This window comes from Poecilia reticulata, chromosome 20 (assembly GCF_904066995.2).
Source record: "Poecilia reticulata chromosome 20, P_reticulata-male-v2, whole genome shotgun sequence".
Taxonomy (NCBI): Eukaryota; Metazoa; Chordata; class Actinopteri; order Cyprinodontiformes; family Poeciliidae; genus Poecilia; species Poecilia reticulata.
Genome location: NC_088849.1, coordinates 10,247,866 through 10,319,147, shown reverse-complemented (window position 1 = coordinate 10,319,147; position 71,282 = coordinate 10,247,866). Strand labels below are relative to the sequence as shown.

The following is a 71,282-nucleotide window of genomic DNA, read 5'->3' as shown; positions in this document are numbered from 1 at the left end:
AGGAGATTAGCTATAGGTAGGCCCCCTTGCTGTCAGCTCCACTCATAGGTAGCACTGCATTCATGGCCCTTAATTATGTGGGTTGTCAGTGCTGGTGGAAAACCCGGCCAGCCAGCGAGGCTGGGCCACGGGAGAGTATAGTTAGTGAGATTGCCGAGCCCAGACAAGACAGAGATGACAGGCAGGCGACTCGTTCTGCCACGAAGACGACTCCTTGGCGGAACCCCCCCCCCCCCAACCACCTCACCCCGAGAAGGTGAGGCAGAGGCTGAAAGGGGAATGTCTCTGTCAGCTACCACTCGCCTTCAAAACATAAGAGCCAAAATCAGAGAAATCAATGTAACGCATTACCTTTCTTCTTTTTTAACATAATTCAGCAATACTTAGTCATGGCCACTGCACACATAGTCTGGCTGTAAACATCCAGGTCTAGTAGGTTCTTATTATAAATGTTTCTGGTCCGTTTTGGTTTATTAAGTTTTACAACACTCCAGGATGGGCTTTTTTTTTTTTTTTTTTACTTCTTAGCTTGTCCTCTTTTTCTATGACTTTAAGCTCCCAGAAGAGCCAAAGAGTTGAACACATGGATCATCCACGTGTCTTTAAAGAAGTTCAGCAATTTTTTTGTTGATTCTAGGCATTCAGACTAAGCATTCCTAGGAATTTAAATTATTAACTATGTGGTGATACATATCTCAGCTATTTATCCTTCTATAAGTGGATAATGCTTATAGGAAATTGGAAAATGCAGAAATCCTAAATGCGCTAGTGTTCTTTAGTTCTGTTTATCTGGACCCCTTCAGATAGCTTAAAATCCCAGAATGTTCCTAATGGTTGTTTCTTTATTAAGAAAAAAGCAAAAAACAACGATGTTTCACACACAGGGACTAATCAACAGCCCCATCAAAATTAAACTGGTAAAAAAAATTCTCATTTAATCTGCACTGTTTATCCTTGATATCACTAAAATGTTGTGACATTGTCTAAAACTCTAACATTTTAAGATTAGTTTAAGTGTAAAAAAAAAAAAATATATATATATATAATAAAAATCCCACTGTGTAAGGAATTGTTTTGGACTAAATGTATTTTTTTTCAATATATACACTTTTTGAGCAAGCATTTGGGTAAAACCACCCATCTTCCATCCCTACAGAAGTTGGCTTCTGCAAACACTTTTTAAACGTTTAAACATTGGAAATTGCATTAGCATAATGCAATTTCTCCATTGTATTATGGTAGCTCTTATGGGCATGCCATTACAAATATTTGCTTCAATTCACGTTAGTTTATGTACAGCATTTTATTTATGTAAAGTATTTCTGTTTGATTGAGCTTCTGATTGCATCACAGTTGGATCACAATTGGAGCGAGTGGAATGGAAACATTTTTGATTTTTTTTTTTTTTTTTAGACAGTGTTGGTTTCTGTACAGAAAACGGTCATCAGGAAAGAATGCCCACCTCACTGTTGTTTGAGTGTGATTCAACAAATAGTTGACCAGGTTTCGCCCCGGGTTTGTTCCTGGATCCTATTCAGAGTGACGAGTTTACTGATTCCACCTTTGAATAAATCCCAGTCCTCAGCCCCCCAGCCCAAACAACAGCCTTAACTCGGCCTTCGGGGGCCGGGTCCAAAAAAACAAGAGAGAGACAACACCTGTGATCGCACTCTGTATGCTAACAAGTTACAACGTCTGCACACATGCATAGGCTGGTTAAGCAGGGTCATCGGTGAGACACGTACGGGAGGGCCACGTTTCAACAACAGGTCAATTTATTTGTCAAAAAGTTGTTACAAATTTCTATAAAGCCTGATTCCACTGTAGACAGGCGCCCTGAGCGTCCGTTCATCAGAGGACTAGCTAACGGGGCAGTCGCACTGTTTTTGGTTTTGCCAACAAATCAGGCGTTCAGACACTTAAAAAAATATCCTAATGTAATTTTTACAATAAAGGAAGAGATTAAAATGAACAGTTGTTAATTGGTCTTAGTGATCTAAATTTACAGCACCTTCTGTACCGTTTTACAAAATAAAAAGTCCTAAATAGTTTTTTATTGCAATAATTTCATGCTACACTGAAAGGTTTTTGAAAATCACAACTTTATTTTCTGTACAGTACTAATGAGGGGGAAAAAGTTATATGTTGAGATAAAAACATATTTTTACCAAGCCACTCCTGCCTGGAATTTTTTTTATTTTATTTTATTTTTATTTGTTGTTGAGTTGAATTGAGTCAAAGGGTTTTAGAGGAATTTTGAATTACTTATCCATGACTTTCACAGGAGTTACTCAGAAGCCTGTTTCTTCTCTCTGCCTAAATAGGAAAGACAAAAAGAAAAGATAAAAGAAAAAGACACAATAGGATGCATTGTGTTTCTCTTCTTTAGGTGTTTGCTTATTACTTGGTCAAACCTTTAAACTGAATTAGTATCTTTCAACTCTGACTGTAAAATCATTAATAATTTACAATATTGTGTGTTGAGTCCCCGTGTGTGTGTGTTTTTGGTCACTGGTTCAGAACATAGTGGCTGACACTGTAAATGCTGTTAGTACCGGGTCATCGCACCACTAAACTGGAGTGTATTATAAACGTCTTTGGGAGGGTGACATGTTCGTCCCTCTCATTATGCACCCATATACGTCAATATCTGTTGTCCAGTCCAGTAAGCTAACAGAAAGATAAAAACTATACTTCACATTTCCCGGCACCTGTCCAATTTCAGCACTTTTATCAATAAGACTCATTTGTATTTAACTGAGTGGCAGAGCTAAGGTTCCTCTTGTCTGCTGACTAAGTTAGCGATGTGCTGTTCACACCGAGGACGTCAGGCACAAGAGGAATAGAGTGCACAGTAGTTTGTGGTTGTGATGTTTTTCTTAGGAAAATTGAGGACGACCTGGTGAACAAATTCTTTCCTATTTGCATTGAAAAACTTCAAAGACATTTTCGTTTACATCTAAGGTTAGCTTGTTTGTTTTCAAGTAAGCTAGCAGTAGAGAGAGGGCAGAGCCTTGATGCTTTTTAAACGTATTGCTTGGCTTGATACTGCTGCCGTTAAAATGTTATTTTCATAGAATGTAGTTCTCACTTCTTGTTTTTCCCAAGGTTTCTGTCCTGGACAAAGTCAATGATGGAGCTATTTTTGTTATTAGCTATGCGCAGTATATTCTCTTTGGGGGGTTTTCCCCATAGAAAGTCATTCGGTCTCCTGTGTTGAGCAGGATCTTTGTTTTTTTAGACAAAGCCATTTGAGATGTTGATGCACTGAACATTATTCTGGCCTAGTCTGTCTCTTTATTAAAAAGTAAATCGAGCTCCGTGCTTTTGTGTCTATTTTCCCTCGATAAAATCATACAGAAATCTGTTGCTTCCATTTGCTTTGTGTACGATCTTTGTTTTTCTATCCCATAGAGATTACTCCCTTCCCTTTTGTTTGGCTCTGTCTCTTTCCTGGACAGAAACCATTGACAAAGCCTTTTGCTGCTTTTGTTTTTTTTCCTATTCTGTAGAAAGTACTTTTGGACCGCTGAGCTCTGTGCTTGCTTTCCACATTGTCAGGCACCTGGAGGCCTCAGCAGTTGCATGGCTATAACTTTTCTGTCTCTAATGGGGATTTCTACCTGTTAAAAGGAAGTTTCTCTCACCAAATGCTTGTTCAAAATAAGGATTTGATTTAAAATTATTCTCTTAGTGAATCATCTTGTTGATTAACACCCAAAGAGAATTTCACATTTACATCGTACAACAATTCTAGTTTTGTCAGTGCGTTTGCCTTAGCTGTTCAGACTTTCAACACGTTTTCTTGTAAAGCATGCTAAGGAATTCTAGCTTCCCAAGAAGTTTTAAAGTTGTAGGTCATATCCAATTGACATTGTTTTAAATGTGCTAAATGACAATCTTTGTAATGAATTACTTATCTGTAACTGGCACATTAGACCTTTTGAAACAGCTGCAAGTGAACAGATTTCGGTCACACCATCCAGCTATTTCTCTCCTCCTTTCAGTTCCCTTTATTGCTGCGCTTAGTCTCCGCAGTGTGGTAGCTGCCCCTGTGAAGCCCTCAGCGTGTTGGTGCATCAAAGACATCCCAGAATAAATCAAGACCACTCAAGATTAACGTCGGCACATTATTCATGAAGCCAAGGTCTTCTGGCCGGGAACAGCGTAGCGTCCTGGGCAACATGTCACAAAGCATTGGCGTAAAAAGAAAAAAAAAAAAAAGTAAAGATTCGCAAACAAACACATCATTCTGAGGCTGCTGCTTTCACTCAGCATGGATCCCACTTAAATTAAATGATTCGATTTTTCAGTCCATATGTTTATTTTCAATAGCCAGAGGAGGAACACAGAGAACGGATGTTTCTCAACACATATCCGACTTGACACTTGCAGCTACGGTCTCGGATGAACTCGCAGTTTGCTCCTGCTGACGATGATTTCATTCACAGGAGTGTGCCGAGCTGCAAAGATAATGTTTCTATATTTATTTGATGTTGCCTGTTGATAATGAAACCATTTCAATAAACTGTGGCTCGACCGTACTCGTAGATTTATCCTCCTGCTTGTTAAGCTCAGTGCCTTGCTTCAAAAGCCATAAACTCTACTTTACGGCTTCGTTCTCCCCAGCCCTCTCACAACTGTCTGCTCACATCTGAGCACAGGGTACAGAGTAATCCGCATCAGAAAGTGTGAAAACCTCATCACAAGTAACAAAACAATAGAATAAAAGTTGCACACAGTAAGTTTCAATGGTTAGAGAGAAGAAATGCTACCATTGATGAATATTTCCCTAGCGTACCGCCACAACGACACCACCAAGCATTGCGATAATTAGCCATTAAGATTTCAACTTAATCTCAAGCAACACTTAATCCCTGGATTACAAATGGATGAAATACAGCAAGAGGTGACCCGCAGAAAAATGAAGAACATATCCTATCCCAAAATAGTTGTTCATTGTGAAGTCCCCACTGTTGATCCCTACATTATGTATTATTCAAACTGAGAGTGCATCAAAAGCAACTACAGTAACTACTTTAGTTTCTTACATCTATTACTGTGTGTGATGTGTGTCTTGATACCCAAAAATGTATGGCATGGAAGGAAACATTTCAACGGCGGATCAAAAGGCATCTGTTCATGTTGTCATGATCTTTCTAAAGGTTCTCATTCAAAGCCAAGTTTTTCCGATGCGGTCGATATACCAGCCTAATTGTTGGCAGCCTGACTGACCGACCGACTTCAGCTGATGTGGGAACAGCTGCTCCAATAATGCAGTCAAGTCAGCGGGAGCTCGGAGGGAGTATCCGTTTAGCAGTGACCAGCCTTGGCCCGCGCTTATTCCCCTGTAATAAGCTTTGGGCCTGGCTCCCGCCGGAGAGTTTGGTTGACAATCTGACAAAGTTATCTCAAGATAAATGGGTTACGGGTCGGAGGCGGCAGGAAAGGGGAGAGAGAGAGCAACTTGACTTGTCAGTGATGTTTTGATGGAAGATGCGAATAGCTGCAAGCGCTGGCGCGAGCAGGTCCCCTCAGGTAAATGGAAAGATTGTCTTTGGCCGCATCGGCGAAAAGAGCACTACTGGGTCCGGGCCTCATCTTTTGGCCTACTGGTGAATCTGATAGCTTTATTAAGAGGGCAATTTGCACAGACAGACCGCTGCACATGTGCATTGCCACCAGCAACCCAAACTGAACCTGAGGCAAAGGTCACAAGTGTCCGTTTTAAGATGGACAACACTGATAGGCGTAAACAAGTGAAGCGCCTGTTTCAGCCATTAGCCCCAACCATTTAAGCAATAACCGGGCTTGTCTCTCACGGGAGAATCCTCACACTTGTAAAAACCCAAGTTCACAGACAAAAAAAAAGAAAAAAAGTTTACCCTTCTCACACAAAGACAGACACACACATACACATGAGTGCAGGAGAGCACCTATTACTAAGCCAGGCCTGTTTTTACCCTTTAATTCCCCAGATAAACAGACATTTCTCTGATCCTGTCAGTCTGCGTTATCTGCAGCGCTGGTCAGCCGGTCCGCTACTGTGGAGACAATTAGAGCCCTAAATGTCAAAATTGCTACACTTTATTAAATTAATTAGAGGCTGAGTGTACATGGAGGAAAAGGGAGGAAAAGCATGGAGAGATAGAACGACAAGCACAAGGAGAAGCTACAGCAGACTACACAAGTCTTTAGACAGAATCTGTTACAAAAATATACATATGTGTATATTTATGGTGTTTATAAATGTACTTTTTTGGTTATACTGTACATCCATACACATACATGTTTGGCGAGGCTCAAACATTATTCACACCCCTGCAAATTTAAATTTAAAGTCATTTTTAATTCAAACGAAGGGTTTTTTGGTGATCTGAAGTGACAGAGGTACCTCCAGGATCAAACCAGAATTATATAAGTTTTAATAAACACCTTTCTGAATAATCAATAGGAAAAACATAACTGTCTTTTATAGTGTTCAATCCCTTCTTATGATTGCTAATAAGCTTTTTGCATGTCCCCACTGGTATTTTTGACCCTTCATGTTTCTCTGTGGGTACCAAGTGATTGGGGTTGAAATGTCTCCTTCCAGGGGTGGGAATACATTTAGACATAGCTATAACTATGCATAGTTTGCTTAATAAAGCAGATAAAAACCTTAAGCTTATTATATCTGTCTAAAATAGTCATTTAAAAAAAACAACAGAAGTCTGGACATTGTCATGTGCATGTAAGGGGAATCATGTGTGCAGTTATTGGGTTGAATTTCTGTTCCTAAATCTTTCTCATTCAACATTTCTTCTTGACCTTAGTCTTAATAATATTGTGCCATGCGTCAGATTTTAGTTCCCTATAAGCTTTTTAGCATTTTGCCCTTCGCCATAAGCTATGTGTGGAATAATGCAAACATGTGGAGAAAGGTGCACTTGTCAATTGAGACCAAATGTAACTTCTTTTGCCAAACTTAATAGATAAAAGCACCAGTATAAAAATGTTTTGGTAACATAATTCTGTGGAGTTGCTTTTCTTCAGCAGGAAGAAAACAAAGTAGGTTCGACATGAAGCGTGATGGACCAGCTAAAATCTAACCGGAAATCCCAGTCAAGACTTGGAACATTGATGTTTGCCCTCACTCTCCATCTAATTTGACTCTCACTATTAGGCCCTACTTTGTTTTTTGTGTATCACATGTCTCGATAAACTACAGTGAAGACTGAGGTAGGAAGACAAAACGTGTAAAACTTAAAGAGTTTTGAATAGTTTTTCAAATCACTATGTAGTTTGAACTGAAATGGAAAAAAACAACCAACCTTTTTCTGAATTCATTTATCCTAAATGGGAGATCTTTCTTGAGACACACAGGCGTAGCGCAGTTTTCTCCTCTCATAACCCGTTCAGCGCCCCTGAATCATATTTTCTTTAAGCCTTTTCACACTTTCAACACTTTTGAAAGCGAGCCGCTGATCAATGCTTTACAGACTGTACCAATCGATTAGGAATTAACAGAGGGAGACAGCTCTAATGGCTGTTCCTCACAGAATGGGCCCTCTCATATGAGAGCAATTGTTCATTACAGGGCTATTTCATGGTGTTCATCAGTTTCTCAGCCTCTGTCTTTCATTCAGCGGCGCGTTGGATGGAGGAATTGGCCTCGGGACATATTGTCTGCTCAGAGCTTGAATGTTGTCATGCTAGTTCCCACTGATTTGCCTCGTGTGATTCGGGAACTTTGAAAAATGGGAAACGCGTCTCGGAGACTCGAGGAGAAAGGGCCGCGTGTGATACGAGCGTTACCCCGCGCGAGATGTTAAGAAACGTCTGTTGCCGAACGGAGCCGCGCGTCAGTTCAAGCAGAATCGGAAAGCGGCGTGTTAGTACTTATGGCGCCTTTAATGTTTTATTACAATCAGCCCAGCGTTCAGGTTTAAGAATGCTTTTTAATGTCGCTCGGCACTCGGGCGAAACAATATTCTATTCATACGGGCGCAGACATGGTTTTATAGGATTGCCACGCGATGCACTATAGATGCGTAGTTATAAAATACGCATGTTCACAGCCGCAGTGTTACTCCGAGGAAGCCAAAAGCAATAAGTCACGGACAGGCTCTTGACTGTTGCTCCCAGTTGAATTATTTACCCTACATTCCAACAATATGTAAAGTACCCAAAGCATCTCAATCGAAATCTTCCTCCAACACAACCCAGTGATTCTCCTCATATTAAACAGAGACCTCTGGGCATGACAGCAGCCATACATTATTTCGACTGGTACGTCTACACACCGCGCGGCGCGCATAGCTCCACGTATAACCTTTGATGCATTATTTCTGCAGCCTTCAGTACGAGAGTCACAGGTGAGTCCTGGCTGCTTTCATCATAGTCTGCCTGTCCGGCCGGCTGCCTGGCCGCCTGGCCGGCTGGAGCCTCATCTGTCCCTGGGTTGAAATTGCCAATAAAGAGGGCCTCATATAGATCGGCCCCAACGGGCGCTGGCGACCTGTCATGAAGACCATGATTCCTTGCTCTCGGAGAGAGGAAGAGGGACAAATAACCTTCTGAATCTCCCCATATCTATCTCTCAAGTCCCCTCCACCCCCACCACCAACTCCACCCATGATGCTCTGTCTTCTTTTTCAGCACACACACTCTCACACACACACACACACACACACACACCTCCATGTTCCTTCTACCTCTTTTCAGTAGGCCATAAAGTGCCACACAGAAGGGATATAGTGGACGCAGTCATAGGAGAGACAAGTGCTGGCCTGAGCTTTCACTTTCCTGCTCCAGAGGCAGTGAATCAAACTAATGGGTTAAAGACATGAAGACGGATGAGAGGGGCGGATTAGGAGCAGGGGCTGAGGTTTCCCAAATGCATCCTCAAGAGTCTGTGATTCTTTAATGTTTCCAACTTTGCAATGAAAAAGATGGAGTTTCCTTTTAACCTTTTGGAAGTGGTGAAAAAAAAAGAAAAATAAAACCTTAATGCACCTCTGAGCCAGGAAGTTTCATGAAGCAGACCTCATTAGATAATACCTGACCCTTATCTATGATGTTAGCAAGCACCTTTGCAAAGTTAATAGGTGATTAAGAAAATGTAAAAAAATAAAATAAAATATGGAGTAGAGCTAAGCTCCTGTACAAATGTTAGTTTAGAGATGCTTGATTGCTTCCAAAATTGGTTTCAGTATTTTTGTTGCATCTCTACCAAACAGTCAGGATGCAGACCCTCATAAAATGGGATTTATCTTTTTTTTTTTTCCGCCTGGACAGGGCTCGGGTGTCAGCTGGAGCTGGGCTCTCTCAACCCACGCTGACTTTAGGATTCTTTGAAAGACCCACAGTGCTCCCTGCTGGTGAACTACAAAAGAGCAGTTCTGCGAGCAGCTTGCAGCCAGACTTCGCCAAGTGTGTGCGAGTCCGCCCGATTTCAAACCTCTAACAAACATGGGAGTCCACCCCGTCGAGCTCCCGGCCACGGCGGGAGCACCGGCACAGCAGCTTCCTCCCAAGATTTTGTCTGAATCATGGCTGAGAGACACGGGAAAGAGAGAATGAGACATAGAGAGATGGAGAGAAACCTGCATGGCCAGTGGGCAACTTCAATGAAAGACATCTGATGTTTCAGAAGCTATAAAAATCAAGATCCTCCCACCGTGGCTGTTTGTCTGAGGGGGACACGGATGGCTATGGAGGAAGAAATTTAGAGCAGTAATTAATACTCCTAAGTGACTGCTGCTGGATGCGAGGCAGGGACAGGGTTGGTGAGCTGGTGCCGTGTCCCCCAGCATGCTCCACCGTCTTGCGGGTTGGCATGTAAGCATAGGAGCAGGAAATAGAGAAAGTGCTTCTATTACTTGTTCGCTTGTCTTCGGGGGCCCTGTTCGGATCAGGCTTTCCAGATGCCCTACTCGCACTCGCACACAAACATTGACGAGGCGCATTCTAATGCTAATCAAACGCTAAAGAAAGACGTGAAATGCCACAAAAATGTCATCTCTCCACCCATGTCAGCAGCTCATTCAGCGCTTCCTCCCTCCTTCTCAAGCACACAACATGCACTCATTTGCATGTGCGTGTGTGTTAATGACAGAGTGTGGGACAAGCTTGTTGTTTTTAGCCTTTGGGTGCCCCTCTTCTGCAGGGAGCAGCAGGGTGGTTCCTATAATCCCATCACTGTTGTCGTCACGAGGGCCCATAGGGTCCCGCCTGGAGGTGCGACGTTTCTGGCATCCTCCGACTCTCCTTCACTTTGGAGCCAGCAGCTCTGGAGCCAAAAGCCAGACTGCCATTAGTCATGTACTACACTGACTGAAAGTGACTTACTGTATAGTATCTGGCAGGGGAACGGGGAGGAAATATGTCTCGGAGATGACATTGAATCTTCCAAGATTAGGTTTCAAATCAGGCTTCTTATGGCTAATCTCCGATATGAAAGTCATGACCGGAAACCTTTTTTTTTTTTCAATAGCTGTAGTTAGTTTTTAATTCCTTTCCAAAATAAAACAAAATTCACCAATGAAATGGATGGAACAATTTGCATACATTTTGTTTAGGTGGATAAAAATTTCTGAGTAAAACTATATATTTTTTTCATGTAAAAGACATTTAAATATATATTAAGTTAGTTTCAATTTGAATGGTTTGGCTAAATTATTGAATGTAATTTTTTTGCTAGGCTGGTTTGTCCCTTCATGTTAAAACGTGTAAAAACAAATAGCTGGTAAGGGACGAAAATATGAAATGTTAGTGAGATACTAAGAAGAATGTGGCACATGAACCTTAAGAGCAGCTAAGATGGACTGCCTTTTAAAACTTGCTAGCAAGTTTGACATTCATCGGTCAACCTTTTGGTGTAAGTGAATAAAAACGTTTCTGCCTTTTATTTGGCTAAATGAAATAATGCAAGGAAATCGAACAAAAGAGTCTGGATGTGCTACAGTCAAATATGTAGAACCACTTGTCTGTTGATTTTATTTTTATGATTTGTGCTCAATATAGAAGAAAAAAAATGTTCTCACCAAAATTATTAATTCAAAATAATAATCAGTTTTATTTATTTTGCTCACTTGCACACATTCTCCCTTGTCACAATTTCTACTTCAGCGCAATTATGTTTTACAGTGACTTCTTTTTTCTTACTTTCCAGGTACCAGAGAAAGCGCCGTAAAATTCCTAGTAGTTTTAACAAAGTCTATCTTCGCATCAGTTCTGTCAGCCTTGTATCACATGCACCGGATAAACTAAACTAAAACCAAAACGGAGCTGAAGGTGCAGGCAGCAAGCTGACCTCCATGCATCTGTCTGTCTTCATCTCCCAGCGCTCAGCCCTCTCCCGAACTGTAAGGGAGCCGCCTGCCGCCTGTCCCCATACTCGCCCTATGTTGGAGATCTGATCCAGCACCAATACGCAATTTCCCCAATCTGTGCTGACAGCTCTCATGTCGACTGCTCACAACGTCAAGATCCACCCCTCCAACCCCACCATTTCTCCTCCCCTGAGCCTCCCTGTGCGGCTGGAACCGCGTATTCCGTCAAAGAGCTTTCACAGGTTATAAAAGGTAGGAGAGGGGACAGGCAGAACTGCGGGCCTTGCTTCCCGGCCAGACGAATCAGTGTAACAGCATATTGTAGGCTCTCAACTAGGCAGAGGGGATGTATCAACCGGGACTGAGGCTGTGTTTATGGCTATGCCTGCGTTTGGGAAGCCCCACGGCGCTATCAGTGACCCCCCCAGCCCCCCGCCCCTCTCTCCCGCTGTAGATTTCCTTACTAATTTGACCCAGGATTCTGTATCACAATCTGCACTGAGAGAACTCCCAAAGGCTATACGGTTAGTCCCAGGCAGTAGGGATCGTTGTCCTCAGCCCGCCTGGGCGCAGACAGGATGTGGCAGCTCGGAGGCATTCAGTTAAAGGAGATGCACTTTAATGCTGCAGGCATGCATTTAAGGGAGCCTTGCAATAGTGAAAGTGTATGACGTGCTGGAGTCTATAAACAAACATATAAAAAAAAAAAGGAAGGTTGGATGGGAAAAAAAAAAAATCAGAGAATTAAACTCACCTTGTTTCGTGGGATCTAATCTTTTATGATGGTATGTGTACTTATTTTTATAATTAATTTGTTTTCTGGGACAGCGTTTTCTCGACAAATTGGGTTTAAAAATATCATCTGTTGTTAAGTATTAAAAGGATTAGATGAAGAGGGGCATGTTGAACCTCAGTTTAAAATCTCTGAGATATACATTTCAGTTAAAGTATTTTTGCATGAGGAAGTGCAATTTAAACATATTTGTAGGAAAAAGAAACAAAACATAAAAATAAAAAAACCTCACAGAATTGTTGTTTTACACAGGATAAAATTTTTGCGATCTCATCTGAACGTCTGCAGTGACTGTGATATTTACAGGTGGAATCCAAAGAAGAAAAAAAAAACCCATTTAATTTCACACAAAACAAAAGCAACATCAAGCCAGTTTTGCGTCACAAAGTTAAACACTTAATTTAACACTAGTAAAATTAAGGGTGAGTAAACTGGTAACTGATTAATTTGTGAATTCGTCTTCAGTGCCGTTTTTTGTATTTTGTCATGCTGCAACCACAAACTGCTGTGTATTTTTGGGACATATCTTTGCCGTTTTTTAAGGTTTTGTTGGTTTTAGTCCCCTTCATTTGAGAGTGGTCAGACAGGAAATTGGGCAATAAGAGAAGGGGAAGACATGCCTCCATGATTATCAAGCCGGGATTCGAACATGTGACGGTCACATCGAGGCCTAAGGCCTCCATACATGGGTTGTTATGTCTGCGACACAACAGCACATTTGATGTCAAATATACAGAGTAGGGTATAAGAGTTGATAGTTTTCAACACTATGTATTATACATTTCAAATCAAAATCTCAAAAGCCTTATGCGCATTTATATTCAACCTTCTGAGTCAATATTTTGAGGAACTTTCAACTGTTTTTTTAATATGTCTGAGAATCTTCCTACTTTTTGTTATAAAATAGCTCTATCAGATCAGTAGATGTGTTTTTGTCAACGTGCATTTTCAGCTCTTGCCACAAGTTCTTAAGTTATTTGAACTTGACTGGGTCACTCTAACACACTTACATGTTTCGATCTAAACAATTTCAGTGCAACCTTGTTTGTGTGTGTTTTGTGTCGTTCTCCTGGAAGTACATGATGCGCTCCAATCTCAAACCTTCTTTAGTCTCTAACAGCTTTTCCTTCACAACTGTCTGAAGAAACACATCCCCCAAGCATGATGGTGTGTTCAGGGACTTGCCTACTTGTGGATACTTTTCCAGACCTACTCACCTACTCTAGACAGCAATATGTTCAAGTAGAATAGGATGCATGTTTTCTCAGGCTGATTACATGATCTAAAGTTTTTTGTTTGTTTGTTTGTTTTTATTAGACCTGTTGAGAGTTAAAAGTGTGGCAAAAAAAAAAAAACTGAGCTCAACCATCACTTTGTATCACTTCACATAAAAATGTATTGCCCCCTACTCATACATCCACCTGGATGGTCCATAGTTAGTAAACTGAGTCTTGACTGACGAGTGACATTTCATTATAGGGAAATCGCAAATGCATAGAATAGATCCAAACAGACACGGTGCACATAATGCCAAAGGATTCGGAGCAGAACCAGACAGGCTTACAGAACAGAGAAACTGTTCTATGGAGAAATGAAACTTCAGACACCCCACTGTCAGTTTGTGCACATCATCAGCAGATAAGTTTTTTTTTTACAACAATGCTATACTCAGGCATAACAGTGTTGAGTCCAGTACAGACTGGCTGCTAATGGACTGTTTGTATTTGTTCCACATATTTGTTCCACAAATAAATGCAATATTTTTGATGTTTTTAATAAACCCCAAGTTAGTATGATCGTATTTGAAAAACGGATAAAATAATAATGAATCTTAGTAATCGTCAAGATTTAAATATATAAAATATATGCACTTTAGAATAATATTTACCTGGTAATTAATTTATCTGGTAAGTCATTCCCTATTTATTCTTCCCTTATATTAAAACAAAAGAATTATTAAAAATAACATTTTACTTTTATTTGTCATATTCACTGATGCAATAAAATAAAAGAGACGCGCAAGCATTTTGAACGTTTTGATTGGTTACACTTCCTGTCAGTCAAATTATGTGGAGGCGGGAGTTAAGCTTTTCATCCAATCACATCCGTCGCTATTCTCTGCTGCTTCTCCACACTCAGAAACATGGCGTTACGGGAGTTAGCATCTCTGGAAAAATACTTGGGCCTTAAAAAGCCGAACAAGTATAGCACACAGGGAGATAAAAAGGTAATATGTCGGTTATTTGTTTCCCCACCCTATTATGGAGGCGACTCAGCATTTAATTGAATGGCTGCTTTCAAACAGCTGCGGGCGAGTGCACATTGTCTGTCAAATAAATGCTAACAAGCTAAACATGTGTATTGAATAGGGGGTAGCTTTTGTTGCTAGCAGCTTTTGTTCTCATACCATTGGTTTATATTGTTGCATTTAATTCGGAAGAATAATGTTATTTCGGCGTATAAACCTGGTTTTCCGATTTCAACATTGAGTCTCTCTGAAAGGAGCAGCATGCTCTGTATAAGAGGGGTGGAGTCAGCTGTGTACTGCGTGTGGACTCGGAGCCATTTAAAGTGGGTGTTGACTCCCACTGCTGGTGATAGACACAGGAGTGAAAAATATACATTATAGAAAACATTTGTATCTTCACTCTTTATTGCCTCTTCCGCAAGTGTTGCATCACCCATTCTCTTCCTTGCAATCTGGTTTTTGTCGAGACCATATTTAAGCTTGATGATCCCTGCTGCAGTTTCTGTCATAAATCCATAATGAGATTCTGTATATACAATTTGAACACAGACTAAATAAACAGGAGTGAGAGTACGGAAAATCGGATGTTTGAAAAAGTCTGTCATTTTGACACGAGGCTTCTGCAGGAACCCGGTTTGGCTGAAACCCAGTTGTTGACATCTTGCTGCCCCTCCCTTTTTCACACCTCCCCCTTCAGGTGCCTGTGTTACAGAATAATGACGCTGACCCATTGGTGGGACTGGTGACCATTGCCTGTCACCTGGTAAAAGAGGCCAAGCGCCCAGAGCTGCTGGGTGACGGTGCAGAAGGCAGGGCGGTGGTGCAGCAGTGGCTGGAGTACAGGGTGACCAAACTTGACAGCCACACAGAGGACACCAAGAGCATCCTGAAGGTAAACGGTAATATTCAAGAAAAACGTTGATATCTTCCCTCTTTAAGGTCCAAATATATTTTTCACAGATCATAAAGCTGCCAATTCTGAATACGTAAATGTATTTCTTCCCATAAAAAGAGCGTCGTTACATTTCTCAACAGCTCCTCATCAACAAATATTGAACCTTTTCTCTGTTCGATCAATACGCCTGTATCTGTTTGTTTGCCTCGTTAAAAGACAAGCGACAGGAATAAAGGCTGATATATGGCCCCTTCAGTGACACGGCCCCACACGACAGAGAAAAGCGCTTTAATGTGCCTGACGCCAGTCAGCATGAAACGGATCGTCAGCCGCTCTTGCGCTGGACGCTGGGCGCCTCTTGGCACCGTCCTGTCAGTGTGAAGTCTGTGCGTGCGTGCGCTCCTCGCAGCGTGACACACTGTTGTGGCATGGCTGAGGAGTCATGCTGTGTTGCAGCATGTTATCTGGACAGGCCTTTAAATATTTTAATGGCGCCACTTACAGGAGGAAGTCGCCCTGAGCGGCTCGGCGCTGGTGCCGGTGGCCCCCCTGTCCTGTCCTGCTGCTTCAGCTGCATCCTTAACGCCCTTCTTTCAAGCGCTTCAGTCGTCTCCCATTAAATTATTCAGAGATGCAAAAGTGACAACAGCAGGATCTCTTAAACTCCCACTCCCGGGGATGTAAATAAGAAATTCATACTTTCAGAGGCTCGACTAGCTTTTTAAGTAAACATCGAACATCTGCTAAACCTTTCGAGAAGTGCACTGTGTTTGAAGGTAGCTACGTAATAATTAATGTGGGAACTCCACCTTAAACCACTTAGGTTTACTTGGTAATTTGCTGCTGCAGATGACTGTCATTTCTTTTATGAGCCACGAACTCCAGCGGTAGTCAGGTAACAGGATATGCAAGCTCCTGTCTTTATGCCACCGAAAGCACCAACATGGTATTTACCGACATGAGCAAGTTTGTTCGCACCTTTTGGGGGTGCTAAAAAAATGGGTCCTTATTTAATATGATTCAAAATCGATTTAAAATGTCCCTAGAACAATCAAAAAAAGAAATAATGAAAGAAACAAAAAAAACAACTCTGTCCATTTTTCTTTGGTGTATTAAGGTAACAGATTTTTGGCCCTTTATATGTGTCATAAGGTACACAAGAAAAAGATTGATCCAAAAATATTAAGTATAATACATTCACAGCATTGTTAAGTATCTGGCAGTGTTTGTGAAGTATAATATTAAATATCTGTGCTTAATGAAAGAGCATAACCTTTTGAAATATTGTAGCATTGAAATTATGAATGATGAAATTCTCATTGATTAGACTTAAAAGTTGTGCATTAGAACTGATCATCTAAATGCAGCTTTTGATTGAGTTAGGTTAAATGCCCGGTTAAGGTAGGAGAGAGCTGAGCTTGGAGCTCCGTGTGTCGGCGGGGGGGTTACTAGGAGAGCCTCCCCTCCTCGGATGCACGACTGGGCTTTAGCTCCATGGCTGTAGGCAAAGAAATCAAGGATCTGATTCTTGAAGGGGAGGAAGTCTGCAGTCTTCATGCCTTGTTTGGCATCACCCACTCTTCCCGCACAATAACTCCATTTGCCCCCGAGATGCTTCTGTAAGTGTGTGTGGAAAGTCTTTCCTTTGTGTAATGTACAAGCGCTAAAGACGCCCCCCCCCGCCCTCGTCTCCTGGGACCAGCACTTTCACGTGCGACTTTGCATACGCAGGCGACGGCTGAGAAACGCACAAAAAGGCCATCCGAGTTTGAAAAGGCTCCACTGGATTCGCGGCCGTTTTGTCGTGGAGCAAACAAACAGCTCGTTTTGTTGGGGCATCTGCGCTCAGTCTCCAGCCACGACGAGAGACGACGGAGGCCCTCAGGTTATAAATGATTTCTATTCACATCGTAGACATGCGGACGCAAAAGCCGCACTCCTATGTACCTCAAGCACCCTCAGATATATAGGGTAATGAACCTGCTGCTTCGGCACATCTACATGTTTAAAGGAGCTCAATTTAATACAAAATACGACGACAGCTATGCACAAAAGAAACTGTCGCAGACAATATTAGGCTGATAATGATATCCGGAACAGAATTTTGGAATAAGATAAAACTAAAAGTCAAATAAGGGGGGAGCTTCATTAGTGATTCATGGAATGTTTTCATCTGTCATGTGAAGACAAGTGTGTTTACACAGAAATATTTACCATAATGCATAAATTATCATATTTTGAGACTTAATTTGCATATGTTGTGTTTGGAAATTTCCTCTTTCAGGACCTAAACCTCTACATGCAAGACAGAGTCTACCTGGCAGGGAACCAGTTGACCTTAGCTGATGTTCTTATGTACTATGGAATACACTCAATTATAGTAAGTTCTCTTCTTTTAATTTTTTATTTTAGCTTGTAGTTAGTTACGACATGTTACAGTAAATATAGAACAATCTATTTTTCTCTTTTCTTGGTCTGTCAGATACAATTCAAATAAAAAGCATCAAAGTTTGTGTCATAATGGGACACAATGTGAAAAGGTTCCACGTGTAGAAATATTTTTGCTTTATTTCTTTAATATTCTTGCTTACTCTGCTAATATAATGCTAATAAAGATTTTGATGTATTCTAAATGTTTGGTTTTGTGACAACACAGAACTTTACAAGCAACTTGAGGCCGCTTTAGTTTCTATAATGCAATGCTGAATTGTATATTCATGAGTAGGTTTGATTGATTATGTCTTGGAGTTCTTATGGCCATACAGAGAGAAGCGAGGCATCCATTCCTTCTCCCTTCTATATTAAACCCATCTCGTCTCTCACTTTTGTCAAACCACAGCTCTAATTATCAATTTGTCATCGTATATAACACACAATTAGACCAGTCATATGGCCAAAGGGCATCGGGGACAAGCTGGCACTGAACACCCGGATTCTAAACACATTTTCAGCTCCCTTCAAACAGATAAAGTGATGTGGCATAAAGTGATGGCTTTAGCCCCAGACCAGAGACAAGTAAGTTTGTTCCGCCTCCCAGGATGAAAGAAAAGCGAGTTCAGAAACGGGAGCGGCAGAACGCGACTCGGGGAGGGAGGGATCACATGTTGAGAGATGTCAGCGGTTGTGGCGGAGATGGAAGCTCGGCCCCCGCCACCAGGCAGATGAGCGTCACTTTGACTCGCTGTCAGTGTGGTTTTTAACCTCGGGGACGGCGGGTCAGCTGGCTCAACCCCTGACCTCGGCCAGTGCCGATGTTCAATTCAAGAAAAACAACTTTGCACAAACATTAAACCTGACTGATGCTACATGGCTTCCAGGCTGAATGTTTGTACGTGTGTGGGATTTGCCTATTTCACTTAATAGCATGATGAAAAACAAACAGAGGCCTAATTAGATTTGTGGTGCGGCATCGAACACAGATCAGACTTTCATCTTTCTGAGATGAACGTTTGACATCTGTGTAGAAATTCAAATTATTTCATCTGATTTGAATCTGTTTTATTAACTTTTATTATTTGCAATCTCATTCTGGTCGATTTAAAAATTTTCCTTGAAAATTTGATATTTTTACTGTGTTTTGCTTTTTTATTATTATTATTAATTTACCATGAGCAGAAATGCAGCAATGCTAAAGTGTAAACATCATCTTATTTTTTTCATCATAGTTTGTCTTTATAATGTTTTCTCAGTTTTGCTTTTCCCATAGAAACTTGCCAAATTAAGACATTTTTTTAGACTATATTAAAAATAGTTTGACACTTAGCCTGGCATCTTCTGGGCTCATAAATATAAAATTAATAAAATTATCAGTACATCTCCAAAACAATAAAACGTATCCAAAAATAAAGCATATCGGATTAAAAATCATTAAAACAACCTTAATGATGTATAACTTAGATTAAAAATATCTAGATTTAAGGTGTAAATGAACAATCCACAGCATCTGTGAATATTATAAAATATATTTACTAGCCTTCTTATGTCATGTTAGTTTGAACCTCTCCCTCTCTCTTTCTTTCTCTCTCTCGTTATCCCCCCTCCCTCCCCAGCTGGACTTGGCCGTCCAGGAGAAGGAGCAGTACGTGAACGTGGCGCGGTGGTTTGACCACATCCAGCACCACCCGGGGGTCCGACGCCACCTCCCCCCAGTAGTTGTGCTCAGGAACAGACTTTACACCAGCAGACACCACTGAGCCCTGACATCATCATCATCCTCCTCTCAGCCTTACTCGGTACTAATCTTCTGACCAGACCTGGACAGCTAATCTCCTAAAGTACAACATGGATCAAATTAAGGATCTTGCCACATCGCCATATCATTGTTCTCTTATTCGAGTTATGTGTCAACAATATGTCCACACTGATTTTTTTTTTTTCATTGAGGATAAGAAAAATAGTTGAGTTCTAAAGCAATGTCTGTTTTTAATAAGTAATCAATGTCTCAGTCTTGCAAACACTATTTATAAAGATTCAGGCGTCTTAACCCTCCTAGTTTTTCCACAGAGCAGTGAAATGACTTAATCATAGCGTTCAGGTATTTTTATGGCATTGTTTGTTTTTAAAGGGAAAACTGTATGCAATGCAGTGCTGCTAGCTTTTCTGTTGGTGAATGTTGTTTCTGTTTAATCTGAGCCTGGAGTCGCCAACCACCGTTATCGTATGTGAACGGACTTGACTGGCAGCGTGTTACGTCCCAAGCTCTTGCTTGATGTGGTTGCTGGATTAATATTGTAACCCTATAAACACCACAACCCATACTCTTAACTTTTGAAATGTTACGTCATTAAATCTCTCAGCACATTTCTTTTGTTTTTTTTTTTTTTACCCCTCGTCGTACTTTCTCTGCATGTGTTTGCATGTGTGTCTGTTTTTCTTGGGGTTTTTTTTTTTTTCAATCCCCGCTCTCCATTCCACTTCCTCGCCACCAGTTGTGTGGGCAGCAGCGAGCAGTTAAACGTCAGCCCTAGAGTCGGAGATCAGAGTGAGGCCCCAATCAGTCCCACTACCACCACTGTTGATGCTGCGGGCCACGGAGAGGGCAGCGGGCTCACCAGCTGCCACACAGATCCAGCCAGCCAAGGCCAGAACCCGAGGGCCCCTGGGCGACAGTCAGCCACTGTGTGTCATTTCACCCTCACGCTCCCACAGGGGGCTACTGGAGAGAGAAGGACGAAGAGAGGCAGCGAGCGAGAGAGCGAGCGGAGTGTGTGACGAAAGGACGGAGGCCACACAGCAAAAGAGCACCCAGAGGCCGAGGGATCTTTTTCGTGACAAGTGAACAATGATCTGCGCCTCCTAAAGCCCAGACCGCTGCTGGCTGGATGCTCACTATTAGCACCATTAACAGGCCCGATCCCGCCAGTGCTGGGAGAGCTGGTGTGTTTACATCATGGAGGTAATGAGAAATGGGAATGCAGAGAAGATGAGAGGTACAATTTGGGTAATAACTTATAAATACCTTCTACTGATTAGACTGTGTGACCTTTTTAAATATTCAAATCTGTTGGAGTGTTTTTTTTGTTTTGTTTTTTTTTTAGCTTTCCTGGTCACTGTTTAAACAGTTTTTGTTTCTTTCCTTCCTGCTTACATGCTCTGCATATTAAAATTATTGCTCAAAGCAATTTTTTTTTTGTCTGATGTCAGCATATTTTTCATCCTGTGCCAATAAATCAGATACATACAGAGCCCCTGACCTCTGACTCCTATGCCAACTACTCCGTGTGTACTTGTGGTATTCTTTAGAAAAAAAAAAAGTGTTTTGCATAAACCAGCCAGAAGACAGAGCCATTGTTCATTGAAGTTGTGTTGGATCCCTCGCTTTGTGTTTGTTGCAAAGTGTTACAAAGTAGATACGAAGGATAAAAACAGCTCAAAGTCATTTGAGCGAGCCTTGTGACTAGTTGGGGCCGTTTATTCTGCGGTCGAACCATTAAAGAAGGCCTTGTCCTCCCGGTTATGTTAACATTCTTTTGGAATTCATCTTTCCAGCGAGCACACCAGCAGACAGCGCTGCTCACCACAGAGGTGTGAATTAAGTTTTACCCACAGGAGTTAAATTCGGACAAACCGCTTTAAGTTCTGTGTGTGGCGAAGCAGTAGCTTCGCACCGTGCAGGGTTAATGTTATGGACACCCACAACGTTTAAAATCAATCCTTTAGAACAGGGTGGACATAAATATCACTGTGGAACCAAGTATAGTGCAAAAGATTGAAACAACGATGAAATAAATGTAAAGTGCTTTGCAAAAGTATTCACACCCTCTGACCCTCTTTTTTTCTTCATTTTTTTCCTTACCTCAAGCGTGTTTTATGTGATAAAGTGTATAATTTTTAGCTGAAGAAAAAGGTTTTGCTTTGTTTCTGAGTACAACTTAAGCAAGGTATCTATTTGTACTTGTTCCCCTCCTCCTCTGACACCCCTAAGGAAAACTACCCACCTTTAGAAGTCACCTAGTTACCAAATAGGCTACTTGTGTAGGTAAAATAAAAAAATGTGAGGAAATATAAGCAGATTTAGGTTATAGAACAATATCCCAACCCATAAGTAATTCATGGATGATGTTCAGTTCATCATCCATCCATTGTCTATATGTATAGATCCTTACAGGAAGCTGGTCCCCATCTCCAGCACTCATTGGTGGCAACAGAGACACACAACTGTAATGCATGGTTTCATGATATCCTTTGAAAGACAAGCATTCTTTGTCTTTACAATTGGTCATTATTTTGTGTTCCACTTAAGCATTTACTCTCCTTGACATTTTTTACCAGTCTTGTGTCTTCTTTGGTCGTAACGATGCCATTTCTTCTGTAATGTTTGATATCTGGGTGTTTAATGGTAAAAAAAAAAGAAGACTGAAGACAAATACATGCCACAGATTTTAAATTTCTTTAAAAAAATAAATAAAAAGCCACATCTTAGCTATATGCTACTTTGTGTTTATCTGTTGGATAAAATCTCCCTCCAAACATTTGCTATGGTTGATAATTTCTGTCAATTCTGATTTCATAATTTGGAGTTGACCCTCCGATTCTCTTGTGCAGTCAGCTTCAAACTTTTGCACATTTCCTCTTGCCTCTTCTTGCTCACCCTGTTGGCACAGTCCCAGAATGCCTTTGTGGTATATTCACTGTCGGGTTCCTCACTGACAGAGCCTGACTGAAGTCAAAGCCAGACAAAGTCATGAGGCCACAGCAGGAAATCAGTACAGAAGCATAAATGAAAGGCGACCTTCGCACCACTATCTAAAGGCGAAAGGGGTAAAACGCTCTGCAGGGGCCGTCTGCAGAAGCCGTGGGTCAACTCCTTCAAGTCCTGACCACTACGGCACTAAGTTAGCCAAGCCAACAGCGAAATAAAGGGCAGTGTAGCTCGTTGAATTGTGAGTGGATCGCAAGAGATCAATACGCTGTAGTGGTCATCAGAATACCTGATAACTTTATGTTGTAAAAATGAAACTGTTGCAAGAAAGATATAAGAGTTGCCTGGGGCAAAAATGTATAATAATTAGCATGTTTTTTGTTGTTTTTTTTTTTGACAAAAAATAATTTTAGACAGGCATTTTATCAGATGGCTGAAAACATGAAGCACAGTGAGATCTAGAATGCTGGGCATAAAATAGTAAAAAAAAACAACTTTGAGATTATCCAAAGTATAAAGAAAAAGTTTCTGGGAAATTGTTGAGAAGCAGGATAGGCAGAAATTAGTGAGCGATAGCTTTAATGTTTGGGCTTTTGCACATACTTGTTGGTGTTTGATACCTGTTAGCATGTTTTAGCATGTTACTTTTAATTGTCTAACCTAAGCAGAAACAAACAGTGATGTGGTGAAAAAACAGTAAAAATAAAAAGTTAGTTTTAGAACCAAGACTAAACTTTTGCCTTGAATTAGTGAATAAAGACATAGACACCATATGCAATGAATTCCAGCTTCTCAGTGGCACATTTATGTTATCAGTGGATAATCTTAAATTGCTCAGGTTGTCACTGGTTTGCATCTCCTGTCAACAAAATGTTTAAAAGGGAAACTCCTGTTGCCACACATCATCAGTTCTAGCTGTCATTTGCCAGCTGACAGGTAAGGAATGGACTCAGTGCTAAACTGGCCTTCCTGTACCCGGCAGCTGTCACCAGTTGTTAAAGCAACAACAACAAAAAGTTGCCAAATGCCAAGTCCGAGGAAAATAGGAATGAGAAGAGAAGAAGGTAACAATTTCCCTTTTCCCCTCTAAGCCACTTCCATTTCCATTTATAAGAAAAAGGAACTGACAGTGTTGTGCCAGTTCGCCCTTATCAAGAGCTAGCTACAAATTCATCTGACAATGTTAAAACTGAATTAATTCACGTTCATAACTCAACACTTGAACATACTGAACTAGACCCTCTCATTCATATGTTTAACTTTCACTTAATAGTGAAAGTTTGACTGAACGTTACCCTCAGTGAGACTACGTTTTTATTTAGAGGTTGGTGATCCTTTTTAACAAAAATACAGACTCCGTTTAAACACTTAGACTGGCAAATCTTCTGTCAGGTGAAGGAAAAAGATCTAAAAGTCAGAGAGGAAATTAGGAAGTGAGCTTAAAGTGAATGGGGTTATAATCAAGCTTAAAGCAAGGGGGCAGGAATCTGTTGTCACCAGGTTGACAGACGTTGATTTCTGTCAGCCGAAACTCTAGTTAGACAGTCACACATGCATCAACACACAGCAGTCACCAAGACCTTACCTTTAAGGGTATGCGTCATGACTCTTTTCTGCATGAAGAACCTAAAGTTTGTCATGAAGTTTTTTTCATTTCACATCGTTCATTTACTTCTAAAGATATCACCGCTAAATGACACAAGTAAGAGGTGTGCTGAAGTCACGACAGCATTGTAAAAGAAAAAAAAAAAACAACTTTGTGAAATTCTCCTAAAATGTAGCTCCACTTTTGGAAATGTTTACGTATAGCAATAAAAACTGAATAAGGCACATTGTCTTAAAGGTTTCTTGGGTTATAATGTCTCGCGGCAATTCTTTGACATGGGATTGCAAGAACAACAAACATTCAATTGACTAAAAAAAAAATCTATTTCAAAGGAGAGCCGGAGAGCCGGACAGCCCAATGTGCCGGCGACACCGTGATAAGCACATTAGGATTCTTCCTGGCGTCATTTAGCCTTCACCTCTTCATCATCTCGCAACACCTTTGTCAAGATAAGTTTACTAACAATACAAGATGCACCACCCCCACTCCACCTACGCCGCGACAAACACTCGGCCGCCACCATCCTTCCTTCCTAACTCTTATTAACAACGTAAGGCCCGGGGAGAGGCATCGGCCACGACATCTGCTCGGAACAGGGCCCTGCCGTCTCTCGCTGACTGATTCAGTGGAACAATCAACACCGCTTGGTGGTGAGGGGAGCGTTAACATGTCATAAGCTCTTTTGACAGGACTTATCGACCACGCTTTATCGCGCTCTTACACGTTGTGACAGTTGTACCATGCGCCCATAAAGATGGCATCTGATTGTCTACTGCAATTATATGAGTGCTTGAGCAAGGATGGTGCAGTGAAGGGCACAAAGGGACAGGGAGCGGGGTGGGAGTACATGTGTTCTTCACGGCATGCTTATTTTTTACTAAGCTGATTTTTATGGTCACAAAGGACAAACGTGCCTTTAAAGTGGCCAGGGTGTACATATGCGCTTTGTATGTTCGTATAGATTGTAGCGATTTCTGCAGAACGGAGATGACGTTCTAATTTCTTTTGTTATGGGCTTAATTAGAGTTCATTGTTAGCAATTTAATGTTGGTGCCAAAACATTGCTGGTTGATATTAACATTAATCTGGATAGTTTGTAGGCGAGAATCTTGTTTTAATGCGAGGTCTAACATATAAACAAAACATTTGAGCTCTGAAAACTGGAACGCTTCCAAAGGCCTTAGGACGAACATGTACAGTGAACAATGGCATTCTCTTCTGGGGCTTTAGAGATATCTATACCATCTCTGTTCTTATCACAGGCTTAGAAACAACTCGGGTTGAGGCATGTGATGAGGAGTGCGATGGGTAATATGTAGTGAAACGTGATGGACGTTGTAACATTTAGTTAGGGTGATGACGGCGTGGCACCCTGGGATGGCATCTCCGCACATGTCTCATAAGTACAACCTACACGTTCTTATGTAACAAAGTTTATAATCCAATCCCGACGAAACGGCTTGGAAAAAATTAAGACAGATTCAACGATTAGATAATGTTAAGAGTTTTTTGGTATAACATTTCATTAATTTTGTCTTAGTTGTAGAGCAGTGGACCAAATCTTTTTTCTCAAGGAATTACTGAGGAGGACTGTGTTTGTTTGGTTGTCCAAGCCACTTTGTGGATCTGGAGGAAGTTTAGTAAGGCATCCTTCAAGGTGTTTTGAGGAAGACTGGTAGTAAGTCCAAATCAAAAAGCTTATTTTTCTGACACTTCCAGGCCACAAATCACAAAGTTGCTTCTTTGTCCCTTTCTCCAGCCATGAACTCCTTAAAGAAATCACCAGATTCTGGGAATGTCAGTGGGGGGGGGAAAAAGGGTTTCTCCATTTCCAACGGCGTAAATTGACCTGACCTGAACATGTGTTCTTCAGAAGCACAGGGTCTATACATTTAATTAGACCTTTAAATAAGGCGGTTCTCAGGAGAATTGTGAATATTTGTGTATTTACAAGACAAAGTTTTTTAACACTGAGTTCAGGGGAAGGGGAAGTCTTTATTGCTCCTTAGACTTCTAGCATCCAAGGTGATTTATTAGTCTGCATGCATGACCTATGCTGGTCTTGGCAAATAGTTGTGAAATTCAGAAATCATTGGACAAAACCAGACTGATCAGTGGTTGTGAGAAAACATCTGTTTCCCTCCTACACAGGAACACAATGCCAGAAAATAAATGTTCCTTATAAGTCCCTTTGTGATTAATAAACTATGTTTTTAATTGATGGATCTGATGGATCATCGCAATTTAAAAATAAAATAATAAAAAAAAAAAAACAGAATCAAACATGAGTTTGATTGCTTGTCTTCAAGAGTTTAAATTAAAGTTTTGGTGTGTTCATCCATGTAAAAGAAGAATAATATTGTTCCTATTTCCTTCTAATGTTTGTCTTTATCCTGCAAAAAAAGGGGGAAAAAAAGCTTTTGGAGTTGCATAAGGATCCCAGGTGTACTGAGCTTTTAGAGATGCAACCGCTCATCTCATCAATCAGAGAGATGGGTGGCTGACTCGGCACATAGGTGCAAAACTACATATGTGTGACCCGGGGCAAAGAGATTGCACAAGACTGCACCTAAGAACTCTCTCTGTCTTTCTCTTTCTCTCACACACAGATGATTCTTCTTGAATTAGCCGCCTGAGTCGCTCCTTCGCTTTCTTCCGCAGCCATACCTCAGCTGCAGCTTCTTCTTCTTTTTTTCTGCTGGAGAGTCAAAGCTGGAGCCAGTCTGTGTGGTCATGAAGTTGTTCATGGGGTTACGGATTCTGCCCAGAGGGGCAGGAGGTGAACGAAGGGTGAAAAAGCGAGGAACGGGACAGACCTGCTCAGCTACACGAGATGAGCAAAAACCGGCCTGTAGCCGTAGTGGGGGGGGGGACATTCGCAGTCGCAGCGGTGCGAAGCGTTTTGCGCTGCCTACGTGAACCGAGGTTTCTTCAGTGTTCTCTCTCTCACTATCGCAACGTTGTAACCCGCGTCTCTGCAACCCCCCCAAAAAAAACCAATCCTCATCCTGCTATTCAAATGTTCTGCAAATTAGCCCTACATTTACATCCCCCCTGCCCGCTCCATCCGCCCCACAGGTCACGCCACTTAACTTTAGCCAGCACCCCTGCTGTAATAGGTTCTGATAGGAAGGCTCCAGGGAAGTTGACTTCTCACTGAGAAGTGATACTAAAAGTAATTGCAGCTGAAACCCAGTGACAGGGGAGTTGTGCTTTGGAAAAGATGTGGGGGGAAAAAAAATGGAGAGCACAACACAGGGAGGATGGCATTTGAAATCAGCGTAGAGGATGGCAGCGTGGCGGGGTGAAGGGGAGGGAGGGAAGAAGCTCGGTGCCCTCGGCCTTTTCCTGTAATTTGACCTCCATGGGAAAAATACCAGCACCAGCGTTCCCAATTTGCATATTTCTTCTGCTCATCTGCATACGTCGCCATCTTTCTTTATCGCAACAGCTTGGTTTTAATTTGAGGTGACAAATTTAGACCTGGAATTAATGCGAAGTCCTCTCTCCTCGTAACGCATCTCATTTCCTCAATGATTAAAAACATTTCATAGGACATAAACAAGGTTTCATATCATTAACTTTGAATATGAGTGGTTACCCTTAATGACCACCCGCCCCCCAACCCTCCACCTTCCGTTTATTATTCCTGCGTGCAAACCAGCTAGTTATTTATAATGAGCACATGGATGCGGTGCAGGGAGGAATGACCTGGCGCCGTGCTCCCGCCATAAAAACAAAAGATTTGATTCCAAACAGAGAGGATAAGACCATCTGCGGATGATTTAGGGCCACGCTGCAGTTCCAGTAATCTAAACGTAAACCTCTCTCCCTCCAGAATCACCGGTTTCTCTCGGAGCAGGGATTAATTCAAGATGCAAAAGTTATTTCTTAGAGACTCCTCAGTTTCCACTTTACCAATCAGTCTAATCATCAGTAATTGCCTGACCTCCTTCCTATCTTTACACCTCAGGTTTTTATTTATTGCAATGCATGCTGAAACACAGCCTCCGTCTTACCTGACAGGTAGATTTAAACGAAAGCTGCTTTTTTTTTTTTTTTTTCTTCTTAACCCTTCAGACGCTTCTTTGCAGAACTTTTACTGTTTGTGTGGCAAAAAGTTTGACCAGGCTGTGTATTCTGGATGTGAATTTGAACTACTCATTCAATAAGACGTGGACATTCATTTTCTTTTGAAAATTTGGGTGGGGGGAGTCAACAAATCTCACTGTTACTCCTTTTAATCATATAGAAATTCTGAGATAAGAAGGAATTCAGGGAAAAGCTGTTCAGTTTGCAGTTCAGCTTTATGGTAACTGACTGACTTTTAAGGTGTTTCTTTTAAGTTGAAGGGTTAAAAAATAACCTCAAGCTTCCACCTTGAATCGATTTTATTTTCACATGGACATTAAAAACAATAAAACAACGGCATCGCCAAGAAAGTTATGTTCTTTATGTTAAATATAGTACATATCAAATCAATGTGAAGCTTTTAGGCAAAAATTCCCTTTGTATATGATTCATTATGATAAAAACTTTAATTTCCAAATGCCTTAAGTTAGCTATTTCAGCAAAATGTGTTATTGTCAAGGAAAATTATGTCAATAATCAGACCTTTGTCTTCGTCTTAGATTTCTAAATGATTAAAACACAGAGTCTCATGTTGTTCTTAAGTCCTGATATGATCTGAGATATTGGCTCAGGGCCCAGATATAAACTTTTTTTTTCTGTGATTTTTTTTTTCTCAGCAGCATCCCCAGTGAGCTGTGTGAACCAAGAAGAGATCACAACTTCAATGGAAATAGCTTCTGCTCATTATCTCTGTATCATGCGATCTTCTTTGTACCTTTCGCTCGTATCATATGACTCAGACATCACCATCATCTTGGAACGGTTCCACTAAAAACAACTGGCTATTACATTTTACAGTGTTGAAAGCAAAGTGCTAAGTCTAAGAAGCAAAAAATTACTTTTTTCCAAGAGGTTCATTCTCACACAGTAAATCAGGATGAAATATGTTGCGAGTCGGACAGCAGCAAATCACATAAAAACAGAGCGTAAACACGCTAGTGTTAGTGTAGCACTTAAGCAAAACACCAGATGAAAACACCACTGGATTTAGCTCTATAAACAAATAGTAAATCTATAAGAATAAAACCTCAGACAGACAAAATATCTGTCATTTTCAGTATAACCGACAAAAGAGATTATAGTGTCATAGACATCATCTGTGTGTCAAAAATAACACACTACATATGTACAACAATTAATTCAATTAAATTCCAGACTGGAACTATTGGCAAATTGTAAGACATCCATCATCCATCTCATGCAACTCCCCTGAAACTGCAAGTGACCATTGCTTTCACTGGATGTGCAGTGCAGAACCGTATGGCCCTTTAGTCATGACTACATACAGCAGTTTTACACATTATCTGAATGGGAGAACAGCCATCAAACTGTATCTTTTCATGATATTCATGGACCAAGCATACACATACAGTATATTATAAGCTATTTTGTCTGTGCATGTTAACAAGGTGCCTTCGCCGATGAATGCTTATATAGTTGACTTAGGGCAATCACATACACACATACCGCATGTATGACACTCAAGAAAAATGAATGTGGCTTATAACCTAGAAGATGAGTGAATAGGGAGGAGAAGGCAAATGTCAACTGATCTGGAAATTTTCGTGAAACCACTTGCATTTTCAGCTGGATTTCACAACACTGGTATTTCCATTAACGCTGGAAACATCTTTAACCCACATGTTACGTTTTGTGTTTCCTCAAATGTAAGAAAAACCATCCAGAGGAAAAAGGGAAGGAAGAGAAGAAAAATGGTGACTTGTGAGGAATGTAATCAAATGTCAAATGTGTTGGTTAAACACAAATGTTCCACCAGAGTTGCTGGATCAGGCCAGGGGTGAAGTGAGAATACAGACTCTACTATTATTATTATTTTTTTTTTTTGAGAAATGGACTCGCTTATTTTCGACATCCGCTCAGTTTTGCTTTGGGTCATGGATGGTCTGGAAGCCTGTAGCAGCAGACAGTGCTTGTATAGTTGTATTAATATACATCACTGTGTTACAGTTATTATAACATTAACATTAAAACTTCATCTTGTCATCTTAAAAAATAGAATACTATTTCCAGTTTCCTTAATATTACAAATTGTTGTGCCCAATTCGTAATATTGCTTGGGTAGAGTTTCAATCACCAGTTGGCCATCATACCACTCATACCTAGCCCACTGAAGTTTTAAAGGAGTGAGAGCGATGAGGGGCATTGCTTTGATTTCCACATCACGATTGTCCATTTTGTTGACTGGATATATTTCCAACAAGACCGGCAGCAAGGAAAAAGTGTAGAAGCTTTAGCCACTAGATAGGCAGCCTGAAGCAACAGGTGGGGCAGGGCAAATCACCAGCAAAGAAACCTGGTACATTTGAGAAGTAATAGGGAAAGGAAAGAGCAAGAAAAGCACATTTACAACAGAGCAACGTTGTATTGCTACACGAGTAGCAATACACCGCTAACCTAAATGTAATTTCTTCGCTACAACTAACCTAAAGTGTTTTTATTGGGTATAGCTGGCAGGCGCATTAGCTTCCTCCTCAGTGGAATAAAATGCCAATAAACTTAGTAGCTTGAAAATAACAAGCAAGTCTTTCTAGCCACAGAATGTTGTTGTGAGCTAAGCTAACCGTCACTGACCGAAGTCAAAGCAGTATGAGTCACAACAGACCGACTTAGTAACTAAACAGCACAAATCAATATCCTCATTCAAGAATCCCACTTAGGATTTGTTTACACTTTATTGAATAAAACATTATTTTACCGTTTTATTTCCTTTTTACTTACCGACGTCCTGCTGTGGCGCTCGCTTCAATTGACCTTTTTTATGAGGAAAATTCCAGAGTTCTAGACGTCACGTGATTGGTCGATGGTGCAACACATATCCTGTGTGTCCAGTTGTTTAAAAAGAGCAACGCACAAAGTGTAGAAAACAATACAAGATGTCAACACAGAAAATGTGTTAAAGTGCAACACATTTGTTATGTGAAAAATCCATATAAAGTTTGGTCAGTGGAGCCTAGAAGGTTGGGATTCGGGCTCCTCCTGTGCTATGTGAGACAAAAAGTTATTCTCGCACCTTGGGCCATTTTAGAATAAACCATAAAACTAACATGCATGCTTTTTTGACTGGGAGAGGATGCTGGAAATATGTGCATGGGGAGGACATTCAAACTTAGACCTCACTGCGACGATTTCATCACTTTGCAGCCCAGCAACTCCACTTTTAGGTAACGTGAAGCAATGCCAAAATCACAGTCAACTAAGAAAGAAGCAAAAGCAAATTCTGTCTCGTTTCAAGGACGAATCTAGAGCTGTGAATCTTCCATTCAGGTTTTGATAGGCCTCGTTCATCCCGAATGCGTGTCAAAACTCTGGAGGGTAGATTAACAGCTTTCAACATTCAGATGTGAGCATTCAGCCTTGACAGGCATGGATAAGCAGAAGACAAACAGATCACTAAAAGGTTAAAGGCAAACTATTTACCAATTTGCTGAGCGCGCTGCTAAAGGATGCTTTTATATTCTCTGGCAGCATCCCATGAAATGAATTACAGGCTGGTTGTGCAGCACAATACCCAGTGGGCCTTCTTGTTAAAAAAAAGTGGAGGGCCAGAGGGGGCCTAAAATCAGCTCCTTCGACATCAGTTGAATCTCTGCAGAAGATTACAGCCGCAAAGAAGAAGAAGAAGAAAAAAAAAGAACTTATCAGCTGAATTGATGAACTTTGATCAGGTTCAAATGTCATAGTAAGAATGCGCTCTCCTGAAAAAAAGTCCTGTTTGAAGGTGACCCGGAGGGACAGCTGCTGATTTGTGCGTTTGTGCCCCGTGTCTTTCTGTGCGGTGTTAACATTTGATCTCCATAAGAAACCCAAAAAAACACTCCTAGTCATGGCTAAATTTAACAGCACATGACACACAGCTGATCACTGGCTTCTTTGAAAAGAACCCCACAAAACGAGGGTGGCATGAAATCGACATTTGGGCAGGAAAGCACAAAGTCATCTCTGTATCTCCTGATCCTCCAGTGCTGCTGAGGTTAAAACACACACACAGACTCAGACACACATTGCTCTATCTATCCATCTTAAATGCGCCTGAGCATTTCACAAACTTTGACCCATCGGAAACCACCAGTGTTTGAAGTGAGATCCTGAGGATACAAACTCACTGTCTCACACACGTACACAAGGTGTGCGCCCCAGGGGTCCGGGGAGGGGGGCGGGCAGGGGGAGACGAAGGTAGGAGAGATAGCCCACAATGAAAGATGCCGTTGAGGAAAACGGGGGATGTGAGGCGCTGATAGAGTGCCGATAGTCTCAACAATAGACCCCAGTGTGCGGCGTTTAGCTTCGGGACGGGCAACACGCCCCCAAACAGAGGCGGAAACGAACGGAATCGCACAAATAAATATATGTACAATTTGAGTTTTCTTTTTTTTTTTTCTTTTTTTTTCTGTAAAACACACACACACACGCACGCATACTACGGCTATTGTGTGGTCTAACTGAGACATATGCATACACAGAGATACGCACAAACACGATCAGGTCATACCCAGAGGGAGGGAAACTTTGCCTTCTTTACAGCACTGGTGGACTCCCCTTGTGACTTTCACAGCTGTCATACTCCTCTTTACAGCTTTCATTCATCCCCTAACCTAAGGGACAGGAGCATGTGATGATGCCTGACCACAAACACACACAAATATTCTCACAAACACACTTATCAATGTGCACGCAAGCACAAAATTACAGTTAATCGCACAATCAACAACACAAAAAAAAAAAAAGCTCATTTTGGCCAAGCATCGGCGTATCGGTTTGTCCTAATGATGTTTCACACTCTGATCTGCATCACTAATGATTCGGACCAAGACTCGTCAAACACCAGAAAATGTGCAAAACTTTCTCTGCCTGCTGCAATCTGGAAATTAGCTCAGCTTCGTCTGAGCAAAACACTTGTGTTGCCTGACATTTTTCATTTTTTTTATGCTTTTATAAATAAAGGCACGTCAACGAAGAAAGAGCCCCTTCAAATGCTTTAAACCATCGCTTTATTCAGACACAAAAATATGATAATGTCACCTCTCCACAAGGCTATTCTTCGGAAAAACTTCCCCTCTCCTGCCAGACTGACACCGCCTTCTTCGCCGTTTCAGCTGGCAAGTGTAACACACACGAAACACAGAAATGAAAACGTCCCCTCCATCCGCAGCGTCTCTATAAAGCAGATGAGCGTCTTTTTTTTCTTCTTCTTCTTCTTCTTCTTCTTTCATCGCCGTAGCCAGAAGTGCCACGCACCCCCGCCAGTTGGCTTTTGTGCTTTTTTTAAGTGACACAGTGTGATAGACCCTGCCCGCAAACCCTCCATTACAATCATATTGGTATCCCTCTCAACTTTGTTCCTGTGGGCGACGGCGCTGTCAAGACTGGCTGAAGTTTAGTCAAAGACATTAAGAGAGCACCTCCAGGGACAAACATCGGCACAGAGAGAGGAGAGAAGAAGAGATGGGAGACGAAGGCGATTCAGGACCGTGTTAGATTCTTAATCCATACCTTTTATCTTGTTCAAAGGTGACCGGAGCAGGCAGCTCCTCTCCCTCCTATCAACATGTTATTGTTTGTCATCAAGAAAAAGGTTTCTATAAATCTTTGTGGAAGAGGGATTTATAAGCCTTAAAAGCTTTGTCGCCCTTTTTGAGGTCCAGTGACTTATTTGCAATTTTATTTGGGAGAACACACACAGTACCACATGACATAGGAACATTGAGTCCATGCTTGGTATAGCTACCTTCCTTTTGGCTACAGCAGCAGATGATTTGAGGCATGTCTGTCCCAGCTCCACGCATTTAGAGAGGGAAGTGTTGGAACCTTTTCCTCTGTGAAATACCTCAAAGTTAGTCAAATTGGATGGGATGTGAACAACAGTTTTCAGGTCTTGCTACGAGTTCTTCATTGGATTTAGGTTGCTAGCGTAATTTGTGGATATGCTTATATCTAAAACACATGTGTCAAACCCAAGGCCCGGAGCCCAAATCTGGCCCGCCGTAGCTTTTTATGTGGCAAATAGATTCCAAATTACATCAGTAAGTTCTTGCAGTTTTTCACAAATCTCCAAAATTCACACACAATCAGCAAATCTCAACATTATATTTTCTGATTTTACTGAAAATCTTCTCAAAATTGGTCAAAAACATTACCTTACTTGATGCCAAGTTATAGTCTGTACCTGATACGGAAATTAATAAAAAGTCACATTTAGCATCACACATTAGCGCAAATATCATAAAAATTCCTTACAAACATTTCTAAATTTGGCAATTTTGTGGTACAGAGGAGGAAGTATCAGCTACTTATTCAGATACTTATTGATATTTTAACAATATAAGTGGTTTTATGAATGTATTCTGACACAACCGGCCCTTTATGCACATTCAGGTTTTTGATATGGCCCAAAATGTAAAAGAGTTTGACACTCCTGACCTAAACCAGACCAAATGGTGATGCAGCTCTATGTTTACGGTGATTGACAGGCTGGAAACTGAGTCTCTGTATCAGTTGTATCATCACGCAGTTTGTGGAGCAGTTTGATGGATCTGCTGAGGTAAATTTTACGTTTTTTAAAATGTATTTATTGATCAAAAACCAACATTAAAACTTCAATTTGTTCCTTTTGAAAAACTTTACAAGCTTGATGAAGTTCTGCCCACACCAGACCAGACCACGCTCACAGCCACACGCCGACACTGGAGAGTGACAACTTCTCCCTGAAGGTTGGTGGGGTGAGACGGAGGCTTCCATTTCTCACTGTTGGTGGTCATCAGCACTAAACTCCTGTCAGCTTCCATCTAACACCCTAAAACACACACTGTGCTGTCTTAAGGCAGAACACACTCACCGACGTGTTGCTACGCTCACCAGGAGACTTTGCTGCTGGTGGCTCTCCATACCTCTCTGCTATTGTCCTTGTAGGCTCATACACAGACGAACCGCTGTGGCTGTTAACGTGTCAGCATTGCAGAAAAAAAGATTCCAACCATGAAGCTGCTAAAATGTTCAGACTCTTGAAAACTTGCCATATTCTGTCACTTTACAAGAAACTTTCATGTATTTTATCCGGGTTTTTTTTGTTTGTTTGTCATAAAAGAAAACATATATATACTTTTGAAGTGGAATGGTACGGAATATGTGGTTCATTTTAAACAATTATCAAAAATTGAAATCTGAAAATTGTGGCATACATATATATTTAGCCACTTTTATACCCTTAAGAAAAAACCATTGCAGTCGATGGCTTTCAATCGCCTTACAAGTAGATAGAGTCCACCTGTGTGCAATGCAATCTCAGTATAAATGCAGCTGTTATGTGAAGGAAGGTCTCAGAGTTTTTCTTTGTTAGAGATTAGTGACCAAACAGCAACATGAAGACCAAGGAACGCTGCCAACAGGTCAGGTATGAAGTTAAGGAGAAGTTTAACGCTGAGTTAGGTCAGGTTGTAATCTAACTGCATAAAAAACTTTTACTAAAGAAAGTTCTATGTAGGAGGCAGAAGAAGTGTTTGGAAGATGGATCATCCATCCATCCATCCATCCATCCATCAGTCTGTTCATCCATCCATATTTGTTTATTCCTTATTAGGGTTCGGTGACTATCTCCATTGGTTACTGGGTGAAAAGCTAACCTCCGAACAGATTGCCACTCCATCCAGTGCTAGCATAATAACAAACAGCCTTGTACTCAATCATACCTAAGGGCAGTTGAGGGAGATTTTAAGGAGAAACTGGATTACCAGGTGGGACAGTGCAGAGGTCTTCACCAAGGATGCAGCATTGTTTTATGGGAATGCTTTTCTTCAGCGAAATACAGGCTGGTCCTACAAAAAAGAAAAAGAAACATTTAGAAGTTGAGGAAGACAAGACTGGGACAATGAGTTGTCGGTTTGCATTGAGCCGTCTCAACCGAATTTTGTGGTTGCAGCATAACAAAACGAGAAAAGACTTAAGATGTGTGAAAACCTTCCCTTTTTTTTGTTGTTGTGTACTTATTTGTTGCACTTGTGCCATTTGGTTTGTACCCAGTAGGCCAAAAATGAGTCAGACGTTTTGTTTTGCCTTAAAAAATCGGGAGTCTAATCCTCCCAGCCTGTCAACCAGGTGCCCTTATTTTCCTAAAACATTCAACAGTTGTCTCAAGTCTCACTTCTCGAACAACCTTGTCTTAATAAACCTCCCATATGACGTTAAGTTTTCACCGAGGAAACATTTACTGTTTTCTTTAGGCGTCACCTTCGATTGGGCGGCTGACGTCCGCAGCTGTCTTAACAACTGGGACAAGAAGCGACGAGGGGAAAATAAAAAGTCTTGGTGGAAATGCTTTTCCCCTCCAACATGGTACATCTCTCCCAGGTGACTGCTTAGCACTGGCAGTAATTGAAATCTCGCCCCTGGCGCCTTGTATATGAGGCTGCACGAGTGTGTGTAAATTCAGGATCGGGCGTGTGTGTGAATTTCTCTCAAACCATGTGTGCATGCACACACACATATATATATATATATATATATATATATATATATATATATATATATATATATATATATATATATATATATATAATATTCATGCATGTGTGTGTGGTTGCTTGTTTGTTGTTGGAACACCATGGGAGAGTGTGGTCATTACTATGACTGGTGTGTGTTCCCTGTGTCCCTGTGTCAGTTTCACCTTTTCTTTCTGGTTTTTTTTTTCTTTAGGAACTTTTAACTATTTTTTCCCGAACACGAGGAGGAATTAACAACATGTTTTAAACTCCCCCCCTAACCCCCCAACCCTCCACCTCCTCTTTTTTTGCTCTTCCACGACGAGGGGCCAAATCTCTTCAGCATTTCCAGCCCTGTGAGCTAATTTGACAGCTCACGGGGGTGACGCTGATTCCACTTCGCAGAGACAGGTACCCTAGGGCTAGCCAGCTGGATCGCAGCGGATGCTTACAGATTTGGCTTTAGCTTCATGCTGGGTGTCATCTGTCTCTTTGGTCTGGCGCGGGATAATTTTTACGTGCGTGCGTGTGTGTGTGTGTGTGTGTGTGTGTGTGTATGCATGTCCGCCCTGACATCATGTGCCTGAGCAGTTTGTGCCTGGCAGGCCTTGTCTGTCCAGGTTGGCCATCAAACACAGCCAGCATGGCCCTAATCTGACGAGGCACTGCTCCAAACATGCCACAGCAGCTCGGGAAGCATGTGTGTGCGTGCGTGCGCGTGTGTGTGTGTGTGTGCGCGTGCATGCGAGTGTGACCCCCCAGGGCAGAGCCCCTTTTTTTTCTTCCCTGCACTCCTTGCCTTTCTCCTATGCTCGGTCCCACACACACACACATGCACGCTCAAAGTGGAGTAAAACTTCAACAACCATCATGTGGCACTCGGTCGATTCTCCTCCTTAACCTCTCACTCTCAAGCTTCACTTCTAGACAGGTTGCTGTGCGTCAGCCCGCATGTTTGTGTGTCATTCCAGCCCGTGGGTGTGTGTTAGAAATGCCCCAGCTTGAAGACTTGTTTTTTTTTTCTTCTTTTGTTTTCTTTTTTTCCAACGGCAACAAAAAACCGAGACGTCCACGTCTCCGGTGCGGCTGTCGTACTGCATCTGCTGCTTCGATTGTGGCCGTTTTGCGTGGAGTTCTTCTTCAACAGGTCCGACGACCTCCTCCAGCCTGTTGCCTCACACGGCACCGCAACCACCACCTAGAAACGAGGCAGTTGTTCTTATTTCAGAAAGGAGAGACAGGACGATCTCGTTGCCGTTAAGCTCTAGAGCGAGGCTAAAAATGGCAGCAGGAGCCCAGTGCAAATACTAATCGCAGCCGACACGCCGGCCTCACCCCGTAGGGACGCAGTTTTCCAGATCTCCCTGGAGACATGAGACCTCGTCTCCAGACGGAAGGAGAAAGGACAGTATACTGTCTATCTCACAGCTATAGCTGTGAGATACCACGAGGTTCATTCAGTTTTTCAGCAAAGTGGACATTATTTATTCACTGAAAAGTGCCAAATTGCAGTTGTATCCATTTTCAGGATGGTGGGTCATTTGTCTTCCATCAAGATCTAAAATTTCAAGACTTCACTGCAAAAAACCCAAAATCTGACCAAATATTTTGGTCTAGATACTTGAGCAAATATTTTGGTACTCTTAAAATACAACTAAAGTCACTCACAAGTAACTTTTCAGCAAGACTTGTTAACTCTTGTTAACTCCTTAATGTTCTACTGACAGATATTTTCACTTATAATAGGGAAAATTGTCTTGATATAATATAATCTGCCAGTGGAACTAATACGTTTCAAACAATATTATGGAGTTATGTACTTAAAACAAGCTCCTAAATATTTCTGAAAAAAAATTATTGTAAGTTACTTTTTTTTTCTTATTTCAATCTGGACCAAATATTTTAGGTAGGATTTTGTGTTTTTTACAGTGTTGGAACCGACTCAGTATCACTACTCCAAACAAGAATAGTCTTAATGCCCTAGACTCTTTGCTATTCTTATATATATATATATAGTTTCTTCTTATGCCCTTTCTCATCCTCTTCCTTACTATGGAGGGTCCTCAGCACCGTTCATCCTTCAGGCAGAGTTACATGAGAGGGGTAGCACCCAGAAGAGTGACCAGCTTCACATCTAGGCTGAAATGCTGAATGAAATGAGAAACTGGACGGGGAAAGAGAGGAGGAGAGAGAGAGAGAGAAAGAGAGAGAAGGGCAAATGCAGGTAGGTGGGCTGCTGGGCAGCAGGTCATCTCCTCCTGCCCCATCCTCCCCTCCAGCCTACCGGCTGAGTTTCCTCCCCTCATCACTGCCTCCCCCACCTGTTCAGAGCCGCTGTACAGTCAGTGTCGCTCAGCGTGTTGTGAACACAAAGCAGAGGGCCCTACGGCCCACTTTCTGGACCTCGGTGTCAAGAGCCAAGCTGAGAAAGAGAGACAGAGAGAGCCAACATGAGAGGAAAAGAGGACGGAGAGGAGCTAAATGCAGAATAATTATACCCGGTGGGTAATATGAGCGCCGCTCTTGCAAGGGGCCAGTGTGGTCAGGGGGGCCGAGGAGGCAGCAGAGTCACCGGGGCGAGCTCGCAGGGCCAGTGGGCATGTCGGTAAACCACACTCAGAGACGTCCCGCTGCGCCGCTCAAGCTCCGTTGGTGGGAGTGCTGCAGGATTTTACGTGGACGCCGCCGCCGAGCGTGTACTCACGAGGGGCCAAACACAGCGAGTTCTGGTCCTGCATGCGCCGTACGGATACGTGAATGTGGATTCACATTAGACAGAGAGAGAGAGAGAGCTTTCAGAGAAAAGAGCAGAACAAAATAACTCCACATTTCTGTGTTAAACTATTGAAATTTAGGAAGAGCAATTCAAAATAGTCCCCCAAAGTTTTCTGTTCACGTATAAAAAGGCTTCATGTTTATTAAAGTCTATGCAAAGTGGACTCTTCTTCATCGCTTCACTTGTATTTGAAGTGCGTGGTACACTTGAGGAAACGAAACCACATTAGAAGGGTAAATTATGAAGTCTTAATATTTGTATTGCATTATTACCTGTTTTATTAGAAATGTTGAATCAAGTTTAATCTGATCTCCACTCCTACAGAACATCCACTGCAGCAGAGCGGAGGGATTTCTTTTGGTCTGAAGAAGCCTAAGCTATATGAGCTGAACTAACCTGAGAGCAGCGACTGTAAAAAAAAAACAAAAAAAAAAACTGCATTACTAAAATCAAGGCTGGCATTTATTTCAGGTCTTTACAAGGCCATAACTTTGAGAACGCTGATTTCTGGGAGAGTGTCCCAGAATGCCTCAGCGGAGTGTGCAGGGGTGTCAAGTAAGAAAACAGAATTCACTTAATAGACTTGCGAGACCGAAGCTCGGCGAAACACGATCCGCCGCCATGCAACGAGCTCCTGCATGCAAAATTACAGCCACAACATCAGAGTGCTCGCACGTAATTACGGATGTGTGTGTTATGCTGATGTCGGCGTGGCGTTCCCACTTCTGTAAAGCTGCAATAATCTCAACTCTGCATGTTTTTTTTTGTTTTTTTTCTCCAAACGTTTTAAATGTACGACATTCAACATCAACAGAATCAGCCCAGAAGGTTTTATGGATGCTAAAATGGAGTTGAATGTAAAAGATAATAAGCTGCTGTGGACAGATGAGGCAAAAATTTACTTTTTGGCCCACAAGCAAAGTGCTATGGGGATTAAAACTCACACTTCATGTCAAACTGAAACACGGTGTTGGCAGCATCATGCTGTTAGGATGCTTTTTATTTCAGCTGATGGATGTCACATTTTAAATAGCTAAAATCCCAACTTATGAAATGTCTGAATTTGGCCCGATTGAAAACCGCTCATGTGATGTTCAAATAAATAAAAAAAAACCAATTTCTTCCAAGTAATATTCAAAATTTATTTAAGAATACATCGGTGTGACCTGACAGGAAAATGTAATTTAAAGCAACCATTTTTAAAATCATGTGCATATCAGAATAGTCCAGACAAAGAAATTAAGCAAAGAAAAAAATGTTGCATCTTTCAAGAATAAAAGAAGAAGTGCATAACTAATATGTATATGAATGAGATTAGATGAAATAAGTTATTTTATCTGTTAATTTGTATTAAAATGTGTGCATGTAAATAGGGCTCTGATATGTAGGTGACTTGAGAGCAAATTTGCATCTGCGTAGGTATAGAATTACCATTTTGATTAATAAGCTGCATATAAAGTCAGGTGCAGGACTGGATAACCGTTGAAAAATAGTCATACAGTTATACATTTAAAGTTGCCCTGCAGCGTTTCAGTAGGACAGGCTGTGGAGGAGGCTAAAGATTAAGGTTTTGGGAGGAAAAAAGACTTTCCCGCTATGAAGACGTGGAGCTCATCTGCAAAGGTAAACAAGAGGTGAAGAGAGGAAGCAAAAACTGGACTCAAGTCAGAGTAGAGAGTAGAACCACTACAATATATTTTCATACATGTAGAAGTAAAAAGCAGAAAGAAAGAAACTATTCAAGTTAGAGTAAGAAAAACTATTTTGCGAAAAGTCGACTTAATGACTATCATACAAAACAGTACACGAGACGTGAAGGTCAATAACCAATTTGAGCAGAAGAAAGACGCGTTTTTAAATCTCGATTTTCTACAAAGTAAAAAATTGAAACAAATATTTCCAAAGAGCAGCAAAGTACTGAAGGATCTAGTGTTTACTGCACATTCACTTGAGATCCATGTGGCACAGCAGGCTCAGCAGATAGTGAAGAAAATACCATGAGAGCCCCGAAGCGGGGTAATAAAAAAGTTTATTACTCAGGAAAGTAACTAGAAGCGGGTAGAACAGCCAGAAATTGTTCTCAAATAAAAACGCCGTTACTTCAAAATAACAATACTCAAGTAAAAAGGACAGTGCAGTAAAACTACTCCTAAGAGTAGTTTTTTCTTTTTTTTCCCCAAAAAGTTACTAAAGTAAAGATAACTGCATAAATGTAAGATTTTTCTACTGAATATTGAGAAGCGTATAAGTGATTTTCAACATGCAATTTTAATAAGATGTCAAATTATTTGCAAAACTTAAAAGTTTCTTAGAGTTGATGTGTTTTTTTTATTTTATTTTTTTATTTTTTAGCAATGTCACATCTCATTTCCAGTCAAAAACAGAACTTCCGAATCGGATAACATTTTCACATCTAAACCTGCAAGGGATATAAGCATTTCCTGCTAAAACTATGATATAGATATGATGCAATATAGGGGAGTGATTTACAGCTTCACAGTTTTTCCGTTTGTTGAGTTGCAAACTGTATGCTGGACCTTGGTATGAATATGATAATCAATGCTGTTGTTCAACAAGCCCCGCTAACAGTTTCACATTTTATCTGAATGTTTTTTTAATTTTGCCCTCCAGGGTCATGAATAAACAAAACAAGAGAATATGATGCACATTCCTGTCAGGGAGGCCTTTGCTGGTTCTGACATGTTTTCTCGTCAGATCTTCGTGCTTTTTCACTCAGACCCCGGGCTGCAGCGCAGAACTCGCTTTTATCCCTCGGCTACTGATCAATCACTTAATCACTTAATCACTTTAATAGGCCGCAATCAAAACTAATGGCGCATGTAATAAGTGTTTAACTAAACAAATGTGGACAGTAAAGAGGGGGGGAGAACTTAAGTGGAATCTTAATGATTTTTTCCTAACTGAGCATGACAGTTCAAATGAATTTGGGGCTTACAAGCAAACTTTTGACAACTAATATGTAACGTTTGCCCCCCAACTATGCCTCTTCTCACTCTGACTGAGTGAGTTTGTTCTCGCCAAGAATGATCTGCTTATACATACATTTATTCCAATATATTTGCATGCCACGGAGTGCAGCAAGTGTTTGCTAAACCAAGATAAACCGCACAGCCTTTTTTTTTTTTTTTTTTTTGGACACCGACGGATTCAAAGTGACTGATTGGGTTTAGCGCCATCTTGTGGAGGTAAAGGATGAAGACAACTTCCCAAACTGAGGCGTTTTATAGTCATAAATGTTCCTGAACTGCAAATTGATCATGAGCTGACTTATGATAGTCTTTAAGCAATGAGAAATGCATCATCATGTATGTGTTTTAGCTTGATCAAAGTGATGTATCGCTTATGTATGAGATAGTCCCACTACAAATAATAGCAAAGCAAAAAAAAAAAATCACAAACGAATCTGAAAACTTGTACAGATGTCATGCTTGAGAGGTTATTGACTGCAACAAAACAGTGAGCACAATAAATTAAAAAAAATAATGCAGAACTAATGGTGAACACTTTTTTTTATTTATTAAAAATAACAGTAAAAATGTCTAAATCTTTCCAAAACTCTTTGTCATCAATTTATCTAAACTATAGTGTCATTTTAAATGTGTGAAAACTTTGCAGGTCTGCAGGTATAAAGGCAATCCGGTTTGCTGAAGATTGGAAAAAAAAAAAAGAAAAGTCAATTAAAGTCCAGCAATGAACGAGCCTGTTGTATCATATGTACAGAAAACTGGAAAACAAAAATGTACCCGATGATGTAGCTGTTTGAAGTAACAATAGTTTAGCTAAATGTTGTATTAAAATAGCACTACCTTAACAAGACTGATAGATGGCTCTCCTTTAAAATTATGCACCATGACTGTATGTAGTTATCAGCCAGAAATATTTTCTCACAGCTAAATTCGTCTTGTAAGTGTAGGAAAGTTGCGCGGCTCTTCTTTCAGCCAGCTGACCTGCAGGGAGCAGCAACAAGAAAGAGTGCTGTGTCACTCTATTAGCCATTCTCATACAATGGACTTTAAGGTTTACAAACAGTATGATGGAAATGTAAAGGTCATAAAAAATTAACCACTGAGACTGTTTAAGATACACTGTTACTGTACTGCATTTCAGCAGGGAAGTAATGTGACAGTGTGAGTTTTTAAAAGCAACACTGTGCTCAACTAAAGAGCAACACTGACATCTACTGTCATAAAGAAAGCACACATATTAAATTTACTTGACAGCATTGGTTTTTAAAGTTTAAAAAACAAACAATTACACTGTCTTTAAATTTAATTTTATACTGGTCGATTTGGAAAACTTTCTCATTTAAAGAAAATTACAATTTCGATATTGTATTTTGTTTTACTTGAGTTGTCATTGCTGACATTGACGTTTGTTGATTTAAAAATGTGTGTAATAAACCAAAAGTAGACAAAACATTTGAGAGTGTAAATACATTTTACAATACTGTATTTTGTATTAGGTGGGGGAGAGGGAGGGGGGGGAACTGTAGAAAAAGAAATAAAGTTAAAAGATGTTAAAATCAGTAATAATTGTAATAACATTCACACAAATGTTGATTCATTTTAATATTTTTCATTAATGTTGCTATGTATAATTTTTTTATTATTATTATCTTTGTTATATTTATCACTTATATTGAAATATTTATGCCAACAATTTATCTAATTGGATAGTGGCATTTTTGACCCACCACATTGTGGGTGGTTATAGGCCTGGATGGAAAAGGGACCAAATATGGACAGAAACTCAATGCAAAGGTGTAAAAATCCACCTTTTATTTGTTTTAGTTTGCCTATACATTACCAGACTTGTATTACCATTAAACAAATCACCACATAGTTTATGGTTAAAGATATATCCTTTAATACAAGACTGGACTCAAACATGTAAAGGTAAAGATAAAGTAGTGAGCTACTCTATTGGTCAAAGGTCTGACTTTTTAGAAGTGAAGTTCATATCGTCTGATTGTTGCTTTCAACTTCGGAGCAACACTGACATCTAGAGTCAGACACGTAGAACTGACACACGACATTACGTGTACAAATTTACACATAAAAGAATCAGTCAATTAAAATTTAACTGAGTTGAAGACCTAAAAAATTTTTTTTTAAATAAGAATTGGCCATATTCAGACATATGTAAAATAATTAACCACGAATGGGGAAGCGAGTGGACCCGGATGCAACAACTTTGATTCGGTCCGTCACCCGGAAGTAGTAGAAGTGTTTACAATTTGAGTCAGCTGACTTTCTTTCATCTGACTGACAGTCTGATAGCTTGTAATATGTTCCTGCAGCTATTATTAATGATACACAAAGGGGTTCCGTTAGTTACTTGTAGTCTGTACTGAGTTGCTGTCTTCTTCACTCTGACTGAAATCCTTAAATCAGCACAATATCCAGTTTAGAGGCTGCTACATTAGCAGTTTGTTTAGCTAGCAGCTGCTCTAAAGAGTCAAATATCAGGGTTTAATTTCCAAAGCAACATTCAGGAGACTTTCTAATGATGGAGAAGATTGCTAAAGGTGAGTTGTAGTCCTTCAATTCATGTTCATGTCATTTCCTTTTCAAGACCACACCATACTTTATTAGTTGGGCTAATAAAGCAGATAGATTTGCTAATGCCTAACTCCTTCCTTTTATGTTTTCAGGATCCAACGGATATAAATATGCATGATTTTGCTATTTTTTTTATGTGTAAACCGTATTTACTTGTTGATTCTGCAGATGTTGGTGACATCCAGTCCAGACTGTTGGACCACAGGCCTGTTATCGGTGCAGAAGTTCGCTACTTTGTCAGAGAGTTTGAGGTGGTTTAACCATAAACATTGATGCAAATGCTTTTTAGTGGTCACAAATGTTAACGCTGCTGTGCTTTTCAAACCAATCAGTTGGCTCATACACTGCTGTCTGTACATTAAATTAAACAAATGCATATTGGTTTATATTTTTCTCCGCGGTAATTCAGGAGAAACGAGGCCTGAGGGAGATTCGGCTTTTGGAGAACGTGAATAAAACGGTGCTGGAGACAAACGAGCAAATGCTGCCCGCTAATTTACAGGAAGTGAGCCAGAAACTGTGTGACATCAGTAAGCGCTGTAAGTAACTTCCGCATGGCCATTTATAACTTGTTCCAATCACAGTGGACCTTTTGCAATTAAATGATTTTGAGCTGATATCATTCTTTTTTTTCCCCCTCAGTGGAGGCTGCTAATCATATGGCAGAGAGAGTCCAGCAAAGGGAGCTAGAGGCCCAACAGGTAAAGAGGAAGGATAACAACAACTTAGCATTGGATTGAGACGGTCTGACCTTACTGTTCAGTTCTGTTTTAAAATTGAGACATGATTTTCTTGAAGTATTTACCAAAGTTTTATCATTGTGACCTTCCAGAGCCCCCAGCTGCAGGCGAACATGGAGAAATTGAAAGAGGACTGGGCGGAGTTTCTGAAGGAGCAGCAGAGACTAAAGGAAGAGGTGGATGAGGAGCACGCTAAGGCTGTTGGAGAAATCAGCACTCGCTTTAGTGAGAAGAAGAAGGACTTGGCGCAATTTTCTCTCTGATCGCTTTGCTATTGTATCAACACTTTGTTAAACAAATGGCAAACTGTTCAGCAAACTTCTTGCACTTAGAGTTGGCAGAGAAACAAGAGCAACAAGAGCGAGTCTTAATGAACAGATGATCATATTTGAACTGGGACGTCGATGACATTTCTGCAATGTGTGAAATACATCACTTTCTGACGATAAGTTGAGCTCAGGTTGACAGGAAGCCTAAATTTAGACCCTAGTGAGCACATTATAATAATGTTACATGATTATGGTTAAAAGTCTATGTAGAACTAAACTATTTGCAGATATTTTCCCCCCTAGTGCTGAATTTAGTTGTACCTGCTAAAAATGCTTTTTTATTTAATTGTAAAATGGGTTGTAATCTGTCTGTCAGGAATCTGTTTTGTGTTGTGTTAAGATACATTTATGTCACCATTTGCAGAATAATGCATTTGACTTGATGTGATACATGTTTAATATGATAATAAAAATACATTGAATTAGAAAAGTATTTGTTTCATTAAAAATCAAAAGTTATTGCAAAATAAGACATTTGAGCAAAATCAAAATATGAAAAAATGTAAAAAAAAGTATGTCGTCCTGAGCAAACTGTAAAAAGTGTCTTAACTTAGAAAAAACCCCATAATAAAGCACATAACAACCAGTTTAGGTAGTTCAGAAAAACTGAAGATTATTGTTTAAAAATTAACTCAAAGAGCTCAAACTTTATGAGACGCATCCTGTGGTAAAAAAGTTATCCCTGTATTAATAACATGTTATTTTGTTTGATTAAACAGGTTGTAGATTTTATGTTAAAGAATAGAACATAAACACTTCCACTACCTGGTGCGAAATACAACGAACTTAGCAGGCTGTGTGAAGACTTTTCAGAGAGCAAGAAGCCTAAAATGGGTCATTTTAGAAGGGGGGGAAGTGAAATGGAGCATGTCAAAAAAATACAACCACTTTTTTTGAAAGAGGATGTATTTTAAACAGGCATTATATATATATATATATATATATATATATATATATATATATATATAAAAATGGACATATATATTTTTTGCTCCACCATTATGTTAGTTCTTCTTCACTTGAGCGTAGAGATCCTCTGAGCGATCAGCAGACACTTTGACCGAAGCGTACACCGTCTCCTGCTGTCCTCTGTCCTCCACTGAGACGGTGGAGGCTGCAGGTTTCCTCGGGAGGAAGTTCACTTCACCATAGTGGATTTCTTCATCTGGCTTCTTGTCTGGTGTTTGAACCTCCATCTCTGTTTGAGTCTGAGGGGAAAATGACATACATGTTTCACACAGATGCAGCCGCTAACATAACAGATACAACTCACTGTAGTTCAGTACATAAAAGTTGAACATTTACTCACCAGAGTCTGTTGTGCAGATGGATGTTTGAACTTAAACCACCTAGAAGACATTAGAGATCTGTGAGCATCTTTATGATGTATTTTAGGAGACATGAAAAGACACAAACTGATTTGAGGCAAATATTAGAGGATTAATGAATATATAAAAGCACCAAAAGAAAGAAAGGTCTGGACAACTAGTTTTTCTTTTACAGACAAGTTTCAGTTGTACACAAAAAAGGAAAAAAATTAAAAAACAACAATTTGCACCTCTCTACAATGCCACGTAAAGAAAACAACAAAAATATTTTTCTCTGTACCATCCACCTTGCTCGTATTAAGCAAGGTTCATTAATTAGCATTTAGTGCATATCCCTGCTCTCCAACTCAAACTCTATATTTAGTGATAATACACAATGACAAAATCCTCAAATCAAATTTTATCAAGGACATATTCTGCTTGACACAGGTAGTGACTAAATGCTAACACTGACAAAACTTAAACATGTTAATCATGCTTTCATCTAAAACACATCAATTGATGACACTCACCAAACACAGATCACCAGGCAGATGAGCAAAATGACACTGATTGATGCAAGTAGTGCAGTCCAAAACGAATCGTTCCCTGCTGCAATGAAAGAAAAACGGGGTGAGTCCAAGGAAAGAAAATTTGATTATAAAAGAGGAAGTACAAATTATATGGAGATTTGTTGCTGAGGAATTTAAAGAAATGTAATAAATGTTTTTTATCGAATATCTTTTAATACCAGTTGTGAATTACCTTTATTGGTAACTAGGATCACAGGTGATCTGTTTTCACCCAGATGGTTTGTAGCAACACAGTAAAACTCTCCTCCCTCAGTAGCATTGATGATGTAAACTTGCTCCATAGATACATTAATGTCTCCCTCTGTGCTGTTCCTGAACCAGGTGAATCTGGGTGGAGGTTTGGCTCTGCTGGAGCAGCTCAGCTCCACCCAGCTACCTGCTGACACCAAACCTGATGGACTGATGGATGCTGAGGTGTTTCTAGGAGCATCTGAGGAAAATGAGACACATGAACTTTATTGATCAGAAACAGCTGAACCATGACCTGCTGATAGGATCACTTACATGAAACACTGAGAGTCACTTCTGTCTCTGCTGTCTTGTCTCCTCCAATCACAGGATATCTGGCAGAACATGTGATGTTGTATCCATCATGTGTGTCTGACAGAGTGATGCTCTTCTGGATTTTAGTTGTAAAGGTTCCATCTGTGTTTTTCTCTGTTTGTCTGAGAGAGTCTTGTTGGAGATTCCAGGTGAGTTCAGGAGGTGAGTTTGGACAGGGAGTGAAAGCTGAGCAGGTTACAGTGACAGACTGATGCTCCTTCAGGTCTTTCAGATCAGGTTCGATTCTGGGTTTCTCAGGAGAATCTATTATTTCACATTAAACATAAATAAATTAGCATAACACAATAAATATTATGTATAATAATTTCCCGATTAAACTGCAAAACAACTATTTTTGAATGAAGTAATGTGACGAAAGACTTATTTTCCTAAGCAGAGAAATGTCATGTCATTTTGTACTTTCTTGTGTCCCATCATTATGTGTCCCACATAACTAGTAAGTTGTTAGTAAGTTGCTAACAACTTACTAAGTAAGGACATTTATGAATTTATTTATTTTGAGATAATTGCCCAGCTGTGACTCAGTGCTTTAGAGAAATACAACCAGCTGGGACAAACTGGACACGATTATAGCAGATAAATGAGCAGCTAATCTGCCTCTCTTCATGTACAGGAATCACAAAGACATGATTCCTCTGTATTGTTCTGAACAGCATTTAAACAACTGAGTATCAACTGAGTACATATTTAGGACTCTAACAATACTATGTGTCAGAAATGCATCTATTTAGGGCAAGGAAATAACTGGACTAACTCACTATATTCATCTTGTTTGACGTCATTGTAAAGTATAAATAAGATCTGAATATATCGACATGTGGCAGCAGAAAGCTGGAATCGAACCTACAACCTAATTGCAAGATGACTACTCTACCCACACAGTGACAGTCGCCCCACAAGGCATCTTTTCCAATCTGATTAAGCATTAATATTTACTGCAGAGTCAATGAAAAATGGATGTGTGAAATCCGACTGCAAATTTGCTCTGAAATGATCAGAAACACCAAAATAACTGTTGAGTTTGATATAAAGTATAAAAAACCCCAAAATGCTACAAGGTCATACTTCAGAAGATTTTGTCTTTATGAACAAAAACTGAACATGTGTCTTCAGAATTTAATGATATTGGACCATAAACTATACTGCATTATAGAATTTAAAATAAACATAAGGGATAAACATAAACAGGGAAAATGAAGGTTAATTAAATCAAAGTCAGAACCAATTTATTTCTATAACTCTGTGAAGGTGTGTAGAGTAAAAGTCTTACCTTGAACTTTAATCTGAAGAGAAGTAGAACAGCCTGTTGCCTTGTAGTCACCTCTCTCTATTCTGAGGAAGTATTCGGTTTCTTGTGTTGTCTTGACATCAGAAAACACAGTGGTGCAGTTTTTCTGTTTTATGTCTCCAGTAATATTTATGTCATGGTTATTAACTCCCTGACTGATGTCAAAAATATAATTATTACTTGGAATCCATGCTGCAGAGGCTTGTTTTCCATTGTTAAAATCATTTTCTCCATCTTCAATTTTGAAGCTACATGGTACATGGAAACACGATCCACTCAGTGCTACAATGGACTTTGGTGTTTTAATGAGAAAGCCAGCTGTATGACCACCACAACGTTCAGCAAAGACACCTGTAAAAACAGACTATAGATGAACATAAAGTGGAGCAAAATCTGTCAGCAGAGAAACTTCATGATCAACAAACTGCAGTTCAGCTGCATCAAATTACACAGTGAGCATTTAAGCAACATCAGGATCAAATATTTTAGACTGAAAATTAAAGTAATGGCCTTAAATACAAACATGATGTAAAATGGAAACAAGTTGTCTCTTTTTGATGCTCTGACAGTTAATTGACAATACATTGATGAGTAGGAAAGGGGTAGGACATTATAAGATATTATATCTTCTACCTGCTCCTTTTCAAACAGAAAATATAACATTTGCATGTCACATGGGCAGAATAATTTGTTCTACATTTTTATTTCTTACGTTTGTTTCATGCTATTTTATTTTGTTTTCTTTTTTCTTGATTGTCTTTTCTGTCTGTTCGAAATAAATAAAATAAAATTAATTAATTAATAAATAAAAAAAACAAGAAAATGAAAAAAGAGCTCACCAGGAAGAAAGAAGACACTCAGTAACATGATGACTGTCGACATGTTCTCAGACAGACTCTGATGGTCCTTCATCTCTCTGACTTAAAACAAGATGGAAACAAGTCAGTCAAACAAAACTAAGTTATTTAGGTTACATAATTGTGTGGAAAAAATAAAGTGTAATTTTAAACAAAGAAGGCAAACTTCATCATAACAGAACATCAGAGAATTTGGACTTAAAAATAATTGAACTCATTAAATCAAAACTTTTTCAAGTGGAACATCTTTAAGCACAGAGTGTTAAGACATCTTCAAAGTTATGAAAAAAAAATAAAAAATCAATCTCAGTAACATTTTCTTACCAATTTACCAGCAAATTTAAAAGTCTTCAATGAAATCTAAAAAATCTTGAGCTTCTCTCAATCAGCAGCAGATCATGAAGCCATCCACTCTGTTAAAAAGCTGCAGTCGTGCAAAACCAAACAGTTGCATTTATCCTTCCTCCTTTTTTGAAAGAGGATGTCAAAACGTCTTCTGCTCTTCAAAGTGTGACTCGTTTAACGTCAAGACGTTCACAGTTCTTCCTTAAACTGTCTGCTCAAAGGGAGCTAGACTGTTCATGCAATGTGCAGAGCTAGTTTCTAAGATTAAATCATTATATTTAGCTTAACTTATCTTTGCATCAGAAAAAAAAAATATGTTTAGGGAAAAGGAGACTCTCACACATCTTGGTTGGGTTTCAGATTAGATGCACATCCTACGTTTCTGGTTTATTTCTCTTTTCATCATCTGAGAATCAATGCCAAACTAAAATAAATTCTCTCCCAACCAGAGCTGGAAAATAATCCTCCATGCTTTTATTCCACTCTGATCCGGTTGGTTATAGGGAGTGTTAACATGTCTCAGGAAGACCTGCAAATGTTGCAAGTAGTTCAGAATGTTGATGCTCAGATTCTGATTAAATCCACATGTTGCCCAATTTCTGACAAACATAGATGTTAAATGCATCAAGTTAACTCCTTGTTTAAAAATAAACCAACTTCCTCTGTTTACTTCAAATGCTCCTCTTTTTCTCAGTTCATTTTACTGCACAGCCTCAGTTCACATGAAAACAATATATATGTTGTGCTATTTGTGAGTAAGATAGAGAAATATGTAGTTTTGCATGGTGGGAAACAAGACTTCAGTTTATCACCTATGAACAGACAAACTTCTATTTTCTGCAATTGAGCTGAGCTTCCTGTCATGGTTCAGAGCCTCAATAGAATTAAAAGAAGACATAAAACTATAAAGTGTAGAAAAATGTGAAATACAATCACAGAAATCAAAGTGACATTAAGACTGAGCTGCTGCAGGCTGCTGGTGACACAACCAGAACCAGGAACATTTATTTATTTTAAAGGAATATAGGAAAGTTTCATCTGCATAAGATGAAACTGTGAAGAATTTGTCAATGCATAAAAAGAGAGAAGTAGAGAACATATTTATATTTTTAATGTTCTTTTGATTTTTCTACAAAGCACTTAAGATTGCCTTATAGCAGCATTGTCCAAATATAACTAAATAATGATGCCTTGAATGAGTCCAAAACCAACCACCCTACCTTGTCTCTTTTTATATAAAACTGTTAGAACTAAAATAAAAACAAAAATTGGAAACTGTTCATTTGTTTTCAATGAATGAACAACCTTTAAGGTAATAAGAACTGTTTTTGTCTTTATTCCTTAGAAAAATATTTGCACTGCTCTCTTAGACCAACACACATACAGGTTAACAGGCCAAACTTAAAAGTCATTTGTTGTATGTTTGTGTGTGTGGTTGCATATTATGTGTCTCTCTTTGCTGGTCCTGTTATAGACTGGTGGTTTGTACAGGATGTATCTACCGTATTTAGGTGGCTGGTTCAATGTTGTGGTCAGGATTGTTTTCAATGTTATTCTCTGAACATACAAAAACTAGAGTCATTTAGTAATTTAACTGCTAATCTTTTTGTTTTCTCATAAAATAATTCACTTCATTGTGTTGCTTCAGAAATATGATGTTTTATTTAGCCGTAATATGACTTCAGAAGTGGAAATAAATAAATAAATAAATAAATGTATTTGTGCAAACAGCAGATAATTTTTAACTGTGACAGAAAAGATCATCATTATTGATACCTGTATCATCATGAGATCATCATTAGTTTGGTCTTGGTCTATTTCTATGCACACATTTTTTATGCATTAATAATTACCGTGATGCAAGAGAGTTGATGTGTAGCAAAGTTTTTGTCCTTGTTCTGATGCTCAGATCGTGAGAAAGAAGAAACAGCTTTTGTCTCATTTTTTTATGACCACAACATCAAGGACGACGTTTAGGATACGACTCATTATTATCCACTTATAATCTTGGACAGCATACTATTGTTAATGTTATAGTTGTTGTTGCTAATCATGTTTTTGTTTTTAACACTTTTGTGTGAACCGATATAACTTGATGCTGCTGTTGAACCTTAATTTCTCCACTGTAGGTCAATAAAGTTTTATACAGTTCAACTGTCTGCTTAACAGCAGATTTAATGTTTAGGCATCTTGGATAGAGAATATTATTTAGTGCGAATGATTTTTGTCGGCTGTGATGGGAAAATCATTGTACAAAAAATAGCCGTCAGCATTAGACAGAAGGAAAATAATGGTTAAGATAATTTAGAGACGAGAAAACAACGAGCGATTGTAACCGAGTCCTGAAACACAAAATAACCAAAGTCCTCTTTTTACTTCAACTTCTCAGATTCTTCTCAGTATTTGCTCAACTGTTTATTTTTAGATTATGCTACTTCTTTATAGCACACTCAGTCTGCTTAAGAGGTCAAAAATTATATATATAAAAAAACAACAACTAAAAAACACACTTCTTTGCTCTTATTCACTTTTCAAGATATAAACTTTATTAGTTGGACATTGTTCTGACATTTTTTTTCATCAAAATTCAAAGTGAATTACAAAGTTCAAGTGATGCTTCATGTTTTGAAGTTTCAGTTCTCTTTATTGCACATTTTCATCTCTGTGGATCCAAAAACACAACAATCTTCTCAGACGTGTTACAAAGAGGAAGGATGAACAATCCCAGACAGCAACTACATTTGGCACAATGTTACATTTGAATTCATGACCAAAAATGAAGTGTAAACTCTCCCTAAATGGGCCAAAAACTCTTAAACCTTTTCTCTTAAATGTGATAAAGTATTTCAATTATGATCAAAGCTTTCCCTTTATTTGTTGCTATCAGCATCATCATCTTTAACATGAAATTGTTTTCTGGCTGATTTATGACTGACTGCTAATTGGACTGAGACAAAAAATATCCTTCAGGTATTTTCCCAGTAGTTTACATATTCCCATCTTAGGTTAAGTTTTGCTCCAGGAGTTATTGACTTCATTTTATATTTAACTTCACATTTACATAAAAAATTTATGATTGCTAAAACTGTTTCTTTAAAATCTCAGTTGTATGTGTCAAATTCAAACCATTAACAATGAAATGCGAATTCAAAGATCTTTGCATTTTATTTTGTAAACTTTATATGTTGTGTCTTTTCATGCAGAAAAAGCTGAATTTACAGCATCGCAGACATTTTTTTTCTGAAAAACATTTAGTTGCTTGGATGCTTTAGCTAAATAAAACATTACAAATTACTATAAAAATAACACCTTCACAGACAGAAAACAGGATGAGGACATATAAAAATCCTCCTCAGATTAAATTTAGCATCTTTATCGTTGCCTTGTGACTCATGATGCCTGAACCTCCATTACTCTGTTAGCATCGTCTGCTTCTTCAGTGACCTGCAGAGACCAGACAGCAAGGAAATATTATTGCCCTTCATGAAATGTACAACTCATTTTTAATGGGTTTGGAAAACAGATTTCAATAGTTGATTTTTAGGAGACATGTTTAAAACCTGATTTAAGGTTGGTATTTTCTAAAAGTACTTTTAATTTGAGAAACCAGCCTCATCCCAACACATGCTCTAATTCCAGTTTACCTACAAAATGTGCAAAAGGCCTGATCGTCCACATAACAACCACACATTTCAGCAGAAAGTAAAAAGATCCATTTACATGTAAATGTGCCAAGAGTCTGAATATTTTAAGGCTTAAGTTCACAATGAGCTTAGTTAGTTTACCTTCATCAGTCTCTTGGAGAATCTGAAGCAGCTGAAAATGAATGAAACAAGATTCATATCAGTGAATAACCAATACAACAGGTGAGCAACAGCAAAGTATGAACTCATAAAAACTTTCTCTCACCACTCAAAGATGATGATTGCACCACAGAGCATTACCAATCCTAGGATCTTTATTTTAGTGTAGATACCAAGTCCAGACCCTGATGAAAACAAAATGTATTATGAAATATTGAATTAAACTAAGATTAAATGTTGTCTGAGTTTATTTAAAGTACCTGAATTACAATGATCCTTGATATACTTTAAGTGTATTTGAATGCATTTCAGTGAACAGGTTAGCTACAGAGTAATAAGTTTCTATATCTTCCCGATTGATCATTTGGAGTCTGTAAACCCAGATACATAACTGGCTCAATGTTTACTGTTCATCAATGAAGTAAAGCTGCAGAGGGAAAACTTTGTTCTGGAGTAAATCAGTTTACATCAGCTAACATGAAGAATGAATATATGGACTCAGTTGGAAGACTTTGGTCTTAAACTTCTAAATAGCAGTTAGCAATTACCTTTAATACTAACAACCATCAGAGGTGATCTGTTTTGACCCAGATGATTTGTAGCCACACAGTAAAACTCTCCTTCCTCAGTAGCAATGAAGCTGTAAACCAGCTCCACAGACACATTCATGTCTCCATGTTTGTTAATCCAGAACCAGGTGAATCTGGGTGGAGGTTTGGCTCTGCTGGAGCAGCTCAGCTCCACCCAGCTACCTGGTGACACCAAACCTGATGGACTGATGGATGCTGAGGTGTTTCTAGGAGCATCTGAGGAAAATGAGACACATGAACTTTATTGATCAGTAACAGCTGAACCATGACCTGCTGATAGAATCACTTACATGAAACACTGAGAGTCACTTCTGTCTCTGCTGTCTTGTTTCCTCCAATCACAGGATATCTGGCAGAACATGTGATGTTGTAGCCATCATGTGTGTCTGACAGAGTGATGTTCTCCTGGATTTTAGTTGTAAAGGTTCCATCTGTGTTTTTCTCTGTTTGTCTGAGAGAGTCTTGTTGGAGATTCCAGGTGAGTTCAGGAGGTGAGTTTGGACAGGGAGTGAAAGCTGAGCAGGTTACAGTGACAGACTGATGCTCCTTCAGGTCACTGAGGTCAGATTCAATTCTGGGTTCCTGCAGATTATCTATAATTTCCCATTAAAACATAAATAAATTAGCATTTATTTATGCATTAACATTTACTACAGAGTCAATTAAAATTTGGCTGTTACAACTGTAAAATGATCAGAAGCACCAAAATAACTATAGGATTTCAAATAAAGTATGCAAAAACAAGGTATTTCAAGGTCATACTTCACAAGATTATGTATTTATGAACAACTACTAAACATTTTTTTTCTCCCTCCTGCAGAACTTTGATATGCTACCACAAACTACACTGGATTATAGAATTTACATGAATACAAAGCAATTATTAAACATAAATATTAACAAGTAAATTGAATGTTAATTAAATCAATCTTTGTTATTTCTATAAATTTGTTAGGTCAGTAGAGTAAAAAGTCTTACCTTGAACTTTAATCTGAAGAGGAGTAGAACAAGCTGTTCCCTTGTATTCACCTCTCTCTATTCTGAGGAAGTATTCGGTTTGTTGTGTTGTCTTGATATCAGAAAACACAGTGGTGCAGTTTTTCTGTTTTATGTCTCCAGTAATATTTATATCATGGTTATTAACTCCCTGACTGATGTCAAAAATATTGTTATCACTTGGAATCCATGCTGCAGAGGCTTGTTTTCCATTGTTAAAATCATTTTCTCCATTTTGAAATGTGAAGCTACATTGTACATGCAAACACGATCCACTCAGTGCTACAATGGGCTTTGGTGTTGTAATGAGAAAGCCAGCTGTATGACCACCACAACGTTCAGCAAAGACACCTGTAAAAACAGACTATAGATGAACATAAAGTGGAGCAAAATCTGTCAGCAGAGAAACTTCATGATCAACAAACTGCAGTTCAGCTGCATCAAATTACACAGTGAGCATTTAAGCAACATCAGGATCAAATATTTTTGACTAAAAATTAAACAAGTAATGCCCCTAAAAAAAAGGAAATAAAAAAGAGCTCACCAGGAAGAAAGAAGACCCTAAGTAACATGATGACTGTCGACATGTTCTCAGACAGACTCTGATGGTCGTCCATCATCTCTCTGACTTAAAACAAGATGGAAACAAGTCAGTCAAATAAAACTATCTTGCTTAGGTTTTATACTTGTGTGGAAAAGTTAAAATATAATTTTAATTAAAGAATGCAAAGTTTATTATACCAGCGTATCAGAACTGGACTTTGAAAATAATCTTAATTATTCAATTAAAACATTTTCAAAGTTATCAAATTTAAGAAAAATCAATCTCAGTAACATTTTCTTACCAATTTACCAGTAAATTTAAGTCTTCAGTTAAATCTTGTAAATCTGGAATTTCACTCAATCAGCAGCAGATCATGAAGCCATCCACTCCGTTAAAAAGCTGCAGTCATGTAAAACCACCCTGCTGCATTTATCCTTCCTCCTTTTTTGAAAGAGGACGTCAGAATGTCTTCTGCTCTTCAAAGTGTGACTCGTTCAACGTCAAGACGTTCACAGTTCTTCCTTAAACTGTCTGCGCAAAGGGAGCTAGAAGTAGCAGAAACTTTGCAAAACTAGTTTGCAGAGCTAGTTTCTAAGATGAAATAATTATATTTAGCTAAACTTATTTTTGCACTGGAAAAAAAAAATTCTATGTTTAGAGTAAAGGAGAATTTCAGACGTCTTGGTATTTTAGAAAAATTCTCTGTTGGGTTTTAAATTAGATGCACATCCCAAGTTTCTGGTTTATTTCTCTTTTCATCATCTGAGAATCAATGCCAAACTAAAATAAATTCTGTTCCAACCTGAGCTGGAAATAATCCTCCATGCTTTTATTCCACTCTGATCCGGTTGGTTATAGGGAGTGTTAACATGTCTCAGGAAGACCTGGAAAGGCTGCAAGTAGTTCAGAATGTTGATGCTGAGATTCTTATTGAATAATCCAACTTTTCACATACTAGTCCATTTCTGGCTTGCATTACATATTTTATAATGTATGCATGTAATTATTTAGGGTTTTTAAATACATTTTCTGTGAAGCACAATCAGATTTTTGTATAAAGTTTTGCTTTATTAAATTAAACTGCAGTTTCTAACATATCCCAACCATATGTTGGTTCCAGAGCTGACAAATATGAAGCTAAATGCTACAGCTACTTGTTGGAAAATAAATCAACGTCCTTGTGAGAAATCAGAAATAGAAATATATAGCTTTGCATGGTGGGAAACAAACTTCTATTTTCTGCACTTGAACTGAACTTCCTCTGTCATGTTTCAGAACCTCAATAGAATTAAAAGAAGACATAAAAGTACAAAGTGTAGATAAATAAATAACGGTTAACATAATTTAGAGACGAGAAAATCATGAGCCATTGTAACCAAGACCTGAAATACAAAATAAACAAAGTCCTCTTTTTACTTCAAGTGCTCAGATTTTTTACTATGAACTTTATTACGTTGCCATTGTTCTGATATTTTTTTCTTACCAACACCTGCAACATTTTTTTCTGATCAAAATTGAAAGTGAATTACGAAGTCCAAGTGATGCTTCATGTTTTGCAATTTTCAGTTCTCCTTTTTGCATATTTTTATCTCTATGGATCAAAAACCACAACAAACTTCTTACACATGTTACAAGGAATAGCAACTAAAACCCCGGCACACTGCTAAATTTGCAAATTCATAATCTGTTATGCACAAGTACCAGAACCGTACATGAATTTACGACCTAAATTGAAATGTAAACTCTCCCTAAACGACCCAATAACTCTTAAAAATTTTCTCTTGTATGCGATGATGAAATGTTCTGGTTATGATTGAAACTGTCACTTTACATCTGCATCATCTTTAACATGACATTATTTTATAGACAGTTTATGAGTGACAGCTAATCGCATTGAGGTACTAAAAATATCATTCCAGTATTTTCCCAGGAGTTTATGTATTCTTATCTTAGGTTCTGTAAAGTTTCTCATATAAATTTTGCTCCAGGGGTTATTGACTCCATTTTATATTTAACTTCACATTTGCATTAAATGTGAAGTTAATGCAAACTTCACATTTAATGCAAAGTTTGTATGATTGTCTTTGGACAATCATACCAATGTCCAAAGAACATTGGTATGATTGCTACAACTGTTTCTTTTAAACCTCAGTTGTATGTGTCAACATTGAACAATGAAATGTGAATCCAAAAATATTTGCATTTTATTTGGCATACTTTACGTTTCTTCTCTTTTTCATGCAGAAAAAGCAACATTTACAGCCTTGCAGACATTTTATTCAACTTCTTCTGAACAACCTTTAGTGGCTTGAATGGTTTAGCTAAACAAAACATTACAAATTACTATAAACAACAACACATGCAGAAACAGAAAAAAGAATGAAGAAATATATAAATCCTCCTTCTGAGAGTAAATTAACATCTTTATTGTTGCCTTGTGATTTTGTGTATTGTGTTACTCTGTCGTCATAATCTGCTTCTTCAGTGACCTGCAGACAAACAAAAAAGAAAAAATATTGTTCTTCATGGAAAGTACTACTTATTTTTAATAGGTGTGGAAGATAAACATTTTACTTCAACTTTTCCATGGTGAATCTAGATAGTGATTAAAAACTCAAAAATACTGAAAATACATTGTTTTGGAAAGAAAAACAACTTCCATTGTGACGACTTATGGAGGAATATGGGTCCATCTCAGTTAAATAGAAAAATGATTGAAAAGTTCCTTTATTTCAGTGATTCCATTCTCTGCGTCATACAAATTAATCATTCATCAATCAATATTTCCAAGTCTTTTCTTCCTGTTAATCATGACTTCCAACGTCTGGCTAATAAGAAACCCAAAGAACATTGGAATATCACGTACCACTAAAAATCTGCTTTAAAACTTGATTTTTAGGAGACATGTCTAAAACGTGCTTCAAGGTTGGTATTTTCAAAAAGTACTTTTAATTTGGCAAACGAGCCTCATCACAACGCAAATCTGCCAAGAGTCTGAATATTTTAAGGCTTAACTTCACAATGAGCTTAGTTGGTTTACCTTCGTCAGCTTCTCGGGGAATCTAAACCAGCTGAAAATAAATGAGACAAGATTAATATTAGTGAATAATCAATACAACAGGTGAGCAACAGCAAAGTATCAACTCATCAGAAAATTGACTCTCACCACTCAAAGACGATGACTGCGCCACAGAGAATGACCAAATCCCAGGGTCTTCAATAAAATGCAGACGCTTGATGAAAACAGATGTTGAACATGACAGACTGAGTTGGACAAAGTTGAAATATTGTCAGTGTTTTTACATGATTTAAAAAGGTTTTTAGTCTTGCAGCTTTTGTGTTGAAAAATGGAACATGAAAACATCTTCCACTACTATCTAACACGGTGTGAAATGCAAAGAACTTAGCAGGGTATGTAACGACGAGAAGCCTGGAAAAAGGACCAGGATCATTTTAGAAGGGAAAACAAAACAAGTGAAATGGAGCATGAAGATGATTGTCTTTTAAATTGAGTCATTATATATATATATATATATTTTGCTCCAACAATATAAGTTAGTTCTCCTTCAGTTGAGCGTAGAGATCCTCTGAACGATCAGCAGACACTTTGACCGAAGCGTACACCGTCTCCTGCTGTCCTCTGTCCTCCACTGAGACGGTGGAGGCTGCAGGTTTCCTCGGGAGGACGTTCACTTCACCATAGTGGATTTCTTCATCTGGCTTCTTGTCTGGTGTTTGAACCTCCATCTCTGTTTGAGTCTGAGGGGAAAATGACATACATGTTTCACACAGATGCAGCCGCTAACATAACAGATACAACTCACTGTAGTTCAGTACATAAAAGTTGAACATTTACTCACCAGAGTCTGTTGTGCAGATGGATGTTTGAACTTAAACCACCTAGAAGACATTAGAGATCTGTGAGCATCTTTATGATGTATTTTAGGAGACATGAAAAGCAGTGGTGGGAAGTGACGAAGTACAAGTACTTCGTTACTGTACTTAAGTACAATTTTCGTGTATCTGTACTTTACTTAAGTAGATTTAATAATGGATACTTTCTACTTTTACTCCACTACATTTTACAGTAAGTATCTGTACTTTCTACTTCACTACATTTCTACAAAAGTGTCGCGTTACTCGTTACATCTAAGTCGCATTGTGGTTTTTTTCCGTTAAAATGTGAAGTTCAGGGACTTAAGCCACGTGGCGCCGTAAAATCCGAGCAATAACGTGACTTAGTGTCTGTTGTCACCCATCGGCTCCACCTTTACTCGCACGCGGAGCTCCAGACATGCGCAGTGGTTTCCTCTGAGCGGGAGGAGATGTCTGTTTAATCGTCTGTTATATAATAGCGCTGCATAAATCATAAGATATGGCGACATGTAAAATCAGCAGCGCTTCGCTTCACAGATGGTGGGGACTTAGTCCAACTTTTGTCACTTGGAAGGAAAGCTTAAAGAAAGGTAAGCTCCGTGTTAGCTAGTTGTATTGAGACACATGTTGCATCTGCCATGAAAAAAGTTGTCACTCATGCCCTGAATTATTGTGTGGAGGTGTTGACTGAGGTGTCGCAAATATGGGACAACGCTGTGACCAAAATCTGCATTGATATGACATTCAGGAACGATCCGATTCTTCTGGACGGATCTTTACTGATTAAATTCATTTAAGCTCTAAGTATTTAATATCTAGTTTTTTTAAGGCAATGTGGATCTTTCAGATCAATTTGAGAAGCAATTTTGATAGGTAAAAGTAAAAAAAAAATTTGTGCCATGTAGCGCGGGGTGCTGGTCTTGAGGTAGGTGGTCTTGACTACAGCTTTGCTACGTGGCTCCTTGGTTGCCTGTCCTCTCCCACCCTCCTTCTTTCCATCCCCTTTCTGTTGGATTTCTTTAAAAATAAATGCCACTAGTGGCAAAAAAGTGAAGTTCATGTTATGTTAGGACAGGAGACAAGATGTTTCCATCCCTGAAATTATGATGCATATAATCACATATCTAAGTCTAAACTATGTTACATAGTAAACACAATAAAAACATGCTTTATCTGTGGCCTTGTTCATTAAAATGGCACATTTCTAATGTATTAAAATTAAATACAATCGGTACACTTAATAATATTAGCGATTAGGTTCAGCAAATACTTTTACTTTTAATACTTAAGTATTTTTAAAAGCCAGTACTTTTTTACTTTTACTTAAGTACAAATGTTAATGTGGTAGTTTTACTTTTACTTAAGTACATTTTTGTCTGTGTATTTGTACTTTTACTTAAGTAGATTTTTTTGAGTACTTTCTCCACCACTGATGAAAAGACACAAACTGATTTGAGGCAAATATTAGAGGATTAATGAATATATAAAATCACCAAAAGAAAGAAAGGTCTGGACAACTAGTTTTTCTTTTACAGAGATCAAGTCTCACTTGTACACAAAAAAGGGAAAAAAATTAAAAAACAACAATTTGCACCTCTCTACAATGCCACGTAAAGAAAACAACAGAAATATTTTTCCCTGTAACATCCACCTTGCTCATATTAATTTATTTGCTATAAAGGAAGAGTCACCTGATGCAGAAACAAGCTTGAATTTTGCAAAGGCTTCAGGGTTGATTGCATTATTTCAGTGTCTTCTATTCTCTCAAAAATGTGGGATTTTTACATCCTCAAATGTGACAAGATATAATTAGCATTTAGTGCATATCCCTGTTCTCCAACTCAAACTCTATATTTAGTGATAATACACAATGACAAAATCCTCAAATTTGATCAAGGATACATTCTGCATGAAACAGATAATGACTAATTCTAACACTGACAAAACTTAAACATGTTAATCATGCTTTCATCTAAAACACATCAATTGATGACACTCACCAAACACAGATCACCAGGCAGATGAGCAAAATGGCACTGATTGATGCAAGTAGTGCAGTCCAAAACGAAACGTTCCCTGCTGCAATGAAAGAAAAACGGGGTGAGTCCAAGGAAAGAAAATTTATAAAATATTATAAAAGAGGATGTACAAATTATATGGAGATTTGTTGCAGAGAATTTTAAAGAAATGTAATAAATGTTTCCTGTTGAATATCTTTTAATACCAGTTGTGAATTACCTTTATTGGTAACTAGGATCACAGGTGATCTGTTTTGACCCAGATGGTTTGTAGCAACACAGTAAAACTCTCCTCCCTCAGTAGCATTGATGATGTAAACCTGCTCCATAGATACATTAATGTCTCCCTCTGTGCTTTTCCTGAACCAGGTGAATCTGGGTGGAGGTTTGGCTCTGCTGGAGCAGCTCAGCTCCACCCAGCTACCTGCTGACACCAAACCTGATGGACTGATGGATGCTGAGGTGTTTCTAGGAGCATCTGAGGAAAATGAGACACATGAACTTTATTGATCAGAAACAGCTGAACCATGACCTGCTGATAGAATCACTTACATGAAACACTGAGAGTCACTTCAGTCTCTGCTGTCTTGTTTCCTCCAATCACAGGATATCTGGCAGAACATCGGATGTTGTATCCATCATGTGTGTCTGACAGAGTGATGTTCTCCTGGATTTTAGTTGTAAAGGTTCCATCTGTGTTTTTCTCTGTTTGTCTGAGAGAGTCTTGTTGGAGATTCCAGGTGAGTTCAGGAGGTGAGTTTGGACAGGGAGTGAAAGCTGAGCAGGTTACAGTGACAGACTGATGCTCCTTCAGGTCAGAGGGAACATTAATGCTGGGAGTCAGAGGAGAATCTGGGGATTCACATAAACAGTAAAAAAATTTTAAATAGTCTGGAATGATTTTCCAATTTTCTCTTACACTTTTAACTGTTTACAGAGCATGCATTTAGTACATATTTAGGACTCCAACAATATATATCACATCATGCTTTGTGTCAGGAAATAACTGTGCCCTAACGCACTGTGTTTATCTTGTCTGGCATTATTCTAAAATACAAGTAAGATTTCAATATATATATATATATATATATATATATATATATATATATATATATATATATATATATATATATATATATATATATATATATATAGAACAAAAATGTTTCAAGGTCAAACATAAATGTTTGACGTTGCAAAAATGTTTCAAGGTCATACTTCAGAAATCTTTGTTTCTTTTTTATGAACAAAACTAAACACGTGTCCCCTTCCTTCAGAACTTAGGACTTAATGATATTGGACCATAAACTAAACTGTATTATAGAATATACAATTAACCTAAGATATAAACATAAACAGGTAAAATTAAGGTTAATTAAATCAAAGTCGGGACCAATTTATTTCTATAACTCTGTGAAGGTGTGTAGAGTAAAAGTCTTACCTTGAACTGTAATCTGAAGAGGAGTAGAACAAGCTGTTCCCCTGTATCTACCTCTCTCTATTCTGAGGAAATATTCGGTTTGTTGTGTTGTCTTAATATCAGAAAACACAGTGGTGCAGTTTTTCTGTTTGATGTCTCCAGTAATATTTATGTCATGGTTATTAACTCCCTGACTGATGTCAAAAATATCCATATTACTTGGAATCCATGCTGCAGAGGCTTGTTCTCCTCCTCTGTTAAAATCGTTTTCTCCATCTTTAATTGTGAAGCTACATGGTACTTGCAAGCACGATCCACTCAGTGCTTCAAGGGGATTTGGTGTTGTAATGAGAATGTCAGGTGTATGACCACCACAACGTCCAGCAAAGACACCTGTAAAAACAGACTATAGATGAACATAATATGGGGGCAGAATATCGGCGGACAAAGTTCAGGATCAACAAACTCCAATTCAGTTGCATCATGTTACTTATAGATCATTTAAGCAATATCTGGAAAAAAAAGCTTTAGACTAAAATGATTCATGCGATGTCTCACATTCTCAAAATGAAAGGAAGTGAACAAACATCTCACCTCGACAAGAAAAGACACTCAGTAACATGATGACTGTTAACATGTTCTCAGACAGATAGTCGTCCCTCATCTCTCAGACCTAAAACAATAGGGAAACAAGTCAGTCAAACAAAACTGTTACTTAGGTTGCATATTTGTGTGGAAAATTATAAATGTCATTTTAAATGAAGAAATCAAACTTAATTATACTAGAATATCAGAGAAGCTGGACTTTGAAAACTATTTAAATCATAAATCAAAACATTTTCAAGTGGAACTTTTGTAACTACAGAATATTAAAACATTTTCAAAGTTATAAAATTTAAGAAAAATCTCAGTAACATTTTCTTACCAAATTGCCAGTAAATTTAAAAGTCTTCAGTGATATCTAAAAAATCTTGAGTTTCACTCAATCAGCAGCAGATCATAAAGCCATCCAGTCTGTTAAAACTCTGCAGTTATGTAAAAAAAAAAACACAGTTGCATTTTTCCTTCCTCCTTTTTTGAAACAGGATGTTAGAATGTCTTCTGCTCTTCAAAGTGTTTAACGTCAAGACGTTCACAGTTATTCCTTAAACTGTCTGCTCAAACAATGTGCAATGTGCAGAGCTGGTTTCTAAGATTAATAGTTTTATATATATATATAGCTTTACACATGAAAATTACATGTCCAAAAATAAAGTCAGACAGTCAGACCTTTTGGTATTTTGGTGAATTCCTCTGTTGGGAACATTTCCATATCTTGTGCCTTGTCTTAGTTTACATGAATATGTCAGGTTTCTGGTTTATTTTATTTTTTTCAATAATCTGAGAAATTTTGCCAAAATAAGATCAATTGTCTCCCAATTTGAGCTGGAAATAATTTCATTATGGATGGTTTGGTTCAGGACACTGTACACGTCTCTGGACTGCCAACAAAGGCTGCAAGTTGTTCAGAATGCTGATGCTGGGATTCTGACTACACAGTTTTGACTTTTCACATTCTCGATGCATCTACACTGGCTTCTGTTTTGCATTATTGTTTAACGTATTTCCAGGCTATAGGGTTTTTCCATTAGTTTGTTGTGAAGCACAGTCTGATTTTGATACATTGAAAGGTGCTATGCAAACAAAGTTTTACTTCATTAAATAAAACGACAGTTTCCACAGATCCCAGGTGTCCAGACTGTTGGTGACAACGACGATAACCATGGAAACTAAATGACATACTGCCTCATTTAGCAAGATTTAGAAATCAAATGAGGATCTTGCCGAACCAAATAAACCAACTTCCTCCGTTTATTTCAAATGCTCCTCTTTTTCTCAGAATATTTTACTCAACAGGCCTCAGTTCACGTGAAACCAATATGTGCTATGCTAATTGTGAGTAATCAGATGTAGAAATATATAGCTTTGCATTAGCTCACGCTTCTGTCATTATTATTATTGCTGGTCTTTAGGGTCAGAATGCTTTTCCAGTCAATAATAATTGCTCATATTAATTAAAAACTGGTGGAATTGTCTGATACTGGGCTACGGTGGTCCTGATGTTAGCTGGCAGACAAATGCTAGTTTGCGTCATTTTATAATTTTAAACATTATTAAGTGTTGCAGATTCTCAAGGGTCCATTTTCAAACCACTTTCATTCAGAATCGATATGATCGACTTGTCTGAAGATCAAGTAGATGGAATCCAGATGTTGCAGCACTGGATTGCAGAGTGCCACAACATTCCCCACAATGTAATGCTATATTTTTAGATTTAAAGAAAGCCTTCGACTCACGCTATGTTCACTAACTTTAACTTTTCCACACACTTTGAATTGGTATGACTTGTGTTATAATAGGTGCTCAGCTTCACCAAACTACCTGCTGACACCAAACCTGAAATTATTTACATTCATTTCACTTAATTATTTTGCTTTTGCTATGACAACTTATTGTGTTTATTTAACTCAAAACTTACAAATCTTTAACCTAAAGGCACTTTTCACTTTGACTTTACTTAAAACAATTTAGTTCAATGTCAGTTTTGTATCCTACATCTGATCAACTCAATTTATTATGATCAGAAAACTCAATTCACTAAGTCCTTCCAACTCAATTTGCCAAGTTTTTATATCTTAATTAATAGGGGGGTTTAACATGATAAATTTAAGTCACTCTTACTCAAATCATTTATTTTCTTCTAATAAACATTTAAATTCTCTTTGACTTAATTCTACAGAAAGTCAACTCAAACTTTTAAGTAGTTCCAAACTAAATTTTAATACTCTTTTTACAATGTCCTCGAAATACACAAATCTTTTTCTTAAAATACCTTTTTTATTTTGACTTTACTTGAAATAGTTATGTTCAATACCATATTTGTATCCCACATCTGACACCATGACTCAAACTTTTAGGGAAAGAAAGGAAACGACAATCAAAGTTCTGTCCCTGATAAGCTATCTCTCTGTGGATAGAGTAGTTGTTTTGTGATCGGAAGGTTGTAGGTTCAATTCCAGCTTCCTCCTGCCACATGTCAAGCTGCCCCTTAAGCCCAAGTTGCCAACTGATCTGTGCTTTAAATAAATGTGCGAATGTGACTCTAGTGTAAAGTGCTTTCAGTGGTCATAATGACTGGAAAAGCGCTATATAGGTTTATTTACCATTTTTGAAGCAAACTAAATTATTTGATTAAGACTGAATTAAATCTGTTATCTAAAATGTACTTAATAAATGTGTTAAAAATAAATTAAATTGAGTTGGATGATTATAATATATTGAATTGGTTAAACTTAATAAATTAAGTTGGATAAATTTACTAAATTCAGTTGGATAAACTTTATTATTGCTACAGAAGCAATTCAATTAAGATGGTTCAACTATTTTCTTTTTAGAGTGTATGCTAAGTTATCAGTGTTCTCCTATTGCTCTTTGAGAAGAAGAGAAGTTGTTATTTTCCTGTTTCATCAACATGACACAATCCCGCAAAGCACGACGTTTAACAAAGGTGTCATGACAATGTACTACCAGCATATTTATTCATCAATAATGTAATTAGAGATGTTTATGTTTTAAAAACGTGTTTTATAAGAACCTAGAATTGCGGTCAATATGATCAAGAAACTTCAACTAGAGAGTGGTCGTCACAAAGAGGATGTAGCAAAACCAGACAACCAACTTCCCTTTTCTGCTTCTTTTTCATAGTTTTTCACAACTTTTTGTCTGCAACATGACATGACGTACATCTGACCACTTCTCTCAGACAGACAAATGAAATACAGTCGCATGCAAATAATATTTAAACCATCAAGCTATTACTATACTGACTTATACCACTTTAAGTCTTAAAACTTTCCACGTTTCAGGTTTGACTGAATACATGTGATCTAAGTGAACACATAATCACTCTGACAGTTCATGAAGAAAGAACTAAACTTTATTATTAGTAGTGAAACGTCACCAACAAAATATTCTGGAGAAAAATTGATAGAAGCTGAGAAGACAGTGTAGATTTACACACTGCTACGTCCATAAAGTAATTCTGTATGACAATATGTTCAGTCATGGTTTTAATCTGTTTAAACTGGTTTTTAGGGGGAAAAAAGGGAACAACAATCAAAGTTCCTGAATCTTCGTAATCCAAATAGCAAGAAAGTGAGAAGGATTAGTTTAAAAACATAAAGCTATGTCAAAGAACTTTGTTTCAACATTTGGGTGAAACATAAAAAAATAAATACTGTTTTTATTATGACCCTTTAGTGCAGGGGTGCTCATTACGTTGATCGCGATCGACTGATCGATCGCAAAGGGAAAGTGGGTAGATCGTGGCAGGGCAGCCAATCTGACCTCTGGTCAACCTTCATCACCACCTTACGCATGCGCGTAATACCGTGCCAATAATTAGACGAAGAAAAAGTAGTTACGGTGTTGCATAGCTAGCCGCTAATGATTTATTTAAACTAAATTTAAGAATTAAGAATTTAAGGTATGAAAATGAGTGCCATAGCTGGTCCAAGTAGGCTACAACCTACCACTTCCATGCTGAATGGGAGGAGGATTTTTTTTTCACTATGTCATATTCTAAATGTGTTTGTCTCATTTATCGTTGTGCCATTTCTATTCAAAAGAAGGGAAATGTAGAGCGACATTTTTGGACTCTTCATAAAATCTACGACATTGACTTTCCTCCGAAAAGCGAGCTGATAAGGAGAAAGGTGAAAGAACTTAAATCCCAGTTGTCCGGACAGCAGTCATTTTTCGCACATCTGACCACAAAAGCGAAGGCAGCCACAGAAGCATCATTTCGGGTGAGTCACTTGATTGTTAAGCACAAGAAGTCTTTCCAAGACGGAGAAATGATAAAAGAGGCATTTGTTGAAGCTGCTGATTCCTTGTTCCGAGACTTTAAAAACAAATCGGAAATATCATCTGCAATCAAAGCTCTCCAGCTATCGAGGCATACAGTTAGACAGCGCTGTGAAGCCATCGCCGAGGATTTGACTCAGAAACTGTGGAAGGATATCGTGGACTGCGAGTGTTTCTCGCTGCAATTAGATGAGTCAACAGATGTGAGTGACACAGCCCAGTTGGGCATTTTTATTCGAATGGTGTTTACGGACATGAATGCAAGAGAAGAGCTGTTGACTGTACTGCCCATGAAAGAACGCACACGGGGTGAGGACATTTTCCAGTCTTTCAAAAACTTTATTGAGAAAACCCAGCTCCCGGTGTTCAAACTCATGTCCATCACCACGGACGGAGCACCTGCGATGGTTGGCCGCTCTAATGGATTCATTGCTAAGTGCAGGGAGGATGATGCTTTCCCGGACTTCCTCAGTTACCACTGCATAATACACCAACAAGCGTTATGCGCTAAAATGCTCAACTTGAAAGAGATAATGGATGTGGCAACGAAGATCGCCTGTTCTATTCGCGCCAGACCTCTTCAAAGACGACTGTTCCGTGCACATCTGGAGAATGGTGACTGTGACCACTTTGAGTTGTTGTTACACACTGACGTGAGATGGCTCAGTCGAGGGAAATTCCTGGAAAGATTTCGAGAGCTCTGTCCAGAGATTAAGGAGTTTTTACTTGTAGCCAAACATGCAGAGTACAGACAATTAAATGATGACCAGTGGCTGCTAGACTTGGCTTTTTTAACCGATCTGACCAACATGTTGAATGACCTTAACATACAGCTGCAGGGAAAAGACAAAACTGTGATCAATATGATCAGCTCAGTTAATGCTTTCAAACGAAAGATGCAACATCTGCCCTCAAAGTTGCAGCGCCATGGTTTGACAAACTTCCAGAATGTTGCATCGGAGCTGGAGATGCAGGGGAAGACACATGAGCAACTTGACAGCGCACGGTACACAGAGCAGATTGAGAACTGTCTGTCAGAGTTTGACAGATGCTTTCAAGACTTTGCTTTATTGGAGCCAGTTGCTACATTCATGTGCTACCCTTTTTGGGAAGATGCTGAGGTGGATTCACTTGCATCAAAAATTGCAACAATGTTTCACCTGAGCTCATCTGGTGTGGAGAATGAAATGTTGACTCTACAAGCTGACATTGAGCTGAAATCCAGGCCCCATGGTCAGTTCTGGAATTTGCTAACAGAGGGAAAATACCCCAACATGAAGAAATGTGCTACATCCCTGACTGCATTATTCGGTTCCACCTATTTATGCGAATCAGCCTTTTCCCACATGAAGATTATTAAGTCCAAATACCGTTCTTCGATGACTGATGCTCACCTGAAGCGTGTTTGAAGCTGGCTATCAGCAGCTACTGTCTGGACTATGCAGCCTTGGCTGATGCCATTCAGTGCAGGTCATCAGAGTAAGGTATGGACAAACAATGTACAGAGTTGTATTGTGTAATGTGGTTCATGCAGTTATGCAAGACTCACCAATATGTATTGTAGATGAAATTCATATTTAATTAAAAATACTTTATCGTAAAACGGAAGAAAAGAAAAAGTGTCATTATCAGTCTGTGTATTTGTTTTTAGGGGTTTTCTGTGTTCAGTTTCTGTCCTGAGTCTCTGCCCGTTCCCTGTTGATTGCATCCCAGGTGTGTCTCATTCCTTGATTACCCTCCCTGTGTATTTAAGTCCACATGTTGTCTGTGTCTTTGTTGGATCTTCGGCATATCTTGTCTGTTCTTCGTACGTAGCCTTCAGTTCAGCTTCTCAGTAGAACTGTTAGTCCTGAGTTTCTGATTATTTCGTTATCACGAAATAATCAGAACAAGTTATTGGCTCTGTTGCTCGGTCTTTTGCTACCAGTGTTAGCTTTATTTTCCGCTCACTGTGCTGCCTGCTTGTTTTGACTGTTTGAGCTGCAACCTTCATTAAATTCATAATTATCATCTTCATCTGGGTCCCCGCGTTCTATCTCACCACTACCAACTACACCTCCTGACAACAAAGATAGAATATTGTTCTGCATTTTTATTGTAGGTAGATCTTTTAGACTTGGTCATCTTA

At 39.0% G+C, this 71,282-nt stretch overlaps 4 protein-coding genes across 6 annotated transcripts; 2 read left to right on the top strand and 2 right to left on the bottom strand.

The window, feature by feature from the left end:
- The first annotated feature begins 14,177 nt into the window (after positions 1-14,177).
- eef1e1 (eukaryotic translation elongation factor 1 epsilon 1) lies at positions 14,178-20,051 on the top strand. Of its 2 annotated transcripts, XM_008438692.3 has the most exons (5): positions 14,178-14,335; positions 15,054-15,248; positions 16,983-17,136; positions 17,536-17,631; positions 19,301-19,311. In XM_008438692.3, exons 1-4 carry the CDS (start codon positions 14,252-14,254, stop codon positions 17,595-17,597), a joined length of 495 nt encoding a protein of 164 aa, XP_008436914.1. In that variant the 5' UTR covers positions 14,178-14,251; the 3' UTR covers positions 17,598-17,631; positions 19,301-19,311. The 2 variants fall into 2 exon arrangements, with proteins under 2 accessions (XP_008436914.1, XP_008436913.1); XM_008438691.2 differs by lacking the exon at positions 16,983-17,136 and having other exon boundaries at positions 19,301-20,051.
- Positions 20,052-44,629: 24,578 nt separating this feature from the next.
- On the top strand, positions 44,630-46,478 carry bloc1s5 (biogenesis of lysosomal organelles complex-1, subunit 5, muted). The gene is made up of 5 exons (XM_008438690.2): positions 44,630-44,945; positions 45,148-45,230; positions 45,389-45,518; positions 45,622-45,680; positions 45,812-46,478. The coding sequence occupies exons 1-5, from the start codon at positions 44,924-44,926 to the stop codon at positions 45,980-45,982; spliced, it is 465 nt and encodes a 154-aa protein (XP_008436912.2). The 5' UTR covers positions 44,630-44,923; the 3' UTR covers positions 45,983-46,478.
- Positions 46,479-46,583: 105 nt separating this feature from the next.
- On the bottom strand, positions 46,584-57,471 carry LOC103482500 (sialic acid-binding Ig-like lectin 14). 2 transcript variants are annotated; one of them, XM_081601600.1, is made up of 8 exons: positions 57,237-57,471; positions 50,640-50,720; positions 49,783-50,151; positions 48,453-48,755; positions 48,121-48,378; positions 47,889-47,967; positions 47,358-47,397; positions 46,584-47,256 (listed from the first exon to the last, which is right to left on the bottom strand). In XM_081601600.1, exons 2-8 carry the CDS (start codon positions 50,710-50,712, stop codon positions 47,053-47,055), a joined length of 1,326 nt encoding a protein of 441 aa, XP_081457726.1. In that variant the 5' UTR covers positions 50,713-50,720; positions 57,237-57,471; the 3' UTR covers positions 46,584-47,052. The 2 variants fall into 2 exon arrangements, with proteins under 2 accessions (XP_081457726.1, XP_081457727.1); XM_081601601.1 differs by lacking the exon at positions 57,237-57,471 and adding an exon at positions 50,982-51,882.
- A 1,650-nt stretch (positions 57,472-59,121) lies between these two features.
- LOC103482501 (B-cell receptor CD22-like) lies at positions 59,122-65,392 on the bottom strand. The gene is made up of 10 exons (XM_081601602.1): positions 65,175-65,392; positions 64,844-64,922; positions 64,271-64,642; positions 63,382-63,681; positions 63,050-63,307; positions 62,812-62,890; positions 60,796-60,835; positions 60,102-60,694; positions 59,976-60,006; positions 59,122-59,424 (listed from the first exon to the last, which is right to left on the bottom strand). The coding sequence occupies exons 2-8, from the start codon at positions 64,911-64,913 to the stop codon at positions 60,491-60,493; spliced, it is 1,323 nt and encodes a 440-aa protein (XP_081457728.1). The 5' UTR covers positions 64,914-64,922; positions 65,175-65,392; the 3' UTR covers positions 59,122-59,424; positions 59,976-60,006; positions 60,102-60,490.
- Positions 65,393-71,282: the final 5,890 nt, after the last annotated feature.

Excerpts from the sequence above, each read along its gene's own strand:
- eef1e1 (XM_008438691.2), top strand. The coding sequence starts at position 14,252 with ATGGCGTTACGGGAGTTAGCATCTCTGGAAAAATACTTGGGCCTTAAA. Across the intron at positions 14,336-15,053 it reads GCACACAGGGAGATAAAAAG|GTGCCTGTGTTACAGAATAA; the intron begins GTAATATGTCGG and ends CTCCCCCTTCAG. Across the intron at positions 15,249-17,535 it reads ACACCAAGAGCATCCTGAAG|GACCTAAACCTCTACATGCA; the intron begins GTAAACGGTAAT and ends TTCCTCTTTCAG.
- bloc1s5 (XM_008438690.2), top strand. The coding sequence starts at position 44,924 with ATGATGGAGAAGATTGCTAAAG. Across the intron at positions 44,946-45,147 it reads GATGGAGAAGATTGCTAAAG|ATGTTGGTGACATCCAGTCC; the intron begins GTGAGTTGTAGT and ends TTGATTCTGCAG. Across the intron at positions 45,681-45,811 it reads GGGAGCTAGAGGCCCAACAG|AGCCCCCAGCTGCAGGCGAA; the intron begins GTAAAGAGGAAG and ends GTGACCTTCCAG.
- LOC103482500 (XM_081601600.1), bottom strand. The coding sequence starts at position 50,712 with ATGAAGGACCATCAGAGTCTGTCTGAGAACATGTCGACAGTCATCATG. Across the intron at positions 48,379-48,452 it reads AGTGACTCTCAGTGTTTCAT|ATGCTCCTAGAAACACCTCA; the intron begins GTAAGTGATCCT and ends CATTTTCCTCAG. Across the intron at positions 47,968-48,120 it reads GATCCTAGTTACCAATAAAG|CAGGGAACGATTCGTTTTGG; the intron begins GTAATTCACAAC and ends CTTTCATTGCAG.
- LOC103482501 (XM_081601602.1), bottom strand. The coding sequence starts at position 64,913 with ATGAGGGACGACTATCTGTCTGAGAACATGTTAACAGTCATCATGTTA. Across the intron at positions 64,643-64,843 it reads GAGTGTCTTTTCTTGTCGAG|GTGTCTTTGCTGGACGTTGT; the intron begins GTGAGATGTTTG and ends CTGTTTTTACAG. Across the intron at positions 60,836-62,811 it reads TGCCTGGTGATCTGTGTTTG|GTGGTTTAAGTTCAAACATC; the intron begins GTGAGTGTCATC and ends AATGTCTTCTAG.